This window comes from Homo sapiens, chromosome 13, assembly GCF_000001405.40.
Source record: "Homo sapiens chromosome 13, GRCh38.p14 Primary Assembly".
In the NCBI taxonomy this organism is placed as follows: domain Eukaryota; kingdom Metazoa; phylum Chordata; class Mammalia; order Primates; family Hominidae; genus Homo; species Homo sapiens.
The window spans coordinates 47,423,684-47,495,772 of record NC_000013.11 but is presented as its reverse complement, the minus strand read 5'-3'; the positions used below and the strand labels follow the sequence as shown (position 1 = coordinate 47,495,772).

General features: G+C 38.0%; 1 pseudogene, besides 1 other annotated feature; it reads left to right on the top strand.

Annotated features, from left to right (window-relative positions):
• Positions 22,698-23,379: an enhancer, noted in NCBI's record as "OCT4-NANOG hESC enhancer chr13:48046529-48047210 (GRCh37/hg19 assembly coordinates)". NCBI's record gives its function as "activates a minimal SCP1, AML or CMV promoter by ChIP-STARR-seq in naive H9 embryonic stem cells {active_cell/tissue: H9 hESC(naive)}" and the evidence as "EXISTENCE:reporter gene assay evidence [ECO:0000049][PMID:30033119]".
• Positions 36,539-36,832, top strand: RN7SL700P (RNA, 7SL, cytoplasmic 700, pseudogene; annotated as a pseudogene).

Sequence of the window (72,089 nt, the reverse complement as noted above, 5' to 3'; positions counted from 1 at the left end):
CAGTGAGGCATAAAGAGATTGATTGACTGGGCAGGGTGCGGTGGCTCATGCCTGTAATCCCAGCACTTTGGGAGGCTGAGGCGGGCGGATCACGAGGTTGGGACATCAAGACCATCCTGGCTAACATGGTGAAACCCCGTCTCTCTTAAAAATTCAAAAAAAAAAAAAAATTAGCCAGGCGTGGTGGCGGGCACCTGTAGTCCCAGCTACTCGGGAGGCTGAGGCAGGAGAATGGCGTGAACCCGGGAGGCGGAGCTTGCATTGAGCCGAGTTCACGCCACTGCACTCCAGCCTGGGCGACAGAGTGAGACTCTGTCTCAAAAAAAAAAAAAAAAAAAAGAGATTGATTGACTTTTCCTATATTCCATTGACTCATGTGCAGAAACACAACTGCAACTTAGATCTCCAGGTACTTAATTGGGTGATCTTTCCATTTCACCATCCTCCTACTTGCTTTTGATTCTCCTCCTTCCTTTCCTTCTTCCCTCCCTTCATCCTTCCTAATCCACTTCTATTTCTTCTTTACCTTGTGTGCTATATGAAATATAATTAAGATACAGAAAAGTGCTACACACACATACACACACACACAGCCTTTATAAAGCAAACTCCCACAAATCACCACCCCAGGTCAAACTGGCCCCTTGGAAGCCACCATGTACTCCTCCCTGATCACCAACCATTCTCTCCGTTAACCCCACTGAAGGCAGCCAGTACCCTGACTTTTGAGTGTCATCATTTACTTGCTGTTTTGTAGTTTCACCGTTTTTGTGTGCATTTCTATTGAAAATAAGTTAGTTTTGTCTATTTTTACAGCTGTTTAAATATATTATTGAAATACAATAAACTGCACATATTTAAAATACACATTTTGGTACATTTTGACATACGCACACTCATGAAACCATCATCATGATTAAGATAAGGCACATATCCATCATACCAACAGTTTCCTCATGCATCTTTGTATTTCCTTTTTTGGGTTGCTCCCTCCCCCCTGTTTCATTCTCCTCACACAGCTTTCTCTAGACGATCACTGATCTGCTTCCTGTCATTATTGATTTGTTAGCATTTTCTAGAATTTCATATGAATAGAATCAATGGATATTTACTCTTTTCTGTCTGGCTTCATTCATTCTAGCAGGTATACAGTGATATTTTATTGTGCTTTGAGTTTGCATTTCCCTAATGATTAATAATACTGAGCATCTTTTCATGTGTTTGTTATCTGTGTATCTGCTTTGGTGGAATGTCAACATCTTTTGCATTTTTTTATTGAGTTCTATGTTTTATTGAGTTGTAAGTGTCCTCTGTATATTCTGAACACACTTTGGTTAATATATATATTTTGAAAATATTTTTCTGTAAGTGTGTGGCTTGTCTCATTTTAATAGCAGTGTCTTTTGAAGAATAAAGATTTTAATTTTGATGAAACCTAATTTCTTGAGTTTTCCTTGATGGTTCCTGCTTTTGTGTGTGTATGTTGTTTTGAAGAAATCTTTCCCAAAACCAATGTTACTAAAACTTACTACTATATCTTCTAGATGTTTTATAGTTTAGCTCTTACATTTAGATCTATAATCCATTTCAAGTTAAGTTTTGTGTATGTTGTGAGTAAAAGTAAAGGTTCATATTTTTTACATCTATACATAGCCAATTGTTACAGAACTTTTTGTTGAAAAGATTATTATTTCTCCATTGAACTGCCTTGGCACCTTTGTCAAAAGACACAGTATTTATTATAATGTGCCTATTTCAGCATTTTCTATTATTTCTCATGTGTCTATTTTATGCCAATATAACACTGTTTTATCAACTTCATAGTAAGTCTTGAAATTACAAAATTTATTTTCTCCAACTTTAAACTTCTTTCTCAAAATTCTCTTGGCTATTGTAGATGATTTTCATTTTCACAAAAATTTTAAAGTCAATTTGTTGACTTCTAAAATATATTCTGAGACTTTGAGATTACATTCAATCTCTAGATTAATTTGGGGAGAATTGACTATCTTAACAATATTGAACCTTTTTATCCATGAACATGGTATCTCTCTCTTACATATTTAGGTCATCTTTAATTTATCTTAGATATGGTTTTTAAATTATAGTTTTTTTGGCATTTTAATAGCTTTATTCTTCTTGGGGTTCTTTCAGCTTTTTGGATCTTTGTGTTTATAGTTTTCATCAAACTTTGAATATTTTTCATCATTATTTCCTCAACTATTTCTCCATCTACTACCTTATCTTCCTCTGGGACTTCAATTTTAAGTAAGATTATCTTATTTCAAAGGTCACTTGTGCTTTGTTCACTTTTTTTTTCCTCCGTTTGCTTCATTTTGAACAGTTTCTATTGCTACGTGGGGTCGCATTCTCTGATCTTTTTTTTCACCAGTGTCTGGTTTGCTGTTAGTCCCATTCTGAGAGTTTTTCATTTAGATGCTGCATTTTTCATCTGTAAGAGATGCATTTGGTTCTATTTGATTATTTTTTATACTTTGCTTTTCCCTCCTCATTGTGTTCATGTTTTACCCTATGTTCATGAATTTGGTGGAGTAAAATTCCAAGGGGAGAGAGTTTTTAGGTTAGGTGCTTGTATGTAGTTGTCTTTGCATCCGCTTTTAAATCTTGCCATGGGCTAAAAGATGAGACTATGCCCTAGGCTCACGATGAAGTTAATTGCTGGGGGCCAAGGATCCAACAGAGCCTTTAACGGTCTCACAGTGGGTAACAAATTTGGAGCCTTAAGAAGCTTCAAATATATAACCAGTTTCTTTGCAGGTCAGTGTCTAACCAATCAGGGAGCATCTTAAACTAAGGTTAAAGATAGACATGTTTCTTGAAAGGCCCAGGCAAATCAAACCTGGGCTTTAATTTTCATGCAAGGGCTCTTTTGGCTTACCTCTGTATTGATATTGTAACTTGGGCCCAGTACACACAGTAAAGGTCTCCTGTAGACTTCTTGGCTTATGACAATTGTGGATTTTGCTTTTTTTTTTTTTCTTTTTACTTTGTGAGGTTAAAAAAAAAGTCACAGGCTGGTAAAAAATGACCTTGTTGAAATATCACCTCCAAGTGACCTTTAATTCCCTGGCTTTTATTTTTTTTAACTATCTGTTGCAGTTATTGATTTAGTGCCTTTTCCCAAACACCCTTCATTGCCATCTCTGCAATAATGGATCTGGAACCTGTAAATAGTTTTCTTTTGCCAGGTGGCATGATATCAAACTATCAGTAGAGAGTGCTGGAGGGATATAGGAGGAGGAACGGGTTTCTCATTTTGATTCTGGTGTCTTTTTCTAGGTGGGTGTCTACTGGGTTTCTGAAACACGTTTGACTCTGGTAACAACTAGTTTCAGCACAGCCCAGTGGCCAGCAGAAACTAGGACTTCCCCATGATCAGCTTCCCCTGGAACACTTCTAGTGTCTTTTCAGAGGGTTTCATGAATAGCTTTGCCTAATGTCCCCTTGTGTAGCTTCATGGAGTGGCATCATCTCATGGGGAGCTTTCTCAGGCACCCCAGAGAGCACTTTCCCAATGAGTGTCGTGGCACTTTTCCATGGATGGCTTTCTCTGGAACCCCACTGGCAACTGTCATATCTAATCCTGATGTGTTTAAGCATATGATATCTGTCATTGCAACAGTATGGATGGACCTGGAGGGCATTATGCTAAGTGAAATAAGCCAGGCACAAAAGGACAAATACAACATGATCTCACTTATGTGTGAAATCTAAAAGATTTGATCTCATAGAAACAGAGGATAGAATGGTGGTTACCAGAGGCCATGGGGGTAAGGGGAAAGGGGAGATGACAGTCAAAAGGTACAAAGTTTCAGTTAGAGTTAGACTGGAAAAATAAGTTTCAGTGATCTATTGCACTGCATCATGGCTACAGTTAATAATTTTTGTATATTTCAAAATTGCTTAAAGAATAGATTTTTGACATTCTCATCACAAAAAATAAATTGATAAGGGATAAGATTTAACCTTTCTAAAATGTATACATAGATTAAAACATTATATTGTACCTCATAAATATAGCAACTATTATTTGTCAAATATAATTTAATCAATTTAAAAAATGTGATTAAACCTAATCCAATTTATTTTCAGCAGAGCTGTTGATTGAAATAATTTAGCCTGTCTTCACTAGAGACTTGAAACACAACTTGAATTTTTTCAAAAAGTTTGAGAGACTGTTACAGGAGTTACTGTTACAGTCTGCATTGTAGAGTGTAGCCTCTTGAGATGGAAATCATGCCATTCTTCTAATAATCAAAGCCTTTTTGACTTCCTGTTGGCCTGAAGATAAACTCCAACCTCGTTACCTGGCTGGCATAGATGGCCTATCGAGACTTTGCCATAATTTTCATTTCAATTTGAATCATTCAAATTGAATTTCTTGTGTTTCCCTCCATGTGCCATACTCTTTTCCATCTAGACTTTGCACATGCTATTCCAGCTTCCAGATAAGTTCTTCCCTGTGCCTCCAGTGCAGTTTGGACATGACCTCTGAAAATTTCTCCTGGTCATATTTATGTGCTTCTCCGAGGTGCTTCCATGAAGTACTTCTATTGGCACTTAGCACGTTGTATTCCCCTACTGATTGAAAAAGTAATTCATCATTCAGCAAATGTCTGCTTAGCATACTGCTCCCCTACCCAGGCAATGAAGATGCAAAGATGCAGAAGGCAACCATTACCCCAGCTTTACATTCTGATCTGTACATGTCTATTTAATGATCTATCTTCTTTAGACTATTATGAGGTTGTTATATTTTCAGGACCTGGAACAGTAGCTTCAAATAAGTACCAAATGTTTCTGGAATGAATTAATGAGTATGAGGACAGATAAAGGAGGAATTAGGAGGTTCCAAAAGAAAAAGCTTGCATTGATATATGTGAAAATGTCAACAATGTTTTAGCTATCTCTTTGTAGTGAGTTTTCAGGTGAATTTTACTTTCTTCTTTATATTTTTCCATGTTATTTGATTTTTGTATGGTTTAATTTAAATATATATGATTATATATGATTTGATTTTTAGCAGATTTATATACACAAGAATAAAACAAGAGTTTTCAAAAGACTTAAATCAGCTCTACAGCTGCTCACTGCAAGCCCAGACATTTTTGTATTATTCTGGAACTGCCTCAAGTCAACACACCCTGCTGTTTCTCTGAGTTCTGACAAATCAGAGCTTGAAGGGTTCATTGTATTAAAAATATCTGTGAGGACTTTTGGTTAACTACTTCAGAAGCTTATGCACAAATCACTGTCAAAGAAGATGTATAAAAAACTGGTCACTTAAAACCCATCTTCCTAATAATTTCCATAGACTTCTAAATCCAATTCTCTCAGGCAAATTCAAATCTGCATTTTTATCACTGCATTTTCAAAGTCTGACATTTCTAACAAATACTTTCAATTGCCCATTTTTAGCACCACCTGAAAAACAGCTCTCACTCTTTCAGCTGATGATGTATTTTTAGAACACTCGTATTTTTCCATGGGTTTGTAGGCTTTGCTTTTGTACATCTTGGGAGGGGCTACAGGATAAGACTTGTAGTTGGGACACATTGCTGCTACCTTGAGCATTCGATTTTAGAAAATGTTTCAGACTGTTGCTTAGATGGGGAGAGTACCTGAGCTGGAAGCCAAGATGAGTGGATGAGTGGTTCGTTTTCTCAGACTCATCATCAATTCTGGTGGGAGATGAGAACATTTTAAAAACCATAGAAGGGTTAGTCAACATTAGAAAAAGAAGTGTTTCTGAATGCAGATATTAGTAAAGGTCATCTTTTGAAAACTTTTTACTGTAAATTGACAATTTACAATTGTGTATATTTATGAGGTATAAAGTGATGTTATGATTTATGAAGACAATGTGAAATAGTTAAGCTAAAGAACATCTTCATCATCTCAAATACCTTTTTTTGTGGTGAGAACATTTGAAATTTACTCTTTGCAATTTTGAAATCTAATATTAACTATATTCACCATGCTGTGTAAGAAATCTAAAAATAACCTTTATTTCTCCTGAGATTTTATACCCTTTAACCATCATCTCCCCACCCCTCCTACCCTCCATCCGCTAACACCAGTCGACTCTCTGCTTCTTGGAGCCTGATTTAGATTCCACATGTAAGTGAAAATGTACAGTATTGTCTTTCTATACCTGGATTATTTCACTTAAAAATGACTTTGGAAGCAGTGCGGTACACTGGTAGGGATATAGGCTTGAAGGTCAAATAAAACCTTTGTCACTTATGTCTTGTGTCTCTGTCCAGATTAACCTCCAGAATTCAATATTCACATCAACAAAAGGGATAGTGTTAATATCCATCCAAGAAAATATGAGACTTATCTGTGTCCAGGATATACCTGAAGCACAATAAATACTAGTTTTCCTTTCCCAGTCAAATAAATGAAGAAAAAACCCTGAACAAATAGGTGCATTGCTTGGTGATGGCTTACATTCACTCTGTTGATTTCCTGTATTGTTACACATTTTTTTTTCTATGAGTGTGAATTACTTTTATTTATCTTTTCAGTTTTAATAAAGGGAGAAACACTGTATTGGAAGTCTGGGATAAATATTTGACTCAAAAAGATTGCCTATTAAAGATGTATATGTCAAAACATAGCAATCTAAAATTCTGAAGTTAAAACAACAAAATCAGAGACTCCTCAAAAGGAAAGAGAATGACGTACTGATTCATGGAAATGCAGTCCAAGGGAGAACTGTGCTGACTGATTTCTAATGCACTCCATGCTACCTTTCACTTCACATTTTCTCTCCTCCCCACTACACTCTTTTCCTACCACTCTTGCAGCCTAAGTTGTGGGGGTTAGGTGTAGGTAGAAAAAAAAGGTACTCTAGTGAGACATTTTTTTTCTTTCTCCTTCACCTTGCTATCCTCAAAAGCAGGAAGTCTGCTAGACTATGGAAGTGGGACCATTCCATGACTGTAGTGCAAAAGGGGCACTTCAAAATGGAAAGGTGGTTTTAGAATAAGGGAGTGACTTGGCCTGTCTATACCAAGGAGGAAACTGGGGAGATTCCAGCTTGAAGATAGCATATACCAGACAGAGCCACAGGCGCATCAAAATGATGAAAGCTTATGATGACAGAGCTCAAACAGAACCCTTTCAAGGGTTTTCCAGAGACAAATAAAATTGTATCATGATTGCAATGAAAAGTAGCCTTCATTGAACAATAATCAGAGGTGCCAACCAGTATTGTAACCTCTCCAGACTTAGTCTGGTGGAGAATTTGGGAATTAATAATCGCTAGCACTTAGACGTGACAGAAATGGTTATGAGTTCTTTATGGGTATCATTTAATTATCATTATAATCTATCTGGGTAGTCACTTTTATTAGACCATTTCTCCAGTGCAGAAACTCAGGCACAGGAGGGTTAAATAATTTGCCAATTATCATTTCTAGTAAGTGGCAGGGCTTGACCTTGAGCCACTAGGCTATGTTACTTGACAGGCTTCAATCTAGTAAATGGACAGTCAAATAGGATGCTCCATGATTATTATGGAAGTCCTTGGCTATTGAAGAAAATTAAAAGAAGATGGCAGAAAGTGTGTTGTGAACTGATGTAGCCAGTTGGTTCACGCATAGCTGTGTGGTTCTTTCTGGTATCCAGCTGCTACTTCTGATAACCTTGCTATCAAGTTATAATGAAAGCAAGTCTGCAGTGAAGTTTTTCTATGCAGGGACACATTTGTTAGGTAAATATTCATTAGCAAAGAATGCTCAACACATTTTCTACATCATATTTTTATCTCTAGCTTCAATAAAATTCCAGCTTTCTGCTCCTGTTTGAAAATTTCACTCAGGCCAACACAACTTCTGAAGCAAGATTGTCCCTATGTAGTCGGCATCCTATAATCAGAATTATCCTAAACCAATGACAAGAAATGGAACTGATTTGAGATCAAGCTATGGACTTCATCCCCAAGGTGAAGGGTACAAGCCTGAGTGGATTCCTATACCCTTTCCTTGGAGGGGTAGAGAGTATCTCTAAATAATTTTGGCCAGTGTATACAACTAGAATAACTTTATTTTCTTCTAATGAGAACCCATTTCTGATATTCATCACACTCAATGTCACTGGTTCTATCCATGAAAATTCATTTTGTTTTCTAGCATGCTAGCAATGTGTCATTGAGTGTCATTGATAGAACCAGTGATGTTATTGAGTGTGATGAATATTAGAAATGGGCTCTCATTAGAAGAAAAAGTTATTCTAGTTGTATAGATCGGCCAACAGAATGACTTGTAGGAACTGCCCCTGGAACATGGCCCTTTAGATATAAGGCCAGCGGGCTGCCTCTAAACTTTAACCAGCACAAACATAATACTGCACTAATTATGATGAAATATGTCAAAGTAGATCATAGACCTTGTAATGGTATCACACATTTCTAGTTTTCACATTTTTAGGGAGACCCCCCATTCTTTCTTTGGACACTGCTTCTATTTTTGAAAAGGTAATTTTCTTTTCTTGATAGACTTTTTGGTTTCACCCATGAAAAACAAGTATTGGATTTGTCTTCTGTGTTGTGTGTAATATTACACTTACAGTTATAAAAGTCAAACCATTTCGATGAAAGTAACCACATCTGTTAAGTGCTTCCAATAGTACTGAGAATTTTGGGGGGTACTTTGGAGGTATTGTTTAATCCTCACACTAATCCAATGATTAAGTTATTCTGGTTTGCAGCCAAATAAATCTAAGGCTCCAAGAGATTAAATAATTTGGCCAAGGTCATGTAGTAAGTGGCAGCAACGTTATTCAAAAACTAGTCTAAAATTCCAAGCCTCATGCTTTTAATCAATCTACTATACCACTCTAATAGGGTTATTTTAAAATACACATTGCTTCCTGAAAATGGTACATAATTTACCCCAACAGTTAACATTGTAATAAATGTTTAGGAACAACTAACCATAAAAGGATGAGATATTGTATGTCTTACTGGTGTGGTTGTAGGTAAAAATGCATGATGGCAGAAAGAAATAGGAGTGTGTGTGTGTGTGTGTGTGTGTGTGTGTGTGTGTTCACATGCACACACACTTGCCTCCACTTCTGAACATCTGTTTTTCACTTGATCTTAGCCAAAAGGCCAAGAAATGATGAACATCTGTTTTTCAATTGCAACATAATTATAATATTTTAAGGCAATTACAACAAATCCTGTGACCCAGGGTAAAAATGGTCCAGGCTAGTAGTACTTGGTAATTTTGGCTTAACAACCAAGAAACCTTCCAGATAACTGAAGAACTGTTTTTCCCCACTTTGCTTAAAGATTATTTACACTCCAGAGAGGTAGAGAGCTACATTCCCATTCCTGAAATAAAACACAAGGAGTAAGTACCCTAGGGTTTGTTAAATTGTTTGACAGTGACCCTCATGTAATGAATATATCTCTGTAACAATGCATGCATTGTTAGTCTTATGAAAAGGTTTTAAATATGATTGAATCCTAGAGAGATTAAAAAACATAAAAACACAAAACTTTCTCAGACCTTTAAGCTTAACATTTGTAGACAAAGAAGACTAAACATATGTTTGTGTCTTGCTCATATAAAATCCAATCAATCCTTGGGAGAATTACTCTGTACAGGCATTGAAAGACTCAGACTGACGGACATCTTCACTTTCAACATGAGACTCTCAAAGTCACCTTGAGCATTGAAATCCAGCTGAAAGTTGAGAGAAGACAGAAAATTGGGGTTCACATAGGAGATTTCTATGGGTCATGTTTGAAAGTGGGGTACATCTTTTCCACATACATTTTACTAGCCACAGTTGAGCTGCTTAGCTCTACTTAGATGCAAGAGAGGTCGGGAAATACAGCCTCTTTCTGGGCAGAAGCCTCAAAACAAACTCTCTAAATTAAGTAAGTACTACTAGTAAAGAACATTGGCTTCAGTGAAGTCACATACTTTAATATATAAACTAAGGGAGGCCGGGCATGGTGGTTCTAGCCTGTAATCCCAGCACTTTGGGAGGCCGAGGTAGGTCGATCACTTGAGGTCCAGAGTTTGAGAACAGCCTGGCCAATATGGTGAAACCCTGTCTCTACTGAAAATACAAAAATTAGCTGGATGTGGTGGCACATACCTGTAATACCAGCTACTTGGGAGGCTGAGGCGAGAATCACTTGAACCCAGGAGGTGGAGGTTGCAGCGAGGCGAGATTGCACCACTGCACTCCAGCCTGGGCAATAGAGCCAGACTCTGCTTCAAAATAAATAAATGCGTGCATGCATTTATGTATGTATGTATGTAAAATAAATAAGAAACCAAGGGATAGAATGCACAGAAAACCTTTAAGTCTGTAAGTGGCATGTAATCCTTTCTGATATTTTCATTCCATATTTATGGAATTAGTAGTATACAGGGGGATATTTTCTAGAATTAAAATGCAGGAAATCATATTTGCTAAAAGTTGTACCTGAAATGTTGTTAAAATGTTAACTATTACAGAAAAAAAGTCCCATTACATCTGAGTAATATTCTGTGTTTTAAAATAGCCCATGGAAAGAAGTACTGTGTATGAATTAAGAGCACATACCTTGGGGTCAACCAATCTGTAATGTTTCTGTAAAGGAATACAAGCAATGACATATTAAGGGAGGGAAACTATTTCAAAGCATACTCAGGATAATGGCCATTAAAATCTATACCTCAGGAAAGATCCTGGAGCTACTGTAAACTTTCCTGAAATTATCAGGCCAATAGTCAGGGCAACAAAGGCTCACAGTGTACTAAAGACCTTAACAAAGGATACTACACACAAAGCATAGAACATTAGTCTCATCTTAGACAAACATAGCACAACTGACCTTGGAGCGTCTAGTTCTGCTGCACTTACTGGAGACAACATCCTAAGCTAAAACCATTATTCAAACAGCTTTGAAAATAGAAATGTTGTGAGAAATACAATGTCTACATTTCCTTCTTGTTTCTCTTATTCTATTGGGTGACTCACACATATTTATAGTTCCAGGCTTGTGGTTTTTAAGTGTGTGTGTGTGTGTGTGTGTGCATGCGCATGTGCAGGCTTGCTTTGTGCACATACAATCCTCCTAGGCTATATCTGTGTGGTGCCTTAGCTGCTAGACAAAATAATGTCCCTTTAAGTTGACACTTCAGGACTAGAGCTACCAGATGCTCAAAAGAAACATCTGTTCCCGAAGGCCACAGGAGACAACAATGAAAGAAAAATTGGCTAATTTACAAGACAAAGTAAATACAACAAAGTGCAAATATAGATCAACTGTTCTGTTTCAAACTTGGCTGGCACATAAGGGGAAATAATAAAATAACATTTCCTATTATGCCACAAAGATTTGTTTTTATTTTAGAGGTGTGATATTGGGCAAGACATCATTTTTGTCAATTGTACGGTGTATGTGGTTAGTTATAGGGAAGGGACAATGAAGACAAATCTCACTTAAATCCCAATCTTATCCCCGTTCATCCATCCAAGACCACAGTGGTAAAATCAACAACCCTTACTCTTTGGCCATAATGATGGTCGAGTTGCCTGCACTTGAAGACAACTGAAGCTAACGCAGAAAAAGCAATGTGAGTTGAGGCCACAGGCCGCATCAAGCCCAAGAACCAGCATGAGTAGATGGGTGAGAAAGAGGAAGCCAGGGAAGCAAAGCAACCATCGCTAAATTGAAAGCTCAACCTTCATGGTGGAATATTCTGTGGTTGGGCTGTTCAGAGGGGAAGGGAAGCAGAAGGACAGCAAAAGGTTAGAAGGTGCAAAGCCTGTAAGTTCTAAATGCCAGGGAGTGAGTATCCTTTGAGTCCAGATAGGGCTTCCTGAAACTTCTTGGTCCAAAGAGCCTCCCAGTTGTGCTGGTGATGCAGTGCCTTTCCAGATGGCTCCTTGGTGACTGTCCTCAGCAGTTGGGCTCCTGCTGCCTTGCCTGCTGTGCACCGAAGCCCTGGCTCTTGGCCACCTCAGTGACCTTGCCTTACCTATAACCCTAAGCTGGCCCTCCTTGTATTCCTGTCCTACTGCCTGCTTCCCCCACACCCTGCCATGCTCAACTTCTGCTTACCCTCCCTTTTCTTTCACCTTGGGTCTTTCTGCAATGACCCTGGTTATTTTAATACTAAGAAGTGGCAGTTACTCCACTCCTATGTATTTTCTTTTTTCCAAAAATCTTGTTCCAAGCCCAACAGGTTGTTGTCTTCCATTGTTCTCCCAACCTCCCCATGCTCCTGTCAGTCTCCTAGGGATTGTGGCAGGTCCTTATTTCTTTTAGGTATTCATTTTTCAAAAATCTTAATCCTAACATCCAAATATCTACCTTCAGGCCTCTAATCTCCTCCACCATTTTTTCCTTAGAATCTATCATACAAAAAGCTCCTGGTGGTCTACCTGCTGGCTTGAAGTTCCAGAAATCCTGAGATGGTTGTGGGTATGGAAAATACCACCCCACTTCTCTCTTCTTTCTCTGTCCTTTCTCCTCTACCCACCCCTTCCACATATTAATATAAACACATCAGTGTTTTCCCGATTTTTAACCAAAGGACACTAAAAAATAATGTGCTAATTAAATCTCATTAGTTTAATTTTATTCTCTGAAAACTGTATGTTCCTGTGTGGAAAAACATATTGAAATGATAAAGGACAAGGAGATTATCCTGGATCCTTTGTAGACTCACACAAAGAGAAAGTAATAATCATCCTTAGCAGTGAATACACTGAGATTTTTCAGTGTCTGGGCCCAATATTCAGGATCAATTAATTCATCTCTTTGAAGGAATACACTTGTCAGTGTGTGCCCCAGGTCTCATTTTTCAGACTCTTGTGTCTCTTGTGCAAACTTCTGGGGCAGTGTCAGTGAAGGCAGGGTATTCCCACTTAGCAACAAGAATGGACCCGAGATCCTGCACTCATTGCAAACAGGTTTATCTCTGTTTGTGTAGCCCAGAGGCTAGTCTCATTGGTACCCTCCAAAAATCTTAGAGTAGTCATCTGAAGTCAGTAAAGGCAAAGGTGAAAAAGATCTTTCTTCTTGAGATCCAACAAGGTTATAGGATATGAACTATAATGTCCCAAACACATTCTCTTAAAGACCAGATAATAAATGTATAGTTATATTTAGAACCAATCCGAGAAACAACATCCCATCTAATTTTACCTGCACCTGAATCTCCCTTGAGTATAGTCTGTAGACTCTTGGAGAAGACAAGAGATCAGCCTGACTCATGGACTCTCAGGAGATACTGGTGATGATATGATGCTGATCAATGTTATGAGAACAGGCCATATTTTTTTAAAAAAACCTAACCAGCATCACGCAAGAAGCCTTGAATACAAAGATGAGTAATATAAGATTCTTTCTCTCAAAGGTTACCTACTGCAATGGTTCTCAAATGTTAACATTCATGGGAATCAAATGGAAAGTTATTTACAATATGGATTATGCCCTTCATTCTGCATTCTAATTCAATGGGTCCTTGGGAAATTTAGGATGCCACATTTTTAATAAAAGTCCCTGTGTGAGTCAGTCAAAAAATCACCCTCAGACAAGTACTGATCTAATGAGAAGGACCTAAAATTGAAGGAGAAATGATAATGAACACAGCAAAAATAAATTAGTCCTGTCCAGAGGATGTCCTTTATCTGTCCCACACATATATGACATATATTCTTCAGCTCATATCCAGAAGATGGTAATCAGGCATACAGTTTACACATTTGTCTCTCATTTGTACCTGCTGAACGGATGGCATGCTTGTGCATGCAACTATTGAGTTCAGCTCAGGGATTCCTAATTGAAAATGCACAACTCAGAGCAAGAAACAGCCTAACAATGTAGAAAGGGCCACTAGCCATATTTATTACTTTCTTTTCTAACTATGTTTTTTTCCTGGCAAAAAAGAGGCAGTAACATCTCAGGTATCTGTGGTTGCCATAGGGACAGAAGTTGTGATTTACTGTAGAACATTACTGCAAATAGCAATGAAATAGCAATTCCACAGAGGTCTGAGGCACAGATTCACTGAAGCTACAATCAAACCAGACAGCTGCTCAATCCATTCAATAAGAATTTTGCAGTTGCCATTGTAAGGTAAGTGGAAGAATGGTGAAATCCAGCCAAGTGTTTCCCTCTTGCTTACACATCTTCAAATGCCCCAAGGTCCTTTGCCCAGAGCTTTTGAGCTGCTTTGCCAGGTACTCTGGGCAATGGAAGGGGTAGACAATAGACAAAAAGGATATTTTTTTTTATCCAGTGACCCAAAAGTCAATATTCAGAACCACAAAGAGATTCTAAAATCTGATGCCTTATGATCCATCAGAAAGATAATAGGATTATATATTGAAAAGAAACCTGGAGTTTTCTGCACAAGTTAACTATGAGGCAACTTCTGACTTCCTAAAAGGTATAACTCAGTTACTGCTTAACAGATGGACATGATGTGAAAATATATTTCTATGTACACACACACACACAGTTGTTTTAACATTTCGCTAGCAATGGCATCTCCCCTTTCTCTTCCCTATGCATTTATTTCTGGAATGCAGTGCTCTGGAATGGTGACTGACCATCCTGCTGTCTTGGGGAAGACATCCAGCATGTCTCATGTCTTCTTCCTCATTTTCAGCAACGGATGCCTACAGCCCTGCTTCCTTTGTCTTTTAAGTTTCGTTTTTAGTATTTTTGTCTTCACTTTGTCTTTAAACCTGATCTTCATCTATTAACTATCTCACAACACTTTCTGTTACAATTGTGTGTGTGTGCATGCACAAAGTTTGGCAGCAGAGTGGTGGTGGTGTTCTGAACCCTGTATTTTAGACTTTACCCAAATATTTAATTTTTCTTTTTAATTAAAAAGTATTAGCCGGGCGTGGTGGCTCATGCCTGTAATCCCAGCACTTTGGGAGGCCAAGGCGGGCGGATCACAAGGTCAGGAGATCGAGACCATCCTGGCTAACACGGCCAAACCCCGTCTCTACTAAAAAGACAAAAAAATTAGCCAGATGTGGTGGCGGGAGCCTGTAGTCCCAGCTACTCGGGAGGCTGAGGCAGGAGAATGGCCTGAACCTGGGAGGCGGAGCTTGCAGTGGGTCGAGATCGTGCCACTGCACTCCAGCCTGGTGACAGAGTGAGACTCTGTCTCAAAAAAAAAAAAAAATTATTAGTAGCCAATTTGGTATCTACTCCCAAGTGACGGAATGTGGAACATGCAAAATAACACAAATTATGGTCTCTATCCATAAGGAACATAAAGTTTAGTGAGACTCTGGGAAAAAAAAAAAAATTAATGTATGAGATAGTGTGGACCACACAGGAAAAAATTAAGTGCTACATTGCCTTTTATAAGAATGTTGTTCAGTGGTGTTGCGATGACTCAATTTAAGCTAAGTGCCTTTGAAATGATGTGGCGTGATACATGCCTCAGAATGTGAACTCCCTAAAAGCCCTCACATGGAACAGGAGAAAGAAGGGCTCTAAGAGGCACATGTTTGATCTTTGATGGGCTGGGTGAGCCATTCGTTTGTACACATATGTCCTTTTCTTTTATCAAGAAAGACAACCATTTCCTCTGGAGCTCAGGCAAAGAAAGAGTAATTTGCCCCGATTCTGAAAGTGAATCTATCATAGCTGCTCTGAACTTACTGGGAAGCTGTTATGTTAGTTACCAGTATATCCTATTCTTAATCAGTATTGTAGCTTTTTCTTTTAAAAACATCTTTATGTTTGTTTTCTTTCAACATAGGGATACGGAGTTGAGTTAATCAGCGCATGACGCCGTGCTGATTAATTTACAGTATATCAGTGCTGTCATCATTGGTCCTCTAAAATTTATGTTACTGTTTTTCTCTTTCATCCATGGTCACCGTTACAATTACCCTTCTCTCCCCATGCACCTCTCCAAACATTAGGAGTTAATGTCGTTTGTTTAATATTTCCTTGTCCCATGTGAGTTTAATAAACATTCTCGCATAAATTTATATCCATGAAGAACACATACAGTTGTTTTGTGAGGTGATAAGTGTAGTGGTTAAGAGTGTGGGTGCTGGATCCACCTGCCTGGATGATACCCCAGCTCCATGATAGGCACATGTCTTTACATGTCTTTGGGGCTTATTAGTTAATATATCTGTGCCTCAGAATCTTCATCTGGACAAGGATAGTAATAGTACCCATCTCAATGGGTGTTTGAGTGGATTAAAATGCATATTAAGTACTAGAACAGTGTCTAGCACATGCTAAGCAGTACATTCATAGCTATTATGAGGTATATTTATAACTTTTGTGCCATTTGCACAAATGGCATTGACTTATAGAGCTCAATGGGTCACCACTGCTTATGCTTTTGCCCAAATAGCCCAGATCTTGAGAAATTTTATCTTTCACAAATGCAGATGTGCAAAAAAACTCTTCATTTATTGAGGAAGTTTCAACATTATGTACACACACAATGCTTACACACAAAGTCAACTTTGTGATAATGCACTTTTTGTGGAGTCAAATTTCTAATGTTCAAGGCAGCAGAAGAAAAGTCTGTCCCAGCTCTCAGAACCAATTTGCCTTGTGTATTTGTTCTCTCTGGGCACCAGGCCAGTTGGATGGTGCCTGCCAGCATTGATGGCAGATCTTCTCCACCTAGTCCTAGTTAGACTCACACACTAATCTCCCCTAGAAACACCCTCACAGACACACCCAAAATAATGCTTTACCATGTGTCTAGGTATTTCTTAATCCAGTCCAGTCAATATCTAAAGTTAAGTCCACAAGTTTACCCCTTGTCAGCTTGGCATCCATATGCTCCTCTTCAAACCATATTTAATTTCCAAATAAAGACAATAACAAGATAATAGTTCCATTTAACATGATGCAACTATCCTGTGCACAACCCAAAATGCACTAATCACTTCCCCCAGAATTCAGCTTTCAGAATGTCAACATTTGGAATTTTGATTTTCAGGATTTTAGACATTTTGGGGTAACATTTTGATTCCCTTCACTATTATGGCAAATAAAGGCTTAGTTATTATCATACACATTCCTCCCTCCATCCCTGCTTTTCTTCTTTCATCACACAATACAGTTATATTGTTCATAGCTGAACTGCATAGAATGCTATGGTTGTATCCCTTTATTACGTGTTTTTGGTTGTGTTTAACACTTGCCTCATTTTCTCATTTGCTATTTATCAGGAATGTCAAATTCCTTTCAATATTAAACACATTATCAGATAATTTTTTTTTTTTTTTTTTTTACCTAAGTGTAATTTAGGATTCACTGCTCTAGGCCTGGTGCGTAAGGACATTACTTTTTAAACCAATTTCTTAGGGATTCCCTTATATTTTTCTCCTGTGAAGCTATTTCCTGTTTCTATTGACTTCCTTTATTCTGGTTTACTCTTTTACTCTGTGGAGCACATCTTCCAGCAGCTTCTTGACAAAGAGTCTATAGAAGGAGGATTTGTGAGACTTTGCTTGGCTGAAAATATCTTCTTTTCTTTCACATTTCATTGACAGATTTCATGGGACATAATTCTACCTTTGAAATCATTTTACCTTAGAATGCAGAAATCAAGCCTTCTTTATATTCTAGCTTCCAGTGTTGCTATTAAGCCATCTTCCCTAGGTTGTTTTACCTACCCCTCCATAAGAGGGGAAAGAGGTGCACCTGCTGGTACCTTCTCTATGCCCCAAACAACCCTGGCAGATCCTAATGTTTCTTTGTATCTGAGGGTGGGACACGGGCTGACAGGACTCATTTCCTGCCTCACCACATTGCAGAATGGCCCAGCCAGGCCAATGTCAGTTAAAGAAAAGAAAATTCTTAGGCAGCATTCCTGGGCTCTCCCTGGTCCATAGCACTTAGCGCTCCTCTCCAGGATGCTTTTTCCCCAGGACCTGAGAACCCTCATCTCTGGGGTCCATCAAACACTCTCCAATTCTGAGAGGCAGCCAATTTGGGTTTAGGGTGGACACAGCAACTTGTAACAATATGCCATCTGATCAGAAACCCCAGGGGTTTCTTTTTATAGTGTAGGCAAATGTTCTTCAAACATATGCCAAAACCAGCATCTATTAGTTTCATTTTAATAAGTGATTGTTGGAATAGAACGTATATGTTGTTAATCTGTTTTCCAGTGATCCTCTGTCATTAAATGGCATCTCCATTCATCCAGATGCTAGTCTGAAATCTGAGAATCAGTCTTGGTTCTTCCCTTTCCTCATCTCATATATTCAATCCATCATCAACTCTTAGAGACTTTTTTCTTCAAAATACATCTTAAACCTGTCTACTTTTCTTTATGTCCCCCACTGGCATTGTGGTCCACCTCTTTTATTTCTTACGTGGACTACTACACTGGCCCTAAATGGTCCCGCTTCCAATTTTGCTCCCATTCTAATCCATTCTCCACACACAAGCCAGACTTAACTTTCTTCAAACGCCTCACCATGGTGTCTATGGCTTAGTATAATCAGCTTCTGGCCTTTTCTTCCCAATATTCAGAAATGCTATTCTCTCTCCATCTCCCACTAAATTTCAGTGCCTGAAGTACACCCATTCTTCCCTACGTCTCTGTTTTTTTTGTGTGTAAAATTCTCTTTTCCTTACTAGCTATTGCATACCCTTTGAATGTCAACTTGAATAATACTTCAGAGGTTTTTCCAGACCACTCATTCTAAAGCGAGTCTTCTCTAACATAAATTTCTCTTAGTGTCATTTTCTTTTCATTTACCCAAATGGTAGTCATATTGGTATTTATTCGTTTACTTAGTGTCTATCTCCCTAAGTGGATTGCAGACACCATAAGGCAGGTGCCAAGTCGGCTTTGCCCACCACTGTGTTTCTATTCAAGGAAATTGCCTGGGACATAGTGAGTATATATGAACTCAGTAACAAGGGGACAAGCTAGGAGTGTATTCCTCTGTAGATCTGGCTAAGTTTTGGACTGGGTATACTGGTGTTTTCTGCCATCTTTAGGGTCAGTTTTGCAGTGGATTAAAAAAGAGGATGAAGAACAAGGGGAAATGGCTTTAAATGTGTGTTTATTTGTTATGTGTATGTATGCTGAGTTTTGTAGAAGAGCAAATCAGAAATTGGGAAATAGGATACTTTAGTGGTAATATAGTTTAATACCATGTATTAGTGGTTTCCTGAAATGTGCAATGATTTATTCATTCTCCAAGAGTCTACTGTGCATAGGTCTCTGAACTAGGTGCTATAACTTAGAAAATTTAGACCCACAGTCTGATTTCAAAGAACCTTCAGTTAAACATGTGGTTGTGTGTTTGGAGAAAACAAAATGATATAGGTAGTTATAGTACGAAACACAGTAGTTTAAGTACTGCCACAGAACTTAGCATTGGGCCAATGGCTGTGGTGACACTTCACTAAGGCTTGAGGACACAGATGGCAGCTTAGCATCAGGCATGTGCAGGATTTTGACAGGCAGTGTTTGGTCTCCCTGCCCTTTAAATACTATGAGCAATACTGTAGAATGGATTAATTTCTGTGGTCAAAATGAGTTTAACAGGATTGCCTCTCCGTGGATCTTGAGTTTGCAAATAAAAATCTATGCTGTTAAAAATGCCGTACAAGGTAAAATTTTCGTATATTTACTATGAGAGTGAAAAAAGCTATTTTGGTGTTAATTAACTGAACTTTTGTGATTAGCCTGAAAGAAATTAAAATTCATCTGAATCATAACTTCTCTTTATAGAGCCATTATGAATTTTACAAAATTTTCAATACTCCCCCTGCCTTTTTAAGCAAATGCAGTCTATGAATTTTAAGATAAAGTCTAGAAATCAAGTAATTCATCTACCAAAATATTTTTGTTTACGTGAACACAGTCATCCTTCTATGTAGGACACAATTTGATACAATTTGAACGTAATTCTTATTTTCCTTTATGATCTTACTTGGATTGTATGATAGGCAGCACAGCTGATTGCTTTTGAGCATTTTAATGCGAGAGGGAATCACCCCCCATCTCGCGAGGCAATGTACTGTAAATAGCCAGGCAGTGTTCTTACGCGTGCAAGTCACATAGTGGCTTGTAAATGTTACAGCCTTTATTTAAAGGTGAAATGATGAAAGCAAAGTGACCACTAAGGATTTAATAACTTGTAGGGATCCAATTTTCTGTTGCATAACCTCCTTTTCCTTAGGAAACATTTAGTAGTGTGCAATTTGCAGTGGCAAATCAGATAGGAGGACAAAAATTTTAAAACGGCACACGAGCTACGTAAATAAAAAAGGAAACTGCACGTGGGATTCTCTGTTCTACAGAAGGGTAATAGGGGTCTGCTAATGAGCAAAGGAGCTTACCAAGGAGTGATCAGTCTTATTCTACCTGGACTTAGGTAGCTGTATGCAGACCAGTGAGAGAGAGCCATCAATTTCATAGTAGTTAATTCAGGAAAACTAAACCCTGATGCACTGAAAGTTGGAGTAGAAAAATAAATGTAATCAAATCAGAAGGTAAAGGAAGATAGGTCCTGTGATAAGAAATTAAACATTGCTACATAGTATACATTTTTAAAATCTTAGTTAAAATAACAGTCATTTAAAAAAGAATCACTTTGAACCTGGGAGGCAGAGGTTGCGTGAGCTGAGATTGCCTCACTGCACTCCAGCCGGGGCGACAGAGCAAAACTCCATCTAGAAAACAAACAAACAACAGAAAGGTTATTGGAATAGGGGTCACATATTTAAGGCAAACCTGTAAATGTTTACTCCACGTCTAAGATATTTTCACATATTACAACATATGTTGATTGAAATGAACGTCAATCCTCTCTGCTTAACGCTGTAGGGAACCGGGACACAGTCTTGTTTATTAGAAAGTTTCCCCAGCCCACCTTCAGGGCTTGTGAAACTTAATGTCTCGCTTTCTACCAGCTTTCTGTTTTAAATGCAGTTTTTTTCTAGTCACAATATTCAGAGACAGATCCACTGGATTCCAGCTTTGGATTGTCATTGAGAGGTTTAAGGAATTCTGCTCCAATCTCTCTCTCTAAAGGCACACAAGGCATCTATTGAAGGTAATGTAAGAATCAGATAGGAGGACATAAAAATTTTAAAATGTCACACAAGTTTAAACGGCACAATGAAATGTTTAAAAATATTAGACTTTATTTTTTTGGTTAGAGTCACAGGAAAATTAAGCAGAAAGTACATAGAGTTTTCACATAACTCCCACCCACACATACGTACAGCCTTCTCCCATTATCAACATCCTGTCCCAGTGGAGTATATTTGTTATGATTGAAGAACTTACACTGACATGTTATTATCATTCAAAGTCCATGGTTTGCCTTAAGGTTCACTCTTAGTATTGTATATTCTACAGGTTTTGACAAATCAATAATGATGTGTATCCAACAATTACTCTTTTTGAATTGACAATACAGAGAATTAAGTTGAAACAGATATCCAAGTTTGGAATTCTGGGTTCTGTAAGAGAAAAATTTCAGTTAAGCAGGGAAGGAAAAAATTATTTAAGATTATTGTGGCCCAGTGTGGTGGCTCATGCCAGAGGTCAGGAGTTCAAGACCAGCCTGGCCAACATGGTGAAACCCCTCTCTGCTAAAAATACAAAAATTAGCTGGGTGTGGTGGCACATGCCTGTAATCCCAGCTACTTGGGAGGCTGAGGTAGGAGAATCGCTTGAACCTGGAAGGCAGAGTTTGCAGTGAGCTGAGATTGCATCACTGTACTCTAGCCTGGATGACAGAGCGAAACTCCACCTCAAAAAAAACAAAAAAAAAAACCCCAGAAAGATTATTAGAATGGGGTGAAGACTATTCCAATGAAGGAAAGAGACTGAACCCAACTCTCCCTGAAACAAAAGGCAAGAGTGGTTTTAAGTATAGTCATGTGCTGTATAATGACATTTCGGTCAATGACAGACTGCATATACGACAGTGGTCCCATAAGATTTTGTCATTTTTTTTTTTATTATACTTTGAGTTTTAGGGTACATGTGCACAACGTGCAGGTTTGTCACATATGTATACATGTGCCATGTTGGTGTGCTGCATCCATTAACTCATCATTTAGCATTAGGTATATCTCCTAATGCTATCCCTCCCCCTTCCCCCCACCCCACAACAGTCCCCAGTGTGTGATGTTCCCCTTCCCGTGTCCATGTGTTCTCATTGTTCAATTCCCACCTATGAGTGAGAACATGCGGTGTTTGCTTTTTTGTCCTTGTGATAGTTTGCTGAGAATGATGGTTTCCAGCTTCATCCATGTGCCTACAAAGGACATGAACTCACCCTTTTTTATGGCTGCATAGTATTCCATGGTGTATATGTGCCACGTTTTCTTAATCCAGTCTATCATTGTTGGACATTTGGGTTGGTTCCAAGTCTTTGCTATTGTGAATAGTGCCGCAATAAACATACGTGTGCATGTGTCTTTATAGCAGCATGATTTATAATCCTTTGGGTATATACCCAGTAATGGGATGGCTGGGTCAAATAGTATTTCTAGTTCCAGATCCCTGAGGAATCGCCACACTGACTTCCACAATGGTTGAACTAGTTTACAGTCCCACCAACAGTGTAAAAGTGTTCCTATTTCTCCACATCCTTTTTACTGAACATTTTCTATATTTAGATTTGTTTAGATGTGCAAATACCATTGTGTCATAATTGCCTACAGTATTCAGTAAAGTGACATACTGTATGGGTTTGTAGCCTAGCTGTGTAGTAGGCTATGCTGTCTAGGTTTGTGTAAGTGCATGTTATGATGTTTGAAGATGCCTAATGACACACTTCCCATTATTAAGGGGAGCATAAGTGTACCAAGATGAACTAGTGAAAAAATCTTGGAGAATGTTGGGGGAAGGTTGGTCAGTGAGATTTGGCCTTCTGTGTTTGCCACTTGGTGTTTGTCAAAGTTAGGTTCCTACCTAACTTTGGGAATAGGGGCATTATTTTCCTTAATGGTTACTTATCAAAGAGATGGCTTCCTTACCCTTGAAAGACATTCCTGGGATGTAAAACTGGTAAGATGCCTAGAGATGATTTACATCTCAAAGGGGCAGATAAAAAACTTGTTACAAGTCCCTGCGTGCCTCCCCACCCCCGCCCCCACAAGTAAATGCTCTAAGAAAAGGGAGGTCAATGATGTACAGTCTGGAAGAAACCTGTCTAAAGTTTAATTAAGTAGAGGGGAACATTAAGACCTTCTTGGTTATTTTCCTTGGAAGAGATTTAAGGTAATTACCAGTGGACTGGCTTGCTTTCTTCTCAATTCCTTAATAATCAAGCTTCACTGACAATAACTGAAGCTAACTCTAGAGTTTCTTAAGTCAGGGCAGTTTCCAAAGACTCCACATTGGCATAGGGACAAAGGGATGTGCACTGAGCTGAGAAGGCAACAAGGAGAGAGAATGGAGCTAGACCTGTAGAACGAAAGACGTCACTGAGGAACAGGAGTTATAAACTTAACAACAGCCCTGTACCCCCAATTCTTTTTCTTCTTCCACAAAACTCTGAGCTCTTTCTTTTCCTGCTGAGGCTACCCTGTTTTTACAAATGTGTCGATGTTGGGGTAAAGCAATGGCATAGAGAGTGAAGACTCAGGAAAGGCCCTGTGCATAAGTCCCTTATAATTCAGACTCGTAGTGGTGACCCTTGTGGACAGTGGGAGCCTCCCAAATCTAGAAGTAGCATTTGATTCAGTGTACTTAGTAACTAATTGCATACAAAGATGAAACTTCAGGGTGTAGTAGTTTGGATTCCTAGGGGAGATGTTCCTGAACTGCAACTCAGAGCATCACAGTCCTAAAAAGAAATTGAGGCTGATGTACTGTGGATACCACTGTTGGACAGTAGAAGACCACGGCGTCACCAGCTGGGTAAACCAGACGCACCAGCATTTTCACACATGAGCAGGTTGAACTCCCATTTGCTTACTACTTTCAAAGAAGATGTTTCTGATGACATCCTGAGCTATGTCAAGTGTGGAGTAGGAGGAGGACAAGGGTTGGGAATTATATTTCCAAGATAACAGGAACCAGAAAGATCTCCACTTACCTAGAATGGGGTTTCTGAGTAGAACAGCTGCCAGACAGGATAGGAATACACATTTTAGATCACGATATGTTACAGAAGACAGAGAAGGTTCTAATTTTGGAAAGAGAGTGTGAGGATGGACTGTCTATTTTTCTATTGTTACAGGCTCAAGACTCTCTCCCCTCAAGATCCTGATGCCAACATACTCTCTTTGATTCTGTGGCTCATTTTGGGAAGAGATGGGGTCAGGGTCAGTACAGCTGTTTGGCTGTGGTAGGGAAGACAGGCTAAACCATCTCTCCATCTTTGAAATAAACCCCTGCCTCCTTTCCCCTCTGAAGAAGGTATATGTGCCCCACTCCTCTGCCTGTTCTAGCTCCCCATTCCAGATGCAGTCCTGTATCCAGATGACTTTTCTGGAGAGAAGAGACTTAGATTTTTAGGAATGCTGGCAGTCTATGGTCATAAATGGGGGCTTTGAAAAGGAGAACAGTAAGGGACCTTTTTTTTCTTTTTTTTTCTTAAACTCTCCTCTGGGAAGAAAGTATTGGAAAATGTTTGCAAGTTGAAAAAGGACAGAGGGGAAACAAAAGGTTGAGTTTCATCACTGAATATCAGCAAGTGTTTCCTCTGCTTGATTCCAACACTCAGTTCCTCCATCATTTTCCAAGTTGACTTCCTGGCACCGTCCCTCAGGTCAGAGTTCCAGTGCTTTTGCTCTCATTCATGTCCATTCCCTAATGTCCATTCCCTTGCTGATTTTTCCTCTGGTCTTACTGGATGAGCCACTCTTAGTGCAATATGCACACTCAGAGAAATTAACAAGCATGGAGATTTTATGGGCTCTGACTGGCACAGCCTGGGGTAGCACGTTATTTCCATTTGGAGCTTCGAATGATTTGGGCACATTATGCCAGATGTGCCTTAGCTTCACGGAATCCAGCCTAAACCTTCCAAGAAATTGTTTTGAAAGGCCTCTAGGGAGACAGTCCACGATATTGTGTGGTAGACTGTTCCAGCCTTTATTCACTTTGACTTAGATGTAAAAGTTCTCCTAGTGCAAGCATGGTCTCTTTCTACTGTCACTAGTCTCTCACCCTCCCTTCCTGGGCTCAGAGGACAAAGGCAGGATTCAAACCATTTATAGTGTCAGCAGGGAGGCCAAGGTTTTGGACTTGCAGGACCTCTGATTCCAGCTTCTACTACCTGATTTTTACTCTTATTGATTTCAACATCTTCTTTAGAGAAAGTGCCAAAGACTAGATAGTAGACAGCATAGGATTTAATTAAGATAATATTTTTCTCTTGAATTTGCCATTATTATCTTTTTCTTTTCCTCCATTTCCATGGCTACTGTCCTAGTTAAGGTTTTTGGCAGTTCTGCCTGGCCTTTAGCACTAGTTCTCTAACTTGTCTCCCTACTTTGGGATTCATCTCTCTTCTACGTATCTTACACCCTGTCTTTAGATCATAAAATGCAGATTAGGCAATTCTGTTTCCTTGAATAAAAACTGCTATAACCTAGAAGGTGAAAATAAAACTCATTATTGTGCCACTCACTTTAAAAATTTTCCCAACCTTTCTTTCCAGGCTTATCACCCAGCAATCTCCCAACTCTTCAACATACAAGCCACACCTTTGATGGTTTCCAGAAAGCATTGTGCCTTTTCATACATGGAGTATTGATGCATGCCGTTCCCTCTGCATAGAATATTTTTTTCTACACTTTTCTTTCTGGTCAACTGTTCTAATCTTTCACTACTCAGACTAAATCTCACCTCTTCTGTGAGAGTGTTGAAAATCCCTTAGACAAAGGAGTTAATCCATTTCCCCTCTCTGCATCTCAGCACTATGGCATTCTAATGCCATGGCCCACACTACTCTGTTTGTCCTGCCATGCAGTGAGCTCCTCAGTGACAGTGGTGATCTCATATTCATCTCTGTATCACAAATTCTTTCCCTAGCCCTACAGTTAAAGGTGCCCAGCAAGAGTAGACACCTGGTAAATGCTTGGAAAATGACTAAGACCAGATGAACAATTTCTTCTGACTGTTTGCTTGGGGAATTTTCTTTTCTTTTCCTTCAACTTTAAGTTCTGGAGTACATGTACAGAATGTGCAGATTTGTTACATAGGTATATGTGTGCCTTGGTGGTTTGCTGCACCTATTGACCTCTAAGTTCCCTCCCCTCACCCTCCACCCCCTAACAGGCCCTGGTGTGTGTTGTTCCCCTCCCTGTGTCCATGTGTTCTCATTGTTCTACTCCCACTTATGAGTGAGAACATGTGGTGTTTGGTTTTCTGTTCCTGTGTTAGTTTGCTTAGAATGATGGCTTCCAGCTTCATCCACATCCCTAAAAAGGACATGATATCATTCCTTTACATGGCTGCATAGTATTCCATGCTGTCTGTGTACTGCATTTTCTTTATGCAGTCTATCCTTGATGGGCATTTGGGTTGGTTCCAAATCTTTGCTATTGTGAACAGTCCTGCAATAAATATATGTGTGCATGTGTCTTTATAGCAGAATGATTTATAATCCTTTGGGTATATGCCCAGTAATGGGATTGCTGGATCAAATGGTATTTCTGGTTCTAGAGCCCAGAGCAATCACCATACTGTCTTCCACAATGGTTGAACTAATTTACATTCCCACCAACAGTGTAAAAGTGTTCATATTTCTCCACAGCCTCACCAAAATATGTTGTTACTTGACTTTTTAATAATCACCATTCTGACTGCCGTGAGATGGTATCTCATTGTGGCTTTGATTTGCATTTCTTTAATGATCAGTGGTGGTGAGCTCTTTTTCATATGTTTGCTAGCCACATAAATGTCTTCTTTTGAGAAGTGTCTGTTTGTATCCTTTGCCCACTTTTTGATGGGGTTGGTTTTTTCTTGTAAATTTAACTACCTTGTAAATTCTGGATTTTAGACCTTTGTCAGATGGATAGATTGCAAAAATTTTCCCCCATTCTCTAGGTTGCCTGTTCATTCTGATGATAGTTTCTTTTGCTGTGCAGAAGCTCTTTAATTAGATCCCATTTGTCAGTTTTGGCTTTTGTTGAAATTGCTTTTGGTGTTTTAGTCATAAGGTATTTTCCCATGCCTATGTCCTGAATGGTATTGCCTAGATTTTCTTCTAGGGTTTTTATGGTTTTGGGTCTTACATTTAAGTCTTTAATCCATCATGAGTTAATTTTTGTATAAGGTGTAAGGAAGGGGTCCAGTTTCAGTTTTCTGCATATGGCTAGCCAGTTTTCCCAGCACCATTTATTGAATAGGAGATCCTTTCTCCATTGCTTGTTTTTGTCAGGTTTGTAGAAGACCAGATGGTTGTAGATATGTGGTGTTATTTCTGAAGTCTCTGTTCTGTTCCATTGGTCTGTATGTCTATTTTCATACCAGTACCATGCTGTTTTGATTACTGTAGCCTTGCAGTATAGTTTGAAGTCAGGTAGTGTGATATCTCCAGCTTTGTTCTTTTTGCTTAGGATTGCCTTGGCTATATGGGGTCTTCGTTGATTCCATATGAAATTTAAAGTAGTTTTTTCTAATTCCGTGAAGAATGTCAGTGGTAGTTTGATGGAAATAGCATTAAATCTATAAATTACTTTGGGCAGTATGGTCATTTTCACGATATTGATTCTTCCTAAGCATGAGGATGGAATGTTTTTCCATTTGTTTGTGTCCTCTCTTATTTCCTTGAGCAGTGCTTTGTAGTTCTCCTTGAAGAGTTTCTTCACATCCCTTGTTGGCTGTATTCCTAGGTATTTTATTCCTTTTGTAGTGATTGTGGATAGGAGTTCATTCATGATTTGACTCTTTGCTTGTCTATTGTTGGTGTGAAGTAATGCTTGTGATTTTTGAACATTGATTTTGTATCCCAAGACTTTGCTGAAGTTGCTTAACAGCTTAATGAGTTTTGGGGCTGAGACAATGGGATTTTCTAAATAGAGAATCATGTTGTCTGCAAACAGAGACAATTTGACTTCCTCTCTGCCTATTTGAATACCCTTTATTTATTTATCTTTCCTGATTGCCCTGGTCAGAACTTCCAATACTATGTTGAATAGGAGTGATGAGAGAGGCGTCCTTGTCTGTACCACTTTTCAAAGCGAATGCTTCCATCTTTTGACCATTCAATATGATATTGGGTGTGGGTTGGTCATAAATAGCTCTTATTATTTTGAGGTATGTTCCATCAATACCGAGTTTACTGAGAGATTTTAACATGAAGGGATGTTGAATTTTATCACAGGCCTTTTCTGCATATATTGTGATAATCATGTGGTTTTGTCTTTGGTTCTGTTTATGTGATGGATTACATTTATTGATTTGCATATGTTGAACCAACCTTGCATCTCAGGGATGAAGCTGACTTGATCATGGTGGACCAGTTTTTTGATGTGCTGCTGGATTTGGTTTGCCAGTATTGAGGATTTTTGCATCAATGTTCATCAGGGATATTGGCCTGAAGTTTTCTTTTTTGTTGTGTCTCCTCCCGGTTTTGATATCAGGATGATGCTGGCTTCATAAAATGAGTTAGGGAGGAGTCTCTCCATTTCAATTGTTTGGAATAATTTCAAAAGGCATGATGCCAGCTACTCTTTGTATTTTTGGTAGAATTCAGCTGTGATTCCGTCTGGTCTTGGGCTTTTTTGGACTGGTAGGCTATTAATTACTGCCTCAATTTCAGAACTTGTTATTGGTCTATTCAGGGATTTGACTTCTTCCTGGTATAGTCTTGGGAGGGTGTATGTGTCCAACAATTTATCCATTTCTTCTAGATTTCTAGTTTATTAGTGTAGAAGTGTTTATAGTATTCTCTGATGGTAGCTTTTATTTCTCTGGGGTCAGTGGTGATATCCCCTTTATCATTTTTATTGTGTCTATTTGATTCTTCTTTCTTTTTCTTCTTTATTATTCTAGCTAGCAGTTTATCTATTTTGTTTTTTAGTTTTATTTATTTATTTATTTTTTCAAAAAACCAGCTCCTGGATTCATTGATTTTTTTTTTTTGGAGAGTTTTTCATGTCTCTCTTTCAGTTCTTCTCTGATCTTAATTATTTCTTGTTTTCTGCTAGCTTTTGGATTAGTTTGCTCTTGCTTCTCTAGCTCTTTTAATTCTGATGTTAGGGTGTTGATTTGAAATCTTTCTAGCTTTTTGATGTGGGCATTTAGTGCTATAAATTTCTGTCTTCACACTGTTTTAGCTGTGTCCCAGAGATTCTGGTATGTTGTGTCTTTGTTCTCATTGGTTTCAAAGAAATTCTTGATTTCTTCCTTAATTTCATTATTTACCCAGGGGTCATTCAGAAGTAGGTCATTCAATTTCTATGTAATTGTGTGGTTTTGAGTGAGTTTCTTAATCCTGAGTTCTAATTTGATTGCAGTGTGGTCTGAGAGACTGTTATGACTTCAGTTCTTTTGCATTTGCTGAGGAGTGTTTTACTTCCAATTATATGGTCGATTTTAGAATAAGTGGCATGTGGCACTGAGAAGAATGTATATTCTCTTGATTTTGGATGGAAAGTTCTGTAGATGTCTATTGGGTCCACTTGATCCAGAGCTGAGTTCAAGTCCTGAATATCCTTGTTAATTTTCTGTCTCTTTGTAGATTTCTAAGAACTTGTTTTATGAATCTGGGTGCTTCTGTATTAAGTGCATATATATTTAGGATAGTTAGCTCTATTGTTGAATTTATCCCTTTACCATTATGTAATGCCCTTCATTGTCTTTTTTGATCTTTGTTGTTTTAAAGTCTGTTTTGTCAGAGACTAAGATTGAAACCCTTGCATTTATTTTGCTTTCCTGTTTGCTTGGAAAATTTTCCTCCATTCCTTTATTTTGAGCCTATGTGTGTCTTTGCATGTAAGTTGAGTCTCTTGAATGCAGCACACTGATGGGTCTTCACTTTATCCAATTTGCCAGACTGTGTCTTTTAATTGGGGCATTTAGCCAATTTACATTTAAGGTTAGTATTGTTATGTGTGAATTTGAACCTGTCATCATGATGCTATCTGGTTATTTTACACACTAGTTGATGCAGTTTCTTCATAGTGTCATTGGTCTTTCTATTTTGGTATGTTTTTGCAGTGGCTGGTACTGGTTTTTCCTTTCCATATTTAGTTCTTCCTTCAGGAGCTCCTGCAAGGCAGGCCTTGTGGTGATGAAATCACTCAGCATTTGCTTGTCCGGAAAGGATTTTATTTCTCCTTCACTTATGAAGCTTAGTTTTGCTGGATATGAAATTCTGGGTTAAAAATTCTTTTCTGTATGAATGTCAAATATTGGCCCCCAATCTCTTCTGGCTTGAAGGGTTTCTGCTGAAAGGTCCACTGTAAGTCCAATGGGTTTCCCTTTTTATTAGGTGACCTGGCCTTTATCTCTGGCTGCCTTTAACAATTTTTCCTTCATTTTCACCTTGTAGAATCTGATGATTACATGTCTTGGGGTTGATCTTCTCTTGGAGTATGCTAGTGGTGTTATCTGTATTTCCTGAATTTGCATGTTGGCCTGTCTTGCTAGATCGGGGAAATTCTCCTGGATAATATCCTGAGTGTGTTTTCCGTCTTGTTTCCATTCTCCTCATCTCCTTCAGGTACTCCAGTCAATCATAGGTTCAGTCTTTCTATGTAGTCCCATATTTCTTGGAGGCTTTGTTCATTCCTTTTAATTCCTTTTTCTCTAATCTTGTCTGCATGCCTTATTTCAGCAAGGTGGTCTTCAGACTGTGATATCCTTTCTTCCTCTTGGTCGTTTTGGCTATTGATACTTGTGTATGCTTCAGGAAGTTCTCATGCTTTGTTTTTTAACTCCTTCAGGTCATTTTTGTTCCTCTCTAAACTGATTATTCTAATTAGCAGCTCCTGTAACCTTTTATCAAGGTTCTTAGCTTCTTTGCATTGGGTTAGAACATGCTGCCTTAGCTCAGCAGAGTTTATTACCCATCTTCTGAAGCCTACTTCTGTTACTTTGTCCATCTCATCCTCTGTCCAGTTCTGTGCCCTTGCTGGAGAGGCGTTTCAATCATTTGGAGGAGAAGAGGCCTCTGGCCTTTTGAATTTTCAGTGTTTTTTTTTGTTGATTCTTTCTCATCTTCGTAAGTTTGTCAAGTTTTGATCTTTGAGGCTCCTGACCCTTGGATGGGGTTTTTGTGTACACTTTTTTTGTTGTTGATGTTGTTGTTGCTTTCTGTTTGTTTTTCTTTCAGTGGTCAGGTCCCTCTTCTCTCAGGCCGCTGCGGTTTGCTGGGGGTTCACATCCGGCCCTGTTCATCTAGTTCACTTCTGTACCTAGAGATGTCACTCAAGGAGGCTAGAGAACAGCAAAGATGGGTGCCTGCTCCTTCTTCTGTGATCTCTGACCTCGAGGGTCACCAACCTGATGCCAGTAGGATCGCTCCTGTATAGGGTGTCTGACAATCCCTGTTGGAGGGTCTCACCCAGTTGGGTGGCACAGGGAACAGGACCCATTTAACAAAGCACTTTGTCCCTTGGTGGAGGGGGTGTGCTTCACTTGGGGAAAACAGAATCATTTGGGCTGCCTGGATTCCTCAGAACTACCATCAGGAAAGGCTAAATCTGCTGGTCTGCAGAGACTGTGGCCACTCCTCCCCCTAGGGGCTCAGGCCCAGAGAGATCACGGTTCTGTCCCTGAGACTCTGGCTGGAGTTGTTCAGTTTCCTGCAGGGAGGCCCCAACCAGTGAGGTTGGATGAGTCAGAGTCAGGCCTGAAGAGGCGCTCTGGCTGCAGTCTGCCACAGCCAGTGTGTTGGGCTGTGGGGGACACCACTTGGGACCAAGCCATCCAGCCTCCTTGGCTCCATCAGGGGAAAAGCATGGCTTGGAGCTATAGAGATGGATGCCGCCCTTCCCCCACCCAGGAAGCTTAGCGTATTAGGCCGTTATGAGTCCCAGTGCTGGCTGCTTCTCCGCCCACAAGGAGCTCAAACAGCTCAGACAGGAGGCAGCTGCAGCTGTGGTGCTGGTTGCCCCTCTCCCTGAAGACTTGGTAGGCTTGAGTAGATTCTAGCTGAGAGGCAGTTGAGAATCTGCACGGCTCCAGAGTTGGGACCCTAGGCCCCAGTGGCATGGGTTCGTAAGTGGGTCTTCAGCTCCATGGGGCGCACAGTTCCATGGAAAAAGCACGGTTTCCCCAGGGGGTGGCACACTCACTCACTGCCTCCTTTGGCGGGGGTGCTGGGGTTCCCCTGCTCCCTGTGGCTCTCAGGTGGGCTGCTGCACCACACTGCTCTTCCTTCCTCTCTGTGGATCATGCCAGCTGCCTAGTCAGTTCTGATGAGAGAACCTGGATACCTAGGTTGTTGGTGCAGGATTCACATGCTATTATGGTTCTTTTTGACAGGAGCCTCGATTGTGGCTGCTTCTAGTCAGCTGTCTTGCTCCCCACCCTCTTATGGAATTTTCATTGTCAAACTGTTCAGAATAAGAGTTCTGCCTGACCCAGGTGACCATCGCTACAGAAGAGGGCTCCCTTCCACATGAACCTTGGTCTTTGCTTTGGCATGGCCATCCATCCTTCTTATGCCTTTTCTGCCCAGGAGCATGCTGGTCCAGCCAACTGAGAAATGGATTAACAGCTCCTGGGTGGTGAGAGAAAAAGCTGCTGGCCACCTGCCACTTGCCATGTGACCTTACTTAAGTCACTCACCCCCTGTGATTAGACTTCTTCATCTGGAATAGGGAGCAGGTGACATAAACCGTGTGGCTAGTGCACCATTTTGCAAATCATCTCTTATATAATGATAATGGTGGTCAACAGGAGCAATAGGTATAGTCATCTTTTTGAAATAAAGCATCAGAAGAATGCAATTGGCAAAATAAGAAAGGAAGAAACAGAGAATAGAAAAGTGTTGGAGGCCGAAAGAATGAGAGTCGTGACCAACTCAGTGTACCACTGGAGGCTATATGAGTAAACAGCAAACTGTTCTCATGAAAGCAGGTTGTTAGCAAACTGACAAACTGCGTCTGCCACCCAGAGGGAATGCTGAGGGCAGTCGCGCCCCAGGCGCAGTGTTTCTTGTGATTAGGCACATCTGAAGCCTGTTAGCAATAATGTGAGCCTGTGATCAATCAAGCAGCTGACCAGTTGTTAGCTCCTCCTCCCTGCTCTTTCTGCCCAATAAATACAAAGGGCTGTGGAAGCTCAAGGCCCTTGCTCCCTAGAAGGAAGGAGCCCCCTGACCCTTTCTTTAAAACAGTTTCTTTTGTCTTAAGTTTTCATTTCTGCATTCATCCTCCTTCATTCAGTCTCATAGTAACTGTTGCAGAAAAGTATGAGTGGATGTCCCTCAATTGAAGAAAAGAAAGAAAGTGACAGAAAAGGCACAGATTAGAAATCGGTGAATAAAAAGTCACAAATTACTGGATTACAGTCACAAAACCTAAAGGGAAGTGTGTTCTGTCAAACACATGGGTGAACAACCAAAATCATAGAGGTCATGAAGCCCCACATGGATTTATTTAATTTATAAATTTAAGATGACCATTCCTTCTTCTCCCTCATAAACTAATATTATGTTGGGGCTAATAAGGTGAAGCTGTGGGGTGATTTACTATAACTATAAAAATTTCACTTTCTTAAAACACCTCTTTTTTTTCCATTTCCTGATACCTGCAACTCATTTGCCTGAAAACAAGATAATAGAGCTACTGACATTCATATTCATGAAAATGACTCACACCAGGTCTGTTTCTGGGAGCTGTTTTGATAAGGAAGGAGGCAGAGGAGAGAGCAAGAGGGCATCAAGCTACAAGGAAAATGACCTAAGGGATGTGGCAGAGGTGGGGGACGAAGTGATCTGGAGTCACCTTCATATCTATTGGGAACAACATTTCTGAATTTCTGTTGAGACTGCTGAGAAACATGAGAATGGTAAAAAAAAAAAAAAAAAAAAAAAAAAAAAAGACATGTAAATCTAGAAAAAACAGCTTCTAGACAATGTGGAAACTGTTGGCAGTTTTTAAAAATGCTAGGATTATTATTTCTATTATGAAGAGAAAATTGAGTATAATGAATAAATTCCTGGTTTCCATAGCAAGTTCAACTTCTTCATGCTGGGTATAAATAATAAATATATTGTTGTTACTGAAAATGTTTTCAGTTATGCCACATACATTAAAGACTGATAATTACATTAATGCAATATTGAAGTTATTAATACGAACTTTCAAAGAGATTATTTTTCATGAAGGCCAGGAGTTTTAGCTGAGAGTAACTGAGAGTAATTTTTTTTTGTTTTGCTTTTTTCCCCAACACAGAGTCTTACTCTGTCACCCAGGCTGGAGTACAGTGGCGCGATCTCGGCTCACTGCAACCTCCGTCTCCCGGGTTCAGGCAATTCTCCTGCCTCAGCCTCCCGAGTAGCTGAGATTACAGGTGCCCACCACCACACCTGGCTAATTTTTGTATTTTTAGTAGACACAGGGTTTCACCATGTTGGCCAGGCTGGTCTCGAACTCCTGAACTCATGATTTGCCTGCTTCAGCCTCCCAAAGTGCTGGGATTACAGGCATGAGCCACCGTGCTCAGCCAACTGAGAGTAATTTTTTTAACTGCAATGTAGAACAAGAATCTTCCTATGTGCAAAATAGTTTCATTTTTAAGAAACTGTTAGATTTATGTGGATTGTTAGCTTTTAGGCTGTAATGATCATTACCAAAAACAAATATACCTATCAACTTTTTATATTGATAAACAGTTTGTGTGTTTGGTTTTTGTTTTGGGTGGTACATACAAGAATAATTAAGAGTATAAATAGCACTCTGGATGGATTTCCATTATTCATGGTATTCCTATCTGCTCTTAGAATGAGTGGATAATGACCAGGGATTTCCCAGGGTGGTGGAATTCCCAATTATGATTTTTTTAGATATGAAATATAGGAAGCTTGATGCAGTCAGCAAATATCATCTCATAAAGCCACACTTTTCTTATCCACATTGAAAACACAATCCTTTTACCCTCTGTCCACCACTAAACACCTCCAAGGTTGGCCCCAGCAAGGAACTGTACTCACTCAAACCATCTCTGGGCAAAGGAAATTCGTGGAAACATATCACTACTACAGGAATTATCTGGGTCATAAACTAAAAAAGAAAAACAAATGCAAGGAAACTACATTTTAATTCCCCATTAAGCCATATGAAATGTGTATTAGGCTAATGTACCTAATATAGGCTGGCAATTCAACCAGAGGAGCTGCTCAGAGGATATTGAAATAAGTCATTTTGCTAATTCTAAAGAGTTTCTATAGATATGTACTGGATTTCTTTTTAATTATTCTGCATCTGTTTAGAGATATGCACTTTCCAGCTATGTAATTGGATTTTAAGTACTTTTACATTACTATAAATAAAGTGTTACATGCAATTACATTGAAAAATCTGCAGTGCAAAAGCAAAGCTGCAGCCCACAGGTTACCGCACTTCAGCATATGGAGGATGCGCTTCTTATGGGGTGATGATAGTCAAATTAAAAAGAACACTTTACTCCTTGAGCTAGATAATAGGCTGATTATATTTAAAGCATATTCACTTCCCACAATCATCTGGTAGGAAAGATGGAACTGCTCAAACTTCATCTCCACTGGACAGTATCGTGACTGGAAGGAATTATTAGTGGAAGAGAAGTATAAACTCACCCAAGATCTAGATCCAGAATGCTAATCAGACTTTTGAAGAGAGAGATTTATTTTTGTCCCGCTTTCAGACCTGACTTGTTTTTTCCCCACCCCAGTATAAAAGCTGCGACTTTCAATCTGTGGGGAAAATTTTGGGAAAAGGATTATGAGATATGTGTCCTTAGTATTATAAGTCTGAACCCCTTTTGGCATTAGCCCACACCACAGGAGGCCACATTAAAGCCCTCTTTCTCCAGTTTCAGTTGGTAATAATTTCAGGTTCTTTCTCACAGCTACCAATGCAAGAGGCAGCTAATCCTAAAGGCTTTTGTTATGAAAAGTGCTCGATTGAAAAAACACATGGCAGACAGGGGGCATTGGAGATCACTTTTACGCAATGACATTTAAAATGAGGGAAGTTTAAGTAAGTTGCTTGAGATGCAGCATACTGTCAGCAAGCTCATCAGTGCCCTCCATCAACTCAATTCCTCCTTTCTTTCCATCTTCTTTCCTCTGTATATGCCAAAGGGCTCTACATTTTAGCACTGGGTTGTTTATTTTTAATACACTTTGTGCTATTGTTAAAACTAATTCCTGTTTCATGGCTCATCCAGCACTATCACCTGCCCTCCTCCCCATATCCTTTCTTGCTTTAAGACTTAACTCCAGCTCCCTCCAGAAAGTTTATTTAACATGCTATCTACTTAAATACATGGAGCCAGAGTAGATACAATGTATATTCTGTCCAGCGACCTTACTTTGGGTGTTTTCCTATTTTTTTTAACTGCAAAGTAGAACAAGAATCCTCCTCTTTGCAAAATATTCCCATTAAAGAAATTGTTAGGCCGGGCACAGTGGTGTGTGGCTATAGTCCCAGCTATAATATTTGGGAGGCTGACGTAGGAGGATTGTTTGAGACCAGGAATTCTGGGCTGTAGTGCTCTATGCTGATTGAGTGTCCACACTGAGTTTGGTATCAATATGATGAGCGAAGGACCACCAGATTGCCTAAGGAGGGGTGAACTGGTCCAGGTTGAACATGGAACAGGTCAAAATTCCTGTGCTGATTAGTAGTGGGATCGCACTTGTGAATATCCACTGCACTACAGCCTGGACAACATAGCCAGACTCTGTCTCTAAAATATAAATAAAAATTGTCAGATTTATGTGGGTTGTTAGCTTTTAGGATGTAACAATTATTCCATTACCAAAGAGAAGGATACCTATCAGCTTTTTGTATTGTTTTAGATACCCGTTTTAGTTTTCCTATCAGGGTCCATAGTTTTTACTTCTTTTGTAACTCTTTTTGGCTCTGTCTCCTGGACCCTGCTCTGAGAATTTTGACAAACTGTAAGACAAAGTCTTTGCAGTTACTGAAATTTGTATTTCATCGGGGGAGAGAAAGCTTAGGCATATTGACTAGTAGTAAAGGTCCAGTCAGCCTGGTGCTGGTTCTAAATAAATCAATGATAGATGTTCAGAGAAGGAATGGATCATGGTAGATCATGCTCCTTCAGGTAGACCAATCAGCCCGTGTTGATAGGAGTCAATATAGCAGAACATTTTGAAGCCCATCTTGCTACAAAAAATAAGATATTAACTTATATTCCCCTAACTTACTACTTTGGGATTAAAATATGAGAAAAACATATTATGAAGATAGCATATCATTTAAATATTGTACAATTTGATTCTTTACTCATAAAAATAGTAACCAGATATTGCTGAGTGATTTTATAAGTTGAATTTCTTATCCATCATCTTGAATTTCTCCAAAGAATTTGTTTGTTTGTTTGTTTGTTTTGAGACAGAGTCTTGCTCTGTTGCCAGGCTGGAGTGCAGTGGCACGATCTCGGCTCACTGCAACCTCCGCCTCCCAGGTTCAAGTGATTCCCCTTCCTCAGCCTCCCGAGTAGCTGAGACTACAGGTGCGCACCACCACGCCTGGCTAATTTTTTGTATTTTAGTAGAGACGGGGTTCCACCATGTTGGCCAGGATGGTCTTCATCTCCTGACCTCATGATCCACCCTCCTCAGCCTCCCAAAGTGCTGGGATTACAGGCTTGAGCCACCATGCCCAGGCAAGAATTTGGGTTTTATGAGTAACAAGTTTTGGAACAATTTGCAATGGGTATAGATCCAAGTAATACTTTGTGTAATCTTAAATATCCTTTTCATAAGCATTTATGATTGTCATTTTCTGTCTTTCCCAGAAAGCATGAGTCATTATTAATTCTTCACACAGAAGACATAGAATTGGACATGTTGTAAACTGGGAATTCTTTTGGGCTGCTTCCTTCTTAAGAAATAACTGCTAGATGAGTGAAGCAATAAGAAAATATCCACTGTCATCCCCAGAAAGTGTATCTTGTGAGCCAGTGAATGTGGCACTTAGAAAATCAAATGTCTATATTTAGACATGTATATGCAGTTATATGTCTGCATTATAACTTATTATATTTGCCCTCAAATTAAGCAATACTACTTAGCCATAAAAAGAAACAAAATAATGGCATTCACAGAAACCTGGGTGGAATTGGTGACCATTTATTCTAAGTTAGATAACTGAGGAATGAAAAACCAAACATTGTATGTTCTCACTCACATGTGAGAGCTAAGCTATGAGCATGCAAAGGCATAAGAATGATACGCTGAACTTTGGGGACTTGGGGGAAAGTTTGGGGCATGGCGAGGAATAAAAGACTACACATTGGGTCCAGTATACAGTGTTCGGGTGATGTGTGCACCAAAATCTCAAAAATCACCACCAAATAACTTATCCATGTAAACACCACCTGCTCCCCAAAAACCTATTGAAATAAAAAAATAAAAAACTTACTAAGAAAAAGGAAACTGTTACTGAATTTTATTTGTATGTCAGAAACTTTTAAAATTGATATCTCATTTAACATTAACCCAAGACAATTTAAAGCCTATTTCTTAAGTTTGAAAAAATGATGACTATATGTGCAAAATATTCTAAGTCCTGCAGAATGCCAGACTGATAAAATCTAAATTATTATTATGCTTTATTTTAAAAAAATCTTCAAACTTCAAACTAAACCTTTTCATCCCTAAAAATATCTACAGTAGCAAATCTGGGGCCCTGCAAACATTTCTCTCAGCAAAACTGATTCCACTGTCTCTTCACAAACTTCCTTTACAGAAATCAGGAGCAAGAACAATAATCAAGTCTTGTGTATAATTGTATAATTTTCATTATGTCCAATTTTATATTTTGGATACACGTGTTTTTTTAAGTCAGTTATATTTCTTATGAATATTTTATCCCAGTCTGTGGTTTGTCTTATTCTCTTAATAATGTCTTTCATAGAGAAGAAGTCTTTGATTAGTAAAGTCAAACTTACCAATTTTTAAAAAAATGGATGGTGCTTCTGATATTTTATCTAAAAAGTAATTGCCAACCCCAGGGTCATTTAAATTTTCTCCTGTGTTTTCTTTTTTCTTTTTTTCTTTTTTTATTTTTATTTTTTGAGACAGAGTCTCGCTCTGTCACCCAGGCTGGACTGCGGACTGCAGTGGCGCAATCTCGGCTCACTGCAAGCTCCGCTTCCCGGGTTCACGCCATTCTCCTGCCTCAGCCTCCCGAGTAGCTGGGACTACAGGCGCCCGCCACCGCACCCGGCTAATTTTTTGTATTTTTAGTAGAGACGGGGTTTCACCTTGTTAGCCAGGATGGTCTTGATCTCCTGACCTCATGATCCACCCGCCTCGGCCTCCCAAAGTGCTGGGATTACAGGTCTCCTGTGTTTTCTTCTAGAGTTTTCTAGTTTTGCATTTTACATTTAGGCATATGACCCATTTTGAGTTAATTATTTTTGCATATGGCATAAAGTCTGAGTCTAGGTTTATTTTTCTGCATGTGGATGCCCAATTGTTCCAGTCCCATCTCTTGAAAAGACAAAGACTATCCTTTCTTCATTGAATTGCCTTTGCACCTCTGCCAAAGATCAGTTGACTGTCTTACTGTATTGTGTGAGTCTATTTCTGGGCTCTATTCTGACCCATTGATCTATATGTGTATTCTTTTGTCATCATGCCTGATTTTGATAGATGAAGAAATAATCTCAGGGAGGTTGAGTGATCATCTCAAAGCCACACACCACTAAGTTGCAGACTAGGAATTTGAACTTAGGGTTTTTGAAATCATATGCAATAACCAGTTCACTAAACTACAGCTACTTCTCTTTCAATGCAGAACCAAAAACACATGACCATTAATTGTAATACCATGACCAATCTGTTTCCCTTGCATTTTTCTCTTTGACCCATATGCCCTACAGCACATTGGTCACATGGGGGCAGAGCTGGCAGAGAGTGGCTACTGAGTAGACAATGCATTATACAAAGTAAGTCCCATTTACTTGTGTAATCTGAACCTTGGTATTGTAAAATTTGAGGCTCATTGCTTTAATGAAATACACACAGGTGCAAATTAAAACCCAGGACTCTTCACAGTCTAAGATGGAAGATTTCTGGTAACACTGTACTTGCTGGATAAGGACATGAGCTGCTAATGATGCAGGTGCAAAGGGCTTGATTATTGCTCCTGCTTTCTGTTAAGGAGGTCTGGGGAGAGAGTGGAATCAGTTTTACTGGTAGAAATGTTTTCAGGGCCCTCAATTTGCTACTGCAGAAATTTTTACATAAGAAAAGGCTTAGTTTGAAGTTTAAAGTGTTGTTTTTAAAAGAAGCAGAACTTAGATTTGTATCAGCCTGGCATTCTATAGGACTTAGAATATTTTGCACACACAGTCGTCATATTTTCAAACTTAAGAAAGGCTTTAAGTTAAAGGTCAGTGTTTCCTAGCTTTCAGGATGGAAGGACTTTCTTGTCATTGCCTCTCAGAGAATTATGCAACCAACAATGAAAGGAAACTTAAGCCTCAAGTTACATTCTTTGGAGCTTGGGCAAGACTTTGGGGAAAATTCTGGATAATGAATGAATTCAAAAACATTAGCCTTGTCATGTAGGACAATTAAGAATCCTGCTGTTCCACACGTTTTATGATGGCTCAGTGGAGCTATGGCAAGACGATAAATGATAATCTGGTTAGGATTCTTTCCATTCTCAGATTCTCTAGTACAGTTTATACTGGAGAGTGTACTCCAGAGAAGTTAGTATCTGAGATATAAACCATGTATCTTAATTATTTCATCACTTTTAAAGCTTAAAGTTTAAAGATAATTTAGGAGATATGGATCATAGAATAGGGTATCACTGAGTTACTAAAATGCTGTTAGTAGAAGAAATTGTGAGACGTTTGAAATATAAAATCTAGATTATCCTGAACAGACCAATAATGAAATTAAATCAGTAATAAAAAATGTCCTAACAAAAGCCCAGGACCAGACAGATTCATAGCCCAATTTTACCAGACATACAAAGAAGAGCCGGTACCAATCTTACTGAAACTATTCCAAAAAATGGAGGAGATATTTCTCCCCAACTCATTCTATGAAACCAGTATCACACTCGATGGAGCTGGAGGCCATTATCCTAAGTGAAATACTCAAAAACAGAGAAATCAAATACCATGTGTTCTCACATAAGTAGGAGCTAGACAATGGGTACGTGTGGGCAGACAGAAGGGAATAACAGATGCTGGGGACTTCAAAAGCAGGGAGGGTGGAAGAGAGTTGAAAAATTACCTCTTGGGTACAGTGTTCACTATTTGGGTGATGGGTACACTAAAAGCCCAGATTTCACCACTATACAATATATCCATGTAACAAAACTGACATGTACTCCATGAATCTAAAAAAATAAAAATAAGAAAATCTAGGTTCTTTCTAGTGAAAGAACTAAGAGATCAAGGTGTTATTAATAATTTCTATACATAGTAATATTGAAATACATATTCCTTAGGATGTTTTATGAATAAAAATAGCTAATATGAAGTCTCTTTTACTGAAATAAAATTACTCCTCAAATACTTTTTACTGATATGTTTTGCAGTGTAATCTTAGCAAATCAAAGTGTTCAGAACTCCAAACTTCCTCTGAGGCATAATAATGCTTTATAACATCTGTATTTCAAATATGGGCTAAAAACCTCACAATGCATATTCTCAGTGCTAGTTTTAGACTTTTACACATATGGAAACTAACAATTTTCTGTTAAAACTAATAGCTGTAAATTAAATCATTTTTAAACCTTACAGGAAAAAATAAAACACATTTCGTTGATGTTTGAAGGAAGCATAGAAGTTCTTAAATCCAACCTCACTACCTTTAGAAATTAGTAATGATTGCTGAGAACGTAGTGCCCACCTGAAGTCCCAGAACACACTGTTGACAGAGGCAAATCTCTGGACCCTGACACAGTTCCTTTTGCACACTTCCATGTTTCCCTTTAGCTTGAAAAGGAGTCCTTTCTGTTACATATTTATTTTAAATCAGTGAAAGCAATACATGCTTATGGAAGATCTCATTAGCTTTTCAAGGACAGGTTCCCTGTTGAACTTGTCCAGGACTCATGTGAAGGCTAATGATGCAAGCTGAGTGTGAGGGTGCCAGGTCTCACAAAGATAGTTGCAAGCTTATCCAAAATTATAAAAATGGGAACCTCAGAAGGTGGATCTGCTGCTCCAGAGTAAAATCAACTTGTTCCTTCTTTTCTAGCAATGAATACACTGCTTCAAATGTAAACTGGAAAGGTTTTCCAGTCTTTCTCTACAGGAACATTGACCTTTAAAGTTCCAGTTAATCAAAGATGTACCTCTAGGTTCAAAGTAGCACTGTAAAGGGATAAAGGACTAGAACACCTTACAGGAACTAAGATGCATTAATATCAGGGGTTTTCAAATTTTAGGGTATATAAACACCACCTAAGGCTTGTTTAGAATGTGGATTCCTGGATATTACCCAGATTCAGCAGATCTGGGATGGGGTCTAGAGATCTGCATTTATGTAAAAAAAAAAAAAAAAAAAAAAAAGTACCCAGTGTTTCTGCAGCAGGTGATTAGAGGGTGGAACTTTGAGAAATTTCTTTTTTAAAAATTTATTTCTTCTAAAAAAAAACGGGTTACATGTGCAGAACGTGCAGGTTTGTTACATAGGTATACATGTGCCATGGTGATTTGCTGCACCCATCAACCCATCCTCTAAGTTCCCTCCTCTCACCCCTAGTGTGTGATGCTCCCCTCTATGTGTCCATGTGTTCACATTGTTCTACTCCCTCTTACGAGTGAGAACATGTGGTATTTGGTTTTCTGTTCCTGTGTTAGACTGCTGAGGATGATGGCTGCCAGCTTCATCCATGTCCCTGTAAAGAACATAGTTGCATTCCTTTACATGGCTGCATAGTATACCATGCTGTCTATGTACTACATTTTCTTTATCCAGTCTATCATTGATGGGTATTTGGGTTGGTTCCATGTCTTTGCTATTGTAAACAGTGCTGCAGTAAACATACGTGTACATATGTCTTTATAGTAGAATGATTTATATTCCTTTGGGTCTATACCCAGTAATGGGATTGCTGAGTCAAGTGGTATTTCTGGTTCTAGATCCTTGAGGAGTCGCCATACTGTCTCCCACAATGGTTGAACTAATTTATGTTCCCGCCAGCAGTGTAAAAGTGTTTGTATTTCTCCACAGCCTTGCCAGCATCTGTTGTTCCTGACTTTTTAATAATCATCATTCTAACTGGCATGAGATGGTATCTCATTGTGGTTTTGATTTGCATTTCACCGATGATCAGTGATGTTGAGCTTTTTTTATGTGTTTGTTGGCTGCATAAATGTCATCTTTTGAAAAGTGTCTGTTCATATTCTTTGCCTAGTTTTTGATGTGGTTGTTTTTTTCCTGTAAATTTGTTTAAATTTCTGGATATTAGAATTTTTTTCTGGATATTAAATTCTGGATATTAGGCCTTTGTTAAATGGGTAGATGCAAAATTTTTCTCCCATTCTCTAGGTTGCCCATTCACTCTGATGATAGTTTCTTTTGCTGTGCAGAAACTCTTTAGTTTAATTAAATCCCATTTGTCAATTTTGGCTGTTGTTGCCATTGCTTTTGGTGTTTTAGTCATGAAGTCTTTGCCCATGCCCATATCCTGAATGCCTAGATTTTCTTCTAGGATTTTTATGGTTTTGGGTTTTACATTTAAGTCTTTAATCCATCTTGAGTTAATTTTTGTATAAGGTGTAAGGAAGGGGTCCAGTTTCAGTTTTCTGCATATGGCTAGCCAGTTTTCCCAGCATCATTTATTGTATAGGAGATCCTTTCCTCATTGCTTGTTTTTGTCAGGTTTGTTGAAAATCAGATGGTTGTAGATGTGTGATGTTATTCCTGAGGTTTCTGTTCTGCCCCATTGGTCTATATGTCTGTTTTGGTCTCACATCAACACCCTAACATCTCCATTAAAAGAGCTAGAGAGGCAAGAACAAACTAAACCCAAATGCTAGTAGAAGACAAGAAACAATGAAAATCAGAGAAAAACTGAAGGAGATAGAGAAATGAAAAACCCTCCAAAAAATCAATCAATCTAGGAGTTGGATTTTGAAAAAATTAACAAAATAGATAAAACACTAGCTAGACTAATGAAGAGAGAAGAATCCACTAGACACAATAAAAATAATAAAGGGGATATCACCACTAACTCCACAGAAATACAAACTGCCATCAGAGAATACTATAAACACCTCTATGCAAATAAACTAGAAAATCTAGAAGAAATGGATAAATTCCTGGACACATACACCTTCCCAAGGCTAAACTAGGAAGAAGCTGAATCCATGAATAGACCAATAACAAGTTCTGAAATTAAGAAAGTAATTAATAGCCTACCAATCAAAACAAAGCCCAGGGCCAGATGGATTCACAGCTGAATTCTACCAAAAATACAAAGTGGAACTTGTACCACTCCATCTGAAATTATTTCAAACAACTGAAACAGAGGGACTCCCTAACTCACTTTATGAAGCCAGCATCATCCTTATACCAAAACCGGGAAGAGACACAATAAAAAAAGGAAACTTCAGGCCAATATCCCAGATGAACATTGATGCAAAAATCCTCAATAAAATACTGGCAAACTGAATCCAGCAGCACATCCAAAAACTTATCCCCTATGATCAAGCTGGCTTCATCTTTGGGATGCAAGGCTGGTTCAACACATGCAAATCAGTAAATGGAATCCATCACATAAACAGAACCAATGACAAAATCCACATGATTATCTCACTAGATTCAGAAAAGGTCTTTGATGAAGTTCAACATCCCTTCATGTTAAAAACTTTCAATAAACTAGATATTGATGGAACATACCTCAAAGTAATAATAGGTATTTATGACAAACCCACAGCCAATATCATACTGAATGGTCAAAAGCTGGAAGCATTCTCTTTGAAAACCAGTACGAGACAAGGATGCTGTCTCTCACCACTCCTATTCAACATAGTATTGGAAGTTCTGGCCAGGGCAATCAGGCAAGAGGAAGAAATAAAGTGTATTCAAATAGGAAGAGAGGAAGTCAAATTGTCTGTTTGCAGACAACATGATTCTATATTTAGAAAACCCCATCATCTCAGCCCCAAAACTCTTTAAACTGTAAGCAACTTCAGCAAAGTCTCAGGGTACACAATCAATGTGCAAAAATCACAAGCATTTCTTTACACCAACAATAGACAAGCCCAGAGCCAAATCATAAATGAACTCCCATTCCCAATCGCTACAAAGATAATAAAATACCTAGGAATACAGCTAACGAGATGTGAAGGACCTCCTCAAGGAGAACTACAAACCACTGATCACGAAATAAGAAAGGACACAAACAAACGGAAAAACATTCCATCTTCATGGTTAGGAAGAATCAATATCGTGAAAATGGCCATACTGCCCAAAGTAATTTATAGATTCAATGCTATTCCCATCAAACTACCACTGACATTCTTCACAGAGTTAGAAAAAACTATTTTAAATTTCATAGGGAATAAAAGAAGACCCTGTATAGCCAAGACAATCCTAAGCAAAAAGAACAAAGCTGGAGGAATTATGCCACCTGACTTCAAACTATACTACAAGGCTACAGTAACCAAAACAGCTTTGAGGATTTTCTATAGATAAAATGAAAACCTCAAAAGTAGTCAATTGGCACTTGTTTGTTTACTCTCTGTTTCTACCTCTCCTTTCAAGCCTGATATGTTTCCTATTATAGATCTTACAATTCTGTGTTTTAAAGTCCAATTACATTTTTAACCCTTTTCTTTCTCTCTTTGTTCATACAGAGAAGCAAAGTTCCTGTAAGACCAAAACTAAATTTAGGAAATACTTTTTATTTTCATGATGTTTCCCACTTTTCACTTTAACTTCCATTGTGTAGACAGATATTTTCACTATGTTTTCTGTTTTATGTGTTCTGGCAACCTCCAAGAATCACAACTGCAATTTCAGAACACATATTGACTTGCAACTCCTTTAGTAAATGACATTTCTTTTCATGAAGCAGTAAACCTGTCAGAAATTCATCTAGTGCAGGGAACTTGACAATTAGTTCTCCTTATGAAAATCCCTATCCTGGACAAATATCCTAAGCAAACTGGGTTATCTCAGTCATCTGAAGAAAATGCTTTGCTCTCCAGAATGGAGTTAATGCCCAGTTTGTGTATGGCTTCATTTGTTCCTGACTGGTAGGTTTTAGTTCACATTCCAGTTGCTAGGCCAATAATCACAGCCTTTCATTAGGGATAAGGAATTTTGGTCTGAATCAAGAGTATGGGTACAAACTAACCATGTTAGAGAGTGGTGTTTTCCTTGTGATGACTAAAGAGATTAAAAAATTAGCATTGTTGAGACATTTTCTCCATATAGATTATTTGGCCTTTGGTCCATGTGTTAATCAGAATTCTCTGAAGAAACAGAACCAATAGAACGTGTATCTGTCTATCCATCCATCCATCCATCTATCGAGAGATATTGGCTATAAGGAATTGGCTGACATGATTATGGGGCTGAGAAGTCTCCAGATCTGCAGCTGGCAAGCTGGAGACCCAGGAGAGCTAGTGGTATAGTTCCAGTCCAAGTCTGAAGGCCTGAGAACCAGGAGAACTGAGGAGGTAAGCTCCAGTCTGAGTCTGAGTTCAAAGGCAGAAGACTGATGTCCCAGCCCCAAAACAGTCAGAGAGAGCGGATTCTTCCTTACTGAGCTTTTTGTTCTATTCAGGTCTTCAGTGGATTGGATGAGGCCCACCCACATTGGGGAAGGCAATCTGTTTCACTCAGTATACAGATTCAAACTTTAATCTCTTTTAAAAATACCCTCACAGACAAATCCAGGATAATATTTAACCAAATATCTGGGCAGCCCATGGCCCAGTCAAGTTGCCACATAAAATTAACCATCACAGTCACTTTTCATTTTTTTCCTCCTATGGGGTTGGTACTGTAAGATAGTTCACAGATTGGTTACCATTTGGGAAGAAAAAATAACATCTTTTGCCCTTGATCCCCTTCAAATTTCCTTAGCATGCCTAGCTGGAACAGATAGGATTGAAGGGGCACAACTAGAGCCAGAGTTCCCACGCCTGCCTCTTTCTAGGGAGAAATAGTCTCTGTGGTTTAAATATACTGTACGTCTTCTCCATAGGAGACTAAAGAGGGACTTGAGGCCAAATCCCATAATAGGCAATGTCATTTTTCTGGCCTCATTTTCTGTGAATATCACCTCAGTACAAAAGAAGAGAACTAGGTAGAATTTGTATGCCCTGATCTTATCTATATATTAGACACAAGTGACATAAGTTTGTAGCAAATTTTTACCAATAACTGACCCAGGGTCTGGTAACACTCCTTCATTTCATTTACTCAACAAATATCTTAGTGCCTATTAAATACAGGTATCAGAAGTAGAGCATAGAAGTCAGGTCTTTGTCTTTATATAAAAGACAAACATATTCTGAGTTTGTTGTTGAATAGTTAGTGTGTTTCTGGTGTCTGTGAGTCTGAAATCAATAGTTTTATTGAAAATAGTATGCAGAACCAAGATGTCATTCTAGTTGAGCAACTTTATTTTACTTGTCAAATTTCCCAGAATATAGAATAAGATTGCCAAAATCAGTTAAAGAAAACAAGTTGCTGAGTGAGAGAGAAAAAGCTCTTTCACATCTTGAGTGAGTATCAAGGGCTGGCGAATGAAGTGACTGCCAGGGCAGGTGGGGTGAGACCCATGAGTGACATTCTGCAGTATTTTCCTGCTGACTTCCCATGCCTAAGAGCATCACAGGGAATGTAAGCAAAGTACTTCAGTGAGTTTAGGAGATAATTATAATGCCTATTTAACCCCCAGTTCCAACCCAAGTTCATAACCAATTGAGAGATGAATGCAGGAATCCTGTATCTGGCCATGGAAATATTAGCTTTATTACCAGGAAAGCTACACTGAAGAATATTTGAAATATAATGGCATGAATTAAGCTTTCTGATACAGTGCTATCTCCTCAGACTCAGGCAGGATTATCTAAATGGTAGTTCTTCCCTATCAGGGCAGATTGTGTGGGGCAGAAGTTCCTACTCTAGGTGCTATTATGGACCATTGTTAGGAGAGAAGAGTTTTCCTCTCTACTATTTCTTGTTTCAGAATCAATGAATGCCGATTTGTGGCATATTCTTCAGTGTCACCTTTTTCAGGTTCTTCCATGGCTGATAAACTTCCTTCCCTTAAGAGGCATTTTACAAGACATTAAAACACACTCCCCATCACCCTCTCTTGGGAGAAGTTAGTCCAGATATAAGAAAGCTTACGATCTAGCCCCAGTGTCCTACTCAGTTTCAGTATGGGCTTTAGCCTGTATGCACAATTTCTCCATGAGGGATTAATTCATGAGCATCTCACAATTCAACAAGCCATTTATTCCATTATCCCTAAAGGATAACTGAAAGTTTAAATAGTAGAATCATAGTTACTTTCTTATTGCTAAGAACTATCTCCTTTCATTACCTAGGAACCACCCCAAATAAAATCGAGAAGGTATATCTGTCCTCAGGGACAACCTGTGTACCCCTTATCTTTAGCAACTCCTCCTTCAGGGAACCACAGCTCAAAGTGGCCCAGAACCTTTCTCCCAGGCACCTGCTGTGTTGAGAAACACTGTGTGTTTTATTATTTCACTCTGGTTTACTTCCTACTAAAGAGGATACAATTAGGCTTGAACAATAAAACAAATTCTATCACAGTGTAAGCAAGTTTTACGTCTCATGCAATGGTCATGTTTTCTCTAATTAAAGAATACTTGCTCCTAGAAGGCTGTAAGGCAATATTTCCCAATGTGTAGTCCTCTTTCCTTGAATGTTAATCCATTCTATGTGGTGAGGGGAAGGCTTTCATGGTCAAAAGACCCTCTTGGCTATTTTGAACAGATTTCTTTGGCTTAGGACTTCACAGAGCCCTTATTTTGTTATAGTACTCTGTGAATCTCTGTGGAAGGACATAATATGTGACTCTTTATTTGTGCAACATTCCATGAGACCACTTTTTCATGAAAACACAATTTGGGAAACATTAAAGATGTCCAGCTAACAGTGGTGATTGCAGACATAATGACAGATGGTTGAGGGGACAAATATTTATTTTTGGCCAATTAAAAAGTGGGCTCCCTTTCTTTCATAATGAATAACTAAGAGACCCAAGGCAATCCAGTGTAGTTAGGAAAAGGCAGTGGAATCCAAAGAACAAGGGCTTTGTTGAGAATATGATCTTGATTTAAACCATGTACCAGCTGAATAAAATTAGTAAATTTATTAGCCCTTAGAGCCTTGTTTGTCTACAAAAGTGGTTGTAATAATTCTTATTTGGTGAGGATATTCAAATGATTTTCTGAGATAATTCTGCAAGGACCTAGAAAAGTCTTTGGAAAAGAATGTTTGTAAAATTAATTTTCATGTCTTTTCCTTCTCCACGATTTTTTCTCTATCTTCTCAGGGATTAAATTTGAAATATAGGGTAAATATAGTTTTTCACTTCTCTAGAAAACCTCCTCTATTTTACACGATAACTTGAAATAAGCATTCACTGAGCATTTACTATGTATATATGTATGTATGTATGTATATATACCAGTTATTATGATCTAGCTTAATGGGAATAATTAAGATAAAAGAGACACAAACTTTGCCCTAATGTGATATTTTGTCTAGTATTCAGTCAGGTAAACAAATGCAGTTGTGTCATATGATTATAAACAATGGTTTATAATTTTATAGCATTTTTACATGTATTATCTAATTTAATCTTCACAAGAACTTTTGAAATAGATATTATTATTTCTCCATTTCTATATAAAGAAAAATGGAGCTCAGGGAAGTTGAGCAACTTGGTCAAAGTCACTCAGCTGCCAACACCAAGAGTATAAACAAGAATCCAAGTCCTGTAACTTAAATCTGGCAACCTTTTCACTCTTTTTGTGGTGACTATACTCACCACATTTTAAGTGACAATATCCTAGATAATTTTTTCTTTTTAAATGAAGGCCATGGGATTTCCTGTCAAAACAATGACTTACTGTCAAAGAGTCTAAGAACACCTTAGTTGCTTAAGACTAATATATAGTTTCAGCTACAGAATGTCCTTTTAAGTGCTCTTGAAATGTATATTTTGGAGGATTTCAGGAGCCTCGGCCTTGTCCTATTAACTCAGTGTGTGGCCATAAGATATTATTTCAAATAAAACAGAAATAAGAACTAGGCTTCTCCTTGACAAAAGGAACAATGTGATGTAATCTGGAAGTACTTTAGAAGGTATAAGATGGAATCTGGAAGTACTTTAGAAGGTATAAGATACTAAAGAAGTGTACTAATTTTTAATTATTCTTTCTAATGTGGGAAGCAGTGATAATATGAAAGCAATAAGGGGTTTGTGATTTGTAAATTTCATGATTGTCTTTGTTAGACAGGAATAGTATCCACCATTAATAGTCTGTTGTCCCCGGATGTTTACCAATGAGTGGCTTTGGGTTTCAATCTTGATGATTCTGAGAGCAAGTTTATAATAAAATTTGCTACAGATACTCCTAACCTATCTCAGGGTTGATTGTGTAAATAGTGTTTCCAAAATAAGAAGGCCATTCAACGGTAAAGCATTATGTTTACTCGAAGCTCCTTGGAATACTTTCTTAATTCACTGAAATATCTGGAAAATCAGTTGGTATTGTTTTAGGCTTTTTGTTTCTCTTTTCCACAAAAAGTGTTAAAAAATTCAAGCTTTAAAGGAGACTTTTCTTTCATAATGAGTTCTATAACTTAAGGCTTTACAGGGACAAAGATCTTCCAAAAATTTTTACCTGCCCCCTGCCCCCTACCACCAAGATCCTTTTATGGTATGTTTTTCTTTTCAATTTTTTTTCAACTTAAGATGTTCTTTGTCAGTGTCTAGAAAATTTAGACTAAAATGATATAATCCATTTTTGGCAGAACTCTGGGTAAACATTTAGAACTTGTCCTTCTGGAGTACAGTTTAGCAATATTTATTTAATAAATGTTAAGCACCAACTCTGGGCTCCTGGTTAGGTGATGAGAATATTAAGGTGAATGGTTTCTGCTTATAAGGAACTCAAAGTCTACCAGAGAAGAAACACATGTGACAGATGTGCTGATGAGTAGACAGCAGACCTCACCTCTGCAGAGGCCATAATTTGGCTACCCACACTTACAAACCTGCCTCCACGAACCCTGCGGTGGTAATATAGGACTGGGGCTAGGACTACCAGAGACTTTCCCTAAGATGTTTTCAATGTACGGCAGGTTAGAGAAACTTCGTTTCTTTCTGGAATAGGAGGTGATAGAATGTGAGTCCAGAGATGACTATAACAGCCATGGAGTACAGCTGATTTGAGAAAATGGAGATCTCAAAGCAGATTAGAGACAAGAAATCAAGAAAGGCTCTTGACAAACTTGGTTTCTAGATCTAGGCATCCTGCCTCTTTCCATGGTTTGGGTACTGGAGCCAATTAACTTTCTGTTTTTGCTTGGTCAAAGCTTGTTATATTATAAATAAAATAGAAATTTGTAAAACATTCTTATCTTTTCATTTACCAAGGGAGTGCATTTCAGCCAAATGTATAATAAAACAACGAATTTCAAGCTGGAAATATTGGGGAATGTGTGCCCTACTATCCAGTACTACTTTCTCTGCTTTGATTATACTGATGCTGGAGGAAAAAAGACACCCATGCAATAAGGCTGATAATTTTGGGGCGTATGTAACATGAATGTCAGTGGGTTTTAAACTTCATAATCAAGAGGCTTTAGGAAAGCCTGTATAGAAGTCCCAGCTCTAGAATTCCAAAACAGCTAGTCTCTCCTTCCACATTTTGAAAATTCGCAGTTGACCTCAGGATTTCTCATATGTGCTTTGAGCATTGGAAACCAATACCAGCCCTGCAGATCACTTACCTTAGGATAGCATACACCCTACACAGTGAGTTTCCATCTGGAAGTAGTTACGCAGGCAGGATGCTAGAAAAGATGAATAACATATTAATTAATTTTTAAATTACTTTTTTCCATAGCTGGAAATTGAAAATACTAACTACAATATTAAGCAATTTTACAGAAAAAAAGTTATGGCATGAATAACATACACTTTCAAGAAACTTATTTAATTAGTCTTGAATAGTATGGTCATTGTTTGCTTAGTTACTTTTTCCAGAACCACTGGAAAGAATTAAACCATGGAGCAGCCACTCTTACCTCAGAATTATCTAACAGGAACTTTAATTAACACTGGGAAAAACAAGATAGCAATCGCCATAATAGTAATTGCATTTGGAAGCTAGAATTCTCAATGCAGCTAAAATCCTAATTTATTCTATTTTTTGCATCACCCTATTAATTGAGGGGAACAAATATCTTTTCCCAGGACTATAGCTGTGGGCATTGTCTAGCATCACCCAGAACTCACAGGTGATTCTGTTGCACATATAACACCCTTAACAATCAATTCAATTCCTTAATTATATTGAAATTTCTTGTGCTCACCTCATAGCACCATGATTAAAGCAATAGCTGAAAAAATACAGGCACCTAAACCCACATTAAAGTCGTCATGTAAGAACCTGGCCTTTGGAAAGAAGTACTGGATAAAGTAAAATCCCTGAGAAATAATGTGACAGATACCTGATTCTTAAGCAAACTGTGTACAAGTGTTTGAGCAAAATTGAATTATTTCCTCCAGTCAGCTTCTTGTTCTACCCATATCTTTGATGTCTAGAACAGTGCCTAGAAACTTAACATTATTTGTTGAATGGATAAATAAATACATTAAGTAAAGAAATGTATAATTAACTATAAAACCCTGATACAATAAAGCAACATTGATGACATGACTGTAGAACAAAAAGGTGTGAAACATCAAAGATCAGAGAACCGAGCAGGGGAGCCACTGAGATCACACAGAACCGTTATTATTGTTTTCATCGTATACACACACCTGAGGGAAGTGTGTTACCTAGTGAGAAGATGACATACTTATGCTAGACTATCATTAAAGGTCAGATTAGGTCATAGCTAATGTGAGCAAAACTAAAAATGTGCTAGTGAATTTGGTGTTTTCCTACTTCAGTTGTTACATTAAACAAGCACACATTTATAAAGGAATCCTATCTTGAAGTAAAAATTCTCCATATATCTTAGCTGTATTTTATCTGTACACATTTCACTTATCTATGGAATATTTAATTTGTATGTATTTCATTTGTTAATCCATCCATACATTTGATATACACCAATTTCTCACCTATGATTTTAGGCCAGGATTGAGTTCAGCAGCTACATGTTAGTGGAAATACGAGGATGTAAACACTGTGCTGTGGCTGTGTGATGTTCCTCAATGTCCCAGGCTCCACATGTCTTTCTTCTTCATTGTCCAGGATGCTATTCCAAGAAAATATACCTAACAGGCACCAGAAGAGAGGGACAGTCTGTTTATAAAATAACCACCCATACAGAGAAAAATACCCGAACTAATTACTATAAACAAAATGAATCTGTCAAAGGACTACACAACTGCCTTCATAAAAAGAATTTAACAGATGAAGTAAACAAATCCTTAAGTTAATCTTTAATTCTTATTATATTCAAATATTTCACAGCATAGACAGGCAAGTAAAATTTTCAAATCCTTTTTACAAAGTCAATATTATGTGGGCACAAAAAAATCTTACAAAGAATACATTAAAAATACTGTGGATCATTTTATCTTCTGAATAATCATGGGATTATCCTAAATACACCATTAAAAATATATTCATGCACTATATTAACACCATAATATGGACATTGAAATGGGAGTTAGAAATATCTTTCAATATTAAGAAAATTGTTAATACATACAATTCATATGTACATGAATTGTACATATGATATATGTACATGAATTGTACATATGATATATGTACATGAATTGTACATATGATATATGTACATGAATTGTACATATGATATATGTACATGAATTGTACATATGATATATGTACATGAATTGTACATATGATATATGTACATATGTAATATGTGATATAATTTCCATTTTATTCAGGTATTCCAAAGTAATTACTTAGGATGGAGCAAAGTAGTAACTTAGGATTCTTATATTTTCCCCTTGACATGATGATGATCATCAGCATTATTTTCCTATTTTCTCTTTTTCTCTATCTTGAATTGAGAAAATGTTATATAGTTTTTTAATTTTTTTATTTGGAAGCCCAATCTTCTTGAGTTTTACATTTTGATAGAAATTTTTAATTATAAATATTCCTAGTGAATCAATATTCAGTATTTGAATCCTGCGGTCAATAAACTTGTTTTGTCTACTTATTAAACAACCCTCCTAATCCTGTTGAGAGTTTTAATCTTGGCCAAGTGCAATGTCTCGTGCCTGTAATCCCAGCACTTTGGTAGCTTGACGTGGGAGGATTGCTTGATCCCAGGATTTTGAGATCAGCCAGGGCAACATAGTGAGACCTCACCTCTACAAAAAATAAAATATTAGCCATGCACAATGGTGTGCATGTGTAGTCCAGCAAAATTTAGGAGGCTGAGGCAGGAGGATAGCTTGATCTCAGGAGGTTGAGGCTGGAAGGGGCCATGTTCACACCACTGGACTCCATTCTGGGCAACAGAGGAAAACTCTATCTCAACCCCCCACCCCAAGTTTTAATGTTATACTTCTAACAGTAACATAATTATGTATGTGTTTGCTTTGAGATATATATCAATATTTTAAATCACTTTTAGTGCTTATCATCATTTCTTCTCTTTCATCTTTCCTCTGGTAAATACTTCAATAGATTTTTTAGTACAGATCTGTGAATGGGTTAGTCCTTCTAGTGTTTCTATGTCTTTTAATATTATCATTTTATTCTCATTCTTGACTAATTTACTATGTTGACTGTCATTTCCCCTCATCACTCTGAAGATATTATTCAGTCTTCAGATAGAGTGTATTTTATTTCTACTATTCTATCAGAAATAATATCTTCAGAGTGATGAGGGGAAATAACAGTCAACATAGCTAATCCCATCTCTATTATAACTAATAAAAAGTCTGCTTTTCCTCTAGTCCTCTATCTGTGTAGGGAATATGCTTTTTTTTCTCTGATGGTCTTCACAGTTAATTCTTGATTTTTGATATCCTGCAAAGTCATTTTATTGCCATATGGAAAGATATATAAAGATGTATGTTTATGTTTAGATTTGTATCTAGTTTTCTATTCAGAGTGTACTCTGAAGGTCAGGATTCATGTCATTATTTCTGGAAGAGTCTCAGCAATTATTCTTATGCATGTTTCTTCTCCATTCCTTGTTCCTGGGAATTTACGTTAAAAATAATCCACTGGGGCTGGGCGCGGTGGCTCACGCCTGTAAACCCAGCACTTTGGGAGGCTGAGGCGGGCAGATCATGAGGTCAGGAGATCAAGAATATCCTGGCTAACACGGTGAAACCCCGTCTCTACTAAAAAATAGAAAAAATTAGCCAAGCTTGGAGGCGGGCGCCTGCAGTCCCAGCTACTGGGAGGCTGAGGCAGGAGAATGGCGTGAACCCGGGAGGTGGAGCTTGCAGTGAGCCAAGATGGCGCCACTGCACTCCAGCCTGGGCACCAGAGCGAGACTCCGTCTCAAAAAAAAAAAAAAAAGAAAAACCAACTGGACTTAAATGGTTTTTATAGTTATATATTTTTGTTTTTCTGTGTTGGTAAATTTCTTGGTGCTATTTTTCAATAACTTTTTTTTTGACTATTTCCAATTTAGGTTTTACTCTACTGATTTTTTAAGTTTTAAATACTATATATTTCCCTTCTAAGATTTATGCTTGATGATTTGTAATTCCTACTTGACTGAGCTTTCTGATCTGTTTCATAATCTCTTATACTATTGGAAGAAACATTTTTATGTATTTCTTTGAATATCCTAGAAATAATTATTGAAATGTTTTTTATGTGCTCTATAAAATTATCACCGGAAGTAATTTCCATTTTGAAAGCTGATTTTGTACTGTTTCCTTCAACAAAATTCTTAATATATTTTAATGTTTTTCTTGTCAAGCTCATTTTGATAGTGAATATATATATATATACATTTGTTTCATATATATATATATATATATATATTTCCATTGCTGCTTTCCATGTTATTCTCTTCATTGCCCTATTTCAACTTCCTCTTTCCTAATCCAGCTTCACTCTTAATCTCCGTCTCCTCTCTCTTCTTCATTCCCACCTCTTTTCCATGTATCAGTTTTAAAATTGTCTTCATCTAGACCTTTGCTCCCCCAAACAAATACCAAGTCTTGTAATTTAGCTTTGAGGCTTCTACCTGAGATGACCACAGAACAAATTGCAGGACCACCTAGTACTATTCCATTCATGAGTATGAGGCTCTTAGTGTTCTTCTGATCAGCTTTTATAACAACTGTGGGTAAGGATGCACAATAAGCACACCTTTTAGTTGAAGATGGGCGGAGCTGAGCCCCCAGATTTAAGCAATGACTCCAACTCCCATTACTCTTATCCTTCACTAAATCCTATTCCTATTTCATATGGAGCACTTTTAGTTTCCTTCACTCTGAAAGAGCCAAGCCCTCAATACCTGCTTCAGCATCCTGGGCTTAACACACCTCTGATTTCAGCCTGTTCACTCTTTGACATTTTGATTCCACCAGAGTTGCTTATATGTTTTTTTCTAATCTAGATAAGTCTTTTCAATATTCTTTTTGTGTGTGCATATCCATGTGTGTGTCTGTGCATGTATCATTGTCATGGATAAACTGATTGCACCATTTTGAATTGAAATGTTCCCATATTAGATGTTAGAAGACATTATACCAATTATTTTTACTGAAATTCAATTATAGTGTACTCTCTGAAATCACTTTTTAAATTTTGCTCATTGGAGAATACTATAGTTTTAGAATTTTTAAATCTTTGAAAATTTACAGTAATCATTAACTATGGCTTCAATATACCTAGATGTTTACAGTGTCTCTTTAAAAATCTGTTACAGTATATTAGCAAGAATCCACTCTCAAGTAATTTTATACATAACAATGTTTTGTAAATTCTAATGTCCATATATAGATGATTCAAAACATGTGATAAAACTATTAGTGGAATATACAAACAAAGAAATGAAAAACTCTTAACAGCTTTTAAATTAAAACACATAAAGACAACAAAATCTCTTGAGAAGTTAAATGGCTTAAGTTAAAAATACACAGGAAAAAAAATATGTTAGTAGTGAACAAGTGAACTCAGAAAAGCTGAATTTTGGCACTGAAATGTTTTATCCTGTGTCTTTTTTCTGGTGATATAACTAATCTATAAATAGCTAAAAAACTTATGGGTTGCATATGCAATAGAAGGCATAGTATATTAAGTAAAGCTGAAACAAAAGAAAAGCAAGGTCCTTTTGACTCTTGGGTTCCTCTGCATATTCTCTTCTTCATTCAGTGCTACATCTCTGTGTAAAGGACCATGATTAAATAGCCATATACAGGCAACACAGCTATTGTGTGGCAAAATTGCTGTAGCTTATGTTCCTGGTTTGGCTTCATGAGTTCTGAAAATTCCATAAGCTGGTTCTTTTATTTGAATTGACTCTTCAAAGAAATTCTTTGAACTACAGAGAGGCTAATATCCTCTATTTTTCCAATGGCATACTTGAATATACAAAAATACATAATATATTCTTACAAAACTATTTGCTATTCAGTACTCTATTAAAGAGAAAACTATTTAGGCAACCAATTGTCTAATATAAAAATTCCTGGGTTTTGTATTTTTTTTACTTTTCTTCTTAAGATATTTATTTTAAAATATTTGGAAATGGTATTTTTAGAAAGGTACTTTCCATATTAAAATAAATTTTGCCTTTAAGTAAATTCTACTGACCAATTCTGGCCTCCTTTCCAGTGCCACACAGAATGAGTCAAGCTTTGTTTACGTTATATTTTGTTAATTTGAATTCCTCATTTCAGTCTGTTAAACTCTTTGGTTTCTGATTCTGTTATTCAGCTTTCAGGCATTTCCCAGATTCTTGAAATCTGCAAATTAGGTACATTTGCTTTTTATGTCTGTCTTAATCCGTTTTCATGCTGCTGATAAAGACATATCTAAGGCTGGTTAATTTATAAAGAAAAAGAGGAGGTTTAATGGACTCACAGTTCCACGTGGCTGGGGAGGCCTGACAATCATGGTGGAAAGCCAAAGTCATGTCTTCCTCCCGTGGCGGCAGACGAGAGAATTTGTGCAGGGAAATTCCCCCTTATAAAACCATCAGATGTCATAAGACCCATTCACTATCACAAGAACAGCACGGGAAAGACCTGCCTCCATGATTCAATTACCTCCCACCAGGTCCCTCCCATGACACATGGGAATTGTGGGAGCTACAATTTAAGATGAGATTTGGGTGGGGACACAGCCAAACCATATCAATGTCCTCATTCAAATCATTGATAGAAACATTGAAGATGACAGGGGAAATCTCTGCAACATGAGACAAGGTGCATTCCATTAAATTGAACTTGTGTTTCATTAATGAGCCCTCTCTAGTCCTACAACAAGGTCCAAATCCATCTACCTATGGTATTATCAGCCTACATTTGAGTATCTTGTCCAAAACCTTTACTGAATTTCAGGTATTCTAACTTTATGGCATTCTCTCTATGAGTTTAGGGATTCTTTCAAAAAATAAATGAGATCAGCCTGGTATAACTTGTGAATGCATTTGGCTATCACTTCTTTTCCTCGTTAATGATAGACTGAGTGAAACTTTTGGTGAATCAGAGATTAACATGGTGGCTGATCCCAGTTGTATGCTTAGTGTTATATGAGTAGTGTTAGCTAAACTCTAGGAGCATGTGGTCATTACCTTACAGGTCACAACTAGGTATGTTGTTTACCTTTCCAGGATTCGTATGTCTATAGCAGGTCTTCCTGGAACTCAAACCCTTCAAGGACCACAGCTGTGGCCTCTACTTTCCTTGCCTCTGTAATTTGTATCATCCAACCTTAAATCTGTGGATCATGTGAAAAATTTGGCTGATGTCATAAAGTGAAGAGGAAAATATTTTTTTCCTCCTAAAGTCCTCATGCTTTTTCACCTTTGACTGGACATGAATAGTGGTCAAAATTCTGCCCTGAATCTGATGGCCTGCCTTTATATCCCGTGACTGCAATTTGTGAGTTGCCTTTGCCAATTAAGCTCTCCAAGTGCCTTTTTTAAAATCTATCAAATGGAAATAGGAATATTGTCTATTTCACAGGGTTGCTATGATAATTGAGGAATTGCATGTAACACATTTAGAAGAGTTCTTGGCACATAGTAATTGCTAAATAAGTATTGTTTTAATTGCTATTGTTGCTTGTGAAGGAGGTGGGTTTTCTTCTGTTTGGAGAAATGCTCATTGCTTGAAGTCTCCAGTTCTGTGTTATTTAACTGAGGTTGTCCCTGTACATACATTATTAAAATTATTTCCAATCCTGGATAGCTTAGCTCTTCAAAGAATTACAGAACTGGTGGCAAATGTGGAACAATATGACCCTGCTCCAGTAGGTACTGCCTTAAGATACCAGTAATGGCTTGTTTTCACAAAGTCCCTCTTCCTCTAACAAGCAGAAAGCACTCTATAGACATTGTCAAATAAGAATTTCGAGAAGTTGCTAGGCTACAAGTACTCTATGATTGTTTCCATTTTGCACAGGGATTCTAAGTAACTTGCTTATGTTCACATAGAAAGACAGCGGAAAAGCCCACTATATGGGCTTTGAAATCCCACCTGGAGGTTTGGGCTCCCAAAACAACTGACTTTGGAGCAACTGTATCACAAACATTCTCTCTATATGTAAGATTATTTAATCTAAATAACTGCAATGTGAAGTCTGGCAGTAGGACATCATCAATTAAATTTGAAACATATCCAGCTTCAGCTTGATTTAGTAACCCTAATAATCATAAAACCCAATACAATTGCTTCAAAGAGAATAAAATACCTAGGATACAACTTACAAGGGATGTGAAGGACCTCTTCAAGGAGAACTACAAACCACTGCTCAAGGAAGTACGAGGGAACACAAACAAATGGAAAAAATATTCCATGCTCATGGATAGGAAGAATCAACGTTGTGACAATGGCCATACTGCCTGAAGTAATTTACATATTCAATGCTATCCCCATCAATCTACCATTGACTTCCTTCACAGAATTAGAAAAAACTACTTTAAATTTCATATGGAACCAAAAAAGAGCCCATACAGCCAAGACAATCCTAAGCAAAAGAACAAAGCTGGAGGCATCATGCTACCTGACTTCAAACTATACTACAAGGCCACGGTAATCAAAACAGCATGGTACTGGTACCAAAACCCATATATAGACCAATGGAACAGAAAAGGGGCCTCATAAGTGATGTCATACATCTACAACCATCTGATCTTTGACAAATCTGACGAAAACAAGAAATGTGGGAAGGATTCCCCATTTAATAAGTGGTGTTGGGAAAACTTGCTAGCCATATGAAGAAAACTGAAACTGGACCCCTTCCTTATACCTTATACAAAAATTAACTCAAGATGGATTAAAGACTTACATGTGAGACCGAAAACCAGAAAAACCCTAGAAGAAAACGTAGGCAATACCATTCAGGACATAGGCATAGGCAAAGACTTCATGACTAAAATACCAAAAACAATGGCAACAAAGCCAAAATAGATAAATAGGATCTAATTAAACTAAAGAGCTTCTGCACAGCAAAAGAAACCACTGTCAGAGTGAACAGTCAACCTATAGAATGGGAGAAAATTTTTGCAACCTACTCATCTGACAAAGGGCTAATATCCAGAATCTATAATGAACTCAAACAGATTTACAAGAAACAAACAACCCCATCAAAAAGTGGGCGAAGGATATGAACAGACACTTCTCAAAAGAAGACATTTATGCAGCCAAAAAACACAGGAAAAAATGCTCACCATCACTGGCCATCAGAGAAATGCAAATCAAAACCACAATGAGATACCGTCTCACACCAGTTATAATGGCGCTCATTAAAAAGTCAGGAAACAACAGGTGCTGGAGAGGATGTGGAGAAGTAGGAACACTTTTACACTTTTGGTGGGACTGTAAACTAGTTCAACCATTGTGGAAGTCTGTGTGGCAATTCCTCAGGGATCTAGAACTAGAAATACCATTTGACCCAGCCATCCCATTACTGGGTATATACCCAAAGGATTATAAATCATGCTGCTATAAAGACACATGCACGCGTATGTTTATTGCGGCACTATTCACAATAGCAAAGACTTGGAACCAACCCAGATGTCCAACGATGATACACTGGGTTAAGAAAATGTGGCACATATACACCATGGAATGCTATGCAGCCATAAAAAATGATGAGTTCGTGTCCTTTGTAGGGACATGGATGAAGCTGGAAACCATCATTCTCAGCAAACTATTGCAAGGACAAGAAACCAAACACCGCATATTCTCACTCACAGGTGGGAATTGAACAATGAGAACACATGGACACAGGAAGGGGAACATCACACACTGGGGACTGTTGTGGGATGGGGGGAGGGGGGAGGGATAGCATTAGGTGATATACCTAATGCTAAATGATGAGTTAATGGGTGCGGCACACCAGCATGGCACATGTATACATATGTAACTAACCTGCACATTGTGCACATGTACCCTAAAACTTAAAGTATAATAATAATTGAAAAAAGGGAGATATTCAAAATATTGCTGACTGAACATTTTAAGATTGAAAAGACTTTAAGCTCAGTTTGTATATTATTTTCAAAAAGAAAACAGGGCTTTTCTGAAGAACAGAAACTATTAATATACTCTGCATCAATGACAATGGTAAGGAACTCAGTGAGTATTTGATGAGTCACACAATGCTGTCCAGGGGAGTGAGAGATCATCTCCAAACCCCCATTAGCTTTTATGTGGCCTCTTCGGCTTAAACTAGGAACCAAATGGACATAAGGCAGATTTACAAGAGAAAAACATATACATGTTGTTAGTTTTACATGTACATGGGGATTTTCACAAGAGACTGATGTCCACAGACATGGTCAAAGCAAAATGCTTTTATGTGTTTTGGACAAAGAATGAAAAATTTGTAAAGAAATGATGGGACAAGAGGACCTGGTTAGGGGCAGTAAATTCTAGGGAAGTCACTAGGAGATACATGGTGGGCGGGGTGTAAAACTACTGCAAGATAAGGGTTACTTCGGGAAGTTCCTTTCTTCAGGTCCATTGCAGCCCCCTGATTACCACTCTGGAGATAAAGGCTGTTTTCTCTCTCTGGTACAGGGACGGTATCCCTCCCAGAGGAATCTTTATGACTTGATGCATGCAGAAAGGGACAGGTCGTCTAGCCCTTTCTGAAACTCCAATTTCTCCAATGTTTTTAATTTGAAATAATCAATTTACCAATTTGGCAAATTTTGGGATGGTATATCCTTCAGTCCCTTAGCTACTTTGAAGTATTTGGTGGTGATATTGAATTATTGTGGTTTATGTGTTTTAATTATCTTGTATAATTATCTCATATAATTTCTCATATGAATTATTACTTGCCTGACAGATGCATGTGGTCTTTTAGCATTTTGTTAGCATTTGCAAGTTGGCAACTGTTCTCTTATATACATCATTCTCTCCATTAAATATCAGTGCAAGTGATTAAAGCTGGTAAAGAATAAAACAGGTGTCAGTATAATTAAAGTGGGACTTTAAAAACCAAACCAAATAAAGAAGAATGTAACAAAAATCATTTTTTGAGAGTTGTTTTGTATTTCAGGAGAGATGCATGAGAGATTATGGAGAAGATATCTAGTATCTAGTCCCTCCTCACTTTTTCCCTGACTGTATGAAAATGTCTCTCTACAGTTGCTTTGTTTGAATCAGGATCCAAGCAAGGCCCACATGTTGCATTTGGCTGATAGTTCTCTTAAAACTTTCTCATGACATTTATTGGTGGAAGGAGCTGGATCTTTTATTTTATTGAATATCTTAAATTCTGAATTTAGCTTTGTATACATGTGGTATCCTTTAACAGTTTTTTTTTTAATTTTTAAAAATTTTACTTTAAGTTCCGGGATACATGTGCAGAATGTGCAGGTTTGTTACGTAGGTATACATATGCCATGGTGGTTTGCTGCACCTATCAACCCGTCATCTAGGTTTTAAGCCCTGCATACATTAGGTATTTGTCCTAATTCTCTCCCTCCCCTTTTCCCCAACCCCTGACAGGCCTTGTTGTGTGTTGTTCCCCATCCTGTGTCCATATGTTTTCATTGTTCAACTCCCACTTATGAGTGAGAACATGCAGTGTTTGACTTTCTGTTCCTGTGTTTAACAGTTTTCTATATCCTACATAGATGGAAAAACTTGCTTATATTAGCATTTTTGTTTTGTGTGGTTTAAGGACAAGAATCTTTCATTGCTGGTGTTGTGCATGTCCTGTTGCATCACAGCAGGAGGCACATGTCTAGTCTTTTATTGATGAGAAGACATAAAAGTGGTGTGTTAATCCATTTGCATTGTTATAAAGGAATACCTGAGACTGGGTAATTTATAAGAAAAGAGGATAATTTGGCTCACAGTTATGCAGGCTGTACATGAAGCCTAGTGCCAGCATCTACTTCTGGTGAGACCTCAGGAAGCTTACAATCGTGGTGGAAGGCAAAGGGGAGCCAGCATGTAACATGGTGAGAGAGAGAGAGGGAGGAGGTACCAGCCTCTTTTAATCAACCAGTCTCACATGAACTCATAGACTAAGAACTCACTCATTACCATGAGGACAGCACTAAGCCATTCATGACCAAACACCTCCCACTAGGCCCACCTGCAACATTGGAGATCACATTTCAGCATGAGATTTGGAAAACACAAAATATCCAAACCATATCAGGTGGTTCAGGTGATACTAGCCTGATCCATTCATTATGAAAACCGTAGGCTTTATGATTTTAATAATTACTGCAAATAATTTTTTAGACCCATTCTCTTATTAGGTATTTTAACATGATGATTTTCTGCTTTCCACAATGGATGAATTAATTTATATTCCAATCAGTGATGAATAAGCATTCCCTTTTTTTCTGTGATTCCTAAAAGAACTTAAAATTACCATTCAAACCAGGAATCCCATTATTAGGTATATACTCAAAGGACTATAAATCTTTCTACCATAAAGACACATGCATGCATATGTTCATCGCAGCACTATTCGCAACATCAAACACATGGAATCAACCCAAATGCCCATCAGTAGTAGAAAGGATAAAGAAAATGTGGTATATATACACCATGGGATAATATGCAGTCATAAAAAAATGAGATCATATCCTTTGCAGCAACATAGATGGAGTTGGAGGCCATTATCCTAAGCAAACGGACACAGAAACAGAAAACCAAATACCACATGTTCTCACTTATAAGTGGGAGCTACTCATTGAGTACATATGAACACGAAGAAGGAAACAACAGACCCTAGGGCCTACTTGAGGGTGGAGGGTGGGAGAAGGGCGAGGATTGAAAAACTACTTATTGTGTACTATGCTTACTACCTGGGTGATGAAATAATCTGCACACCAAATCCCTATGACATGTAATTTACCTACATAACAAACCTACACATGTACTCCTCAACCTAAAATAAAAGTAAAAAATAAAAACTATTTTTCTAATTCTCTCATTTTTGCCTTTTATTGGCTAAAATTCTATTATAAACAAGAATTTTATCTCTTCTTTTAGATGAATTGATATTTTTATGATTCCATTTAACCTCCTGTATTGGCTTATTAGGTACATCTGTTTTTTGTTTGTGCTTTATTTTTAAGATTGCTTCAGACTTTATAGAATACTTCTTCAGCTTATTACAATTTACTTTCAAGTAATATTGTATTCCTTCACATGGATTAATAGTTTAAGAACCTTCAAGCGGTATACTTCTATTTCCCTCATTTTGCTATTTTTGTCCAACATTTACTTCTACATATATTATAAATCCCACATGTTAAAACCTTTTAAAACATTTTTAAAAAGTTGAAAAATAAAAATGTATATTTATTCATGTTTACCATTTTAGTGCTCTTCATTCCTTTCTGTAGATCCAGATATTAACCTGATATAATGTCCCATCTGCCTAAAAGACTAACAGTTATTGTAAGCAGGAATGCTGTCAACGAACTAGCTCAGCTTTTATTTTTATCTGGAAATATTTCACATTTGTGTTTGAAAGTTACTTTTTTTGAGTATAGAATTTCAGTTTGATGTTTTTCTTTCAATACTCCTAAGTTAATGTTTCTCTACTATCTTTTGGCTTGCATCATTTCTGAAGTAAAGTCTGCTGTTCTAATTTTTGTTTTACATATTACATGTAAGGTGTCTTTTTGTTTCTTCTTTCTTCAGATTTTATCTTTATCACTGAGTTTTGAGCATTTGAATTAATTTTTTTGTCATTAATCATGTGCCTTAATGGCTTTTTTCATGTTTATTTTCCTTCGCTTTGACTGAGTTACTTGTATCTGTGCATTTATAGTTTTCACCAAATTTGGAAAATTTTCTGCCATTATTCCTTCAAATATTTTTGTCCGCCATTCCTGCTTCTCTTTTGATACTCTAATACATATATATGGGGCTACTTAAAGTTGTCTCATAGCATACTGATACCCTGTTTAATTTTTTCTGTCTTTCCTCCCCCATCTTTCTCATTTTGAATATCTATTGCTGTCTTCCATTTCTCTAGTCATATGCTCTGTAGTGTCTAATCTGATGTTAATTTCATTAAGTGTTTTACTTTTTAAAATCTCACCCATGGTATTTTTGTTCTGTAGATTTCAATTTGTGTATTTTAAGAAATATCTTCTATGTCTGTCCTTAACATACTCATGCTTTCCTCTACCTTCTTGAACATATGAAATAGATTTACAATGACTGTTTTAGTATCCTTTTCTTCTATTTCTCTCAGCTATGTTATTTTTGAGTATGATTCTACAGATTGATTTTTTTCTTACTATATTTTGTATTTTCTTTCTTATTTTCATGCCTAGTATTTTTTATGTGATGACAGATAGTGTGAATTTTTCATTGTTGGCTGCTGCATTTTTCTGCATTCCTCTAATCTTGAGATTTGTTCCGGGGTGCAGTTAAGTTACTTGAAAATTGTTTGATTATTTCAAGTTTTCCATGCAAGCATTGCTATGTGGGACCAGAGCAGCCTTTAGTCCAGCTCTAATTGCCCCCCATGACTTAGGCAACACCCTTGTGAATATCCTACTTAATGTTCTGTGCAGTATGGGGTTTCTCAACTCTGGCTGTTGGAATTGTGAATTATTCTTAGCCCTGTGAGAATTCTGAGGATTGTTCTCTCCCTGCTTTTATCTAGAAATTCTTCTCTTAGCCTTAAGTACTTTCCTCACAAAGATTCACTGAAAAGTCTGCTGAAGATCTGAGGGAAACCCTCTAAAGAAGTCCAAGGCTCTCTTTCTGCAATGCTCTCCCCTTTCCTATAATCTTTCCTGCAAATTCTAAACACCTTGTCATCCCTCAGTTCTAAACTCTATCTCCCTATCACAGGGAGATTGAGATGCTCTGTTTGATACCCTCCTTCCTGCTCTTCAGCCTGGACATGTTCTGGAAACCATCGGTCTCACATCTCACTTGTTCTCTTCTCTCAAGAATCTGCACTGCCTTTCATCTAAAGTCTGAAAACTTGTTATATATATTTTGTGTGATTTTCAGTTGTTGAATGGGGGAGGAATGGCTATGACTGTTACTCCAGAAGCAGAAGTTGACAGGCTGGAACTTTAGAAGCTATCATTATAACAATGAAGAGAACTTTATTATTTTGTGCCCACGTGAACCCTAGAAATTTTCATTTTCTCGAAGCACTTAATTTAATTTCTTTACAGGCAAGTAGGCCAGGTTTTACTTTTATGAGCAAAGGTCCACTGTCTGGGCTCTTCATGCTTAGAAATTGTTATGCTTTTAAAAATAACAATTTTAAAAACATGGGAGCGGACCTGGTCATATGCTTCACTTCTGCATCACCAAGCTGCACGCCCTTCCCTCACAAATAAAAAAATTGTCTCCCATTCTTGCCTCTTTTTTGATACCCCAATTACATATATGTGGGGTTATGGCTACATAATGGATGTGGCTGTTTTATTGGCTAAGTGGTCTGCAGTTCATATTTATTGACCTTCAATTACACCTTTAATTTTCACTTTTTCTTCCTGCCACTTGCTCTGCTTGCTGACTCTTAGCTCAGAGGTGTTCAGATCTCTGCCCAACTAACTGACCAGCCTCTCTGTAGTTTCTTCCAAGTGTACTCAAGGCTTCAGTGTCTCTGCCTGCTTCATTCATTAACCTGCTTATGTGCTTCCCACTTCCAAAGGTTTGTTAAGATGTTTCATTCATTCACTTATTCATCCTCTTTCTTTCAGTGCTTGTTTCTTTTCCCACCTCCCCCTTTTTATTATTTGTGAGGGAAGGGCGTGCAGCTTGGTAATGCAGAAGGTAAAACGTATGCTCAGTCCACCACCATCTTTGGGCTTTTAAAAATAAACTTCCTTCAACTTATGTCACATGCTGACTTTTTTGGACTTCAGGGAAGTTTACATTTATTACAGTTTACAACTTTTATATTTACATTTGTTTACAGATTGGAACTTGTGCCTGTTTCTATCTAAAAGGATTGTTTCCTGTGCCATATTTCTCACTTAAGCTATAGAGAGCATGTGCTGCTCTTTGATTAGCCACTCAGATATCCTGGAAAAACAACTTTTCTAGATTCCAATCCTAACACGCTCAACTCTCCAATAACCAGCTGTTTTTATTCTCATACTCAGGGAATATAACATCTGCATGAATAAAATCACGGGTCTTTTCCTCCTCTTGAGGGCAACTTCCACATTTCTCAAGCATCAGTCCTCTCCAGAAACTCAAAGTAAAATCACTTAGGGTTCTCCTAAGGCTCCAGCCTATCTAAGCTTCTAATCCAACCCTGGAAGTGGTAGAAATTATTTTAACCTGTTGGCTTTTACAATGAAGATTTAAATTGTTTAGCTATGTCACACACTGATTCTATGTGAACTGGTATAAAAGGGCAAGAAATAGCCCTCCGAGAGCCTGGATACCATACCTAATGATGACTGCCCACATTCCATAAAGTGATCCCCAAAGATGTAGCCAATAACAGAGGTTAGGAAGAAAGTCTTGATTAAATACAAATATCAGCAAATGGCTGTGTTATGAGAAGTACATAAGTGAAGAATATGTGTGTCTGTAAAGATTAAACCGTAAAAAGGACATTGTATATGTTCCACTGAATTGTTTTTTATGGACAATCCCAAGGCTAATTTATATTACTCTTTCTTTCTTAGTAAGCTTTGACAGTCTCTACTCGGATATTTGATTATCCTATTAGTTTTCCTTTTTCTAAAAAAAAAAAAAAAGTAAAAGAATATGGGTTTAACCTATGTGGAAGAAGACAGCCATTTTTAAAGTGCATGTATCTCATTGTACTGTCTGCTCTTCTGAACAGTGAGAGATGACAGATCCAGGTTTATAGTCCTGTGTCCAAGCTACATATTCATGTGAAGGAAAAGACCAGGACCCAAACCCTCAGGGTCATATCCCTTTTCTCAGCCATGGGATATTGGGGGAGGGGTGCCAACAGAAAAATAGTGGCATCTCTAAGGTATTCCTCTCCTATTCCTTTCTCAGTCTTCACATCTCTAATACCTCAGGGGAATGTAAAATTCTGTGACCATATACAGGCACCCAAAGGAAAATAGAATTAAGGTGTACTTTTTCTGAGCTATCTTGTCCTCCTGCCAGGATTCAGTCAAGTCAATAAGTCTATTTTTTCCCCCAAGGCTAATATTGCCTCATGGAAGTTCATGTTGTCCAGGAATCCAAAAAGCCACTTTTGTAAGACTTTGGAAGTAGGACAACTTCCAGTGACTTTCTCGGATTAAGCATAATAAAATTAAAAGGGCTCGATGTAGCAGATTGTATTTTCTAAAGAAGTCCCCAATAATATTAATCTTCTGCATGCTTTTCTTCAGTGTGGCCTCCTCTGTCCTCTTATTCATTCTTTTGAATCTGGGTGGGCTTGTAGCCACATGAGCCAATAGAGTATAGCAGAAGTGATGCTATGACTAAGGCATAAATGGTGATGCAGCTTTTGCCTTCTTGGCTGGAGCACTCGCTCTTGGAGCCCTAAGCTGTTGCATAAGTAGTCTGACTACATTGTCACAAGCTTGTTGGAAGGAAGCCCAGAACAAATGAAGAGCCCACATACCACTGGTATGGTAGACAACACCAGCTGAGGTCCCAGGTAACTGCCAGTGTCAAATGACAATATGTTAGCATAGTCTTTTCCAAAAATAATGTACACATAACTGAATATCCACATGCAAAAAAGACCCATAATTTATACCTCATGCAAACAATCTTGGATATAGATGCATGTACAAAAACTAACTCCTCAGAATGGATCTAAATATAAAGCCTAAAATTTCTAGATGACTACATAGTAAATGTTTGTGATCTTGGGTTCACAAGTAATTTCTCAGATAAGACACAAAAATACAATCAATTTATAGACTGTAAAGTGACACTGAATTTCAGCGAAAAGAGTAACTTATATAGATGTTGGACTCAAAGCTGTTGCACTGGAAACGACAGTGTCTTATTCTTCAGTGGTTGGCGGGGAAGGGGCCAACTGAAACACAGAGAAGACAAAGCAGCTGATATTAGCTCAACAAAACTACAAGGAGGATTGGATCACAAAAAACTAGAAATTGTGAATTGTTTATAGTCAACCCAAAGGAAGGTTTGACTATAAAGAGGCATGAAAGAAGTTTTTGGTACGATGGAAATGTTCCGTATTTTAATTATGGTGGTGATTGCATTGTCAAAACTCATAGAATTGTACATTAAAAGGTGAGTTTTATTGTTTATGAATTAAACTTCAATAAATGTGTTTTGAAAAATAATAGGAGTCATATATTCAAGTGGGACTTAAACCTTTGATCCTTGATCTATAGTTTGGTGTTCTTTTCACTTGCTTTACTTATCTCCCAGGAATTATTTCTTTGTTTTATTCCTTTACATTTAAAAATCATCTTTACTAGATTTTTAAAAATTTAAAAATTGAATAAATGTTTTCATTCCATTGTGTCTCATAGGCTATGTCTGGGTGTCAAACCCACCTCTTTCTTTCTCCACAGTGTTCGATGAACTTGTATAATTATATTTTTATAAGGGCTTTTTTGAGAAAAGTTTACATCTGTAGGAAATGGCCCAGAGTAAGCTCAATGCTAAGAAATGTTGATATTCTGGGAAGTTAGCAGGTGGAAAATAATAATTGCATCACTCAGTTTTGGGAATACTAGAAATTTGCTCCTTTGACAAGCTACTCTTCTAGAATTCCTCCATGAAAGCCAGCACAAGATCACATTTGGAAGTGATGAGACTCAAGCTAGTAATGTAATGTCATATTATTATTTTAGAAATAATAATAATGATGGTATAATATATAATAATAAAAGTAACTTTTCAGGTCCCAGTGTAAAGAAAAATACACAGTTTTGTGTAAGCTTGCATTCTTTAATCACACTTCATGAGCTAATATTTTAATGACTCCTCTTGGATAATAATTAGCCATCTCAGCTCCTTACCTGTCATCTGAAAACTACAGTCACAGTTCAAAGCTTACCAGACAATGTTTTCTCCTCTTTTTTCTAGTAACTAAGATATTAAAAGTCTTCATGTGGAAAATGCTTTTTCCAACCATGCTAAAATTTCAACCTTGTACAGAATTTCCCTAAGTCTAATCAGAGGTACTTTGGTTGCACAAGCAGACTGAAATATAGTCACTGAAGATACTATCCAGTCTTTCATTTAATACATGTGTGAATAGGCTATGGGCTCAACCAGAAGAATCTAGCTAATTACAGTATCTTGGTAAATAGCTTGTTGTGTTTTTTTTTGTTTTCTAAATAGCCTAGGATGTAGATTCATCCTCTAACAATTTCTTTTTATTTTTAAAACAATGAAATAGAAAAGGGATATTTTGAATTGACTTTGGCTCACCCCAATATTGGACTTTAATGATAGTCTTTTGAGTGCAAATTTAGACATTTCTCAGTAATTTTAATGTTAGAATTTTGAGAGCACCCTATGAGTTTATCTAAATGTCAGGCTGTGTTGAGGTTGTGCTCTGTACTGGAGGACCTATTAATGCTGGAATCAGGGCTGCTGCAATGGGAACTGTGGTGGCTCCTTCATCAGTGCCTAGAGGGGCCTACTAACAAACAAATCAGAAAAAAAAAAAAAGAAAAAAAAAGAAACAGCTGGTATTAGCTAAGCTTGGAAGAGTACTGGGTCTGAGGGAGCCAAAAATTGTTAATTTTCTTTCTTTTTTTTTTTTGGAGACCGAGTCTCGCTCTGTCACCCAGGCTGGAGTGTGGTGGTGCGATCTCGGCTCACTGCAATTTCTGCCTCCTGGGTTCAAGTGATTATCCTGCCTCAGCCTCCTGAGTAGCTGGGATTACAGGCAACCGCTGCCACACCCGGCTAATTTTTTGTATATTAGTAGAGACAGGGTTTCACCGTGTTGCCCAGGCTGGTCTGGAACTCCTTAGCTCAGGCAATCCACCCTCTTGGCCTCCCAAAGTGCTAGGATTACAGGCATGAGCCACCGCACCTGGCCAAAATTATTAATTTTCATACAAATCCGTATTCTCCCCTTCCTCTTGGGTCTTCGTGCCCCTACTCTCTCTAATGACTGCTTAACTCTAACAGAATGAGCAGCAGACTGGGGACCAGAAAAGTGACATAAGTCCCAGGACCA